The 72,089-nt window shown below is 42.4% G+C and overlaps 2 protein-coding genes across 4 annotated transcripts; one reads left to right on the top strand and one right to left on the bottom strand.

Annotated features, from left to right (window-relative positions):
* Window positions 1-22,765: 22,765 nt before the first annotated feature.
* On the bottom strand, window positions 22,766-26,076 carry LOC106577356 (uncharacterized). The gene is made up of 4 exons (XM_014155318.3): window positions 25,633-26,076; window positions 24,848-25,003; window positions 24,392-24,445; window positions 22,766-23,472 (listed from the first exon to the last, which is right to left on the bottom strand). The coding sequence occupies exons 1-4, from the start codon at window positions 25,705-25,707 to the stop codon at window positions 23,443-23,445; spliced, it is 315 nt and encodes a 104-aa protein (XP_014010793.1). The 5' UTR covers window positions 25,708-26,076; the 3' UTR covers window positions 22,766-23,442.
* Window positions 24,886-57,569, top strand: LOC106592187 (glutaredoxin 3). 3 transcript variants are annotated; one of them, XM_045701117.2, is made up of 11 exons: window positions 24,886-25,046; window positions 27,785-27,893; window positions 33,999-34,073; window positions 39,308-39,512; window positions 46,164-46,336; window positions 51,144-51,205; window positions 51,344-51,401; window positions 53,136-53,188; window positions 55,747-55,786; window positions 56,048-56,140; window positions 57,086-57,569. In XM_045701117.2, exons 2-11 carry the CDS (start codon window positions 27,837-27,839, stop codon window positions 57,134-57,136), a joined length of 867 nt encoding a protein of 288 aa, XP_045557073.2. In that variant the 5' UTR covers window positions 24,886-25,046; window positions 27,785-27,836; the 3' UTR covers window positions 57,137-57,569. The 3 variants fall into 3 exon arrangements, with proteins under 3 accessions (XP_045557073.2, XP_045557072.2, XP_045557074.2); XM_045701116.2 differs by lacking the exon at window positions 24,886-25,046 and adding an exon at window positions 26,663-26,813; XM_045701118.2 differs by lacking the exons at window positions 24,886-25,046; window positions 27,785-27,893; window positions 33,999-34,073 and adding an exon at window positions 34,614-34,703.
* The last annotated feature ends 14,520 nt before the right edge of the window (window positions 57,570-72,089 follow it).

Raw genomic sequence — 72,089 nt, 5'->3', positions numbered from 1 at the left:
CTACCAACCGTTACAAACCGCTGCTCCTAGTCTACCAACCGTTATAAACCGCTGCTCCTAGTCTACCAACCGTTATAAACCACTGCTCCTAGTCTACCAACCGTTATAAACCACTGCTCCTAGCCTACCAACCGTTATAAACCGCTGCTCCTAGCCTACCAACCGTTATAAACCGCTGCTCCTAGTCTACCAACCGTTACAAACCGCTGCTCCTAGTCTACCAACCGTTACAAACCGCTGCTCCTAGCCTACCAACCATTATAAACCGCTGCTCCTAGTCTACCAACCGTTACAAACCGCTGCTCCTAGCCTACCAACCGTTATAAACCGCTGCTCCTAGCCTACCAACCGTTACAAACCGCTGCTCCTAGCCTACCAACTGTTATAAACCGCTGCTCCTAGCCTACCAACGTTACAAACCGCTGCTCCTAGTCTACCAACCGTTACAAACCGCTGCTCCTAGCCTACCAACCATTATAAACCGCTGCTCCTAGCCTACCAACCGTTATAAACCGCTGCTCCTAGCCTACCAACCGTTATAAACCGCTGCTCCTAGCCTACCAACCGTTATAAACCGCTGCTCCTAGCCTACCAACCGTTACAAACCGCTGCTCCTAGCCTACCAACCATTATAAACTGCTGCTCCTAGCCTACCAACCGTTACAAACCGCTGCTCCTAGTCTACCAACCATTATAAACTGCTGCTCCTAGCCTAGTTACCTCACTCCTTATCAGCTTGACTGATGATTATAGCCTACAATCCAGTTTCAACTGCACGGTTTATTTAAGATTAACAGTTTATTAAAGATTAACAGTAGAACAATGTGGTCTTACTGTTGACAGTGCCTAATCCTTTCATTCAACGTTTGTCCCCCTAATCATCGCGATGTGACAGTGATTAGTGTCAAATAATGATACAGATGATAATGATAACGCCTAAATTATGCTATCAGTATTATAGATATTAAACAAGGGTATTCCACTATAACAGGTCAGTACTAGTCTACTAATGGCAGTATATTAGGCTGTAATACAATACTACTGATTTAAATGATTTAAAACAATGTCTTGATGAACAGTGCAGAAGAACATGTGAGATGGTTGAGTTATGTCAAGCGGCCTACCCGAGTTGCTGTATAATTAGCATTTTCACTCTGGTGCTAAAATGAAGCGAGAGATGCTGTGCGGCTTGCCCGCGGCACAGCCCGGGGCGATAGTCATATAAAGAAGGAGGGGGAAAAAAATGAATAAAGAAACCGAGACCTATTCTAGGCAATTAACATGTAAAATATCCAGTGGAAATCGAGAGTGAACCGAGAGTGGTTGGGTCAACCGCTCCCATTTCAGAATAAGAAATATATTCGTTTGGATCCTATTGAATAAAACAGTTGACTTCCATAATTAAAGATTTGCAGATGTGCACCTGCCACCTTCACAAGTTATCATCTCTGATATAATCACATATAGATCAGATATAATGTAGACTACTTGTTCTTCATAAAATGGACTTACATTGTGCAACCATGTATTTAGGATGCTGTCCTGTCTTTCTCTATCAGATTAATCCATACCATTTGATTAATTGTGTCTCTCGTAAATTGCTCAAATTGGCAATAATTGGTTGGGGGGGCAATTCAAATCACGTAGCGTTTGAGAACTTAAACGTAGAACCACAGGCCAGGCCATAGGCGATAGCGACCTCAGTTTGACAGCGGCAGCCAGTATTTACCCGTCTCAAAACGCCATTCCACGGTGACAGTGCCCCACCTACAGGCATAAATAGCTAAATCATTCCACTCAGTTTACACTTTTAATAGGTCTCATGCGAGTAACCTAATAATTATGCACACGGTCAATACAGCCTAGGTCAAAATGGTGACATAATCATTATTGTGTGATTATTGGAGCAGTTTTCACAGCTGTGGGGTAAATTTAACACAAAACACATCATTCAAAAGACAGTTGTTTCAAAACTCTAAGCACATTTTCAATTGACTAAGTACAACACACACAAAATCATGCAGTCACTTTTTTCACCAAACTTAATCAGTGTTTCATTTAGAAATACATGTTTTACATTGAAATACATTTTCATATAAAGTAAATTGCTTTTCACAATGCAATGCTTGATATGATTGTCTTTTAATTTGTTCAAATACATTTGACTATTACTTTAATCCGACTGTTCTTAGTTTTCAAACTGTTTTGTCTACTGCAGAGTTGGATAATTACATAATACAAATGTATGTTTGTAAAGTAGAAACATAACGTTTGATAATTACATAATAAAAATTTATGTTTGTAAAATAGAAACATAATGTTTGATAATTACATAATAAAAATGTATGTTTGTAAAGTAGAAACATAACGTTTGATAGTGTAAAGTAGAAACATAACGTTTGATAGTGTAAAGTAGAAACAATGTTTGATAGTGTAAAGTAGAAACATAATGTTTGATAGTGTAAAGTAGAAACATAACGTTTGATAGTGTAAAATAGAAACATAATGTTTGATAGTGTAAAGTAGAAACATAATGTTTGATAGTGTAAAGTAGAAACATAATGTTTGATAGTGTAAAGTAGAAACATAACGTTTGATAGTGTAAAGTAGAAACATAATGTTTGATAGTGTAAAGTAGAAACATAATATTTGATAGTGTAAAGTAGAAACATAACGTTTGATAGTGTAAAATAGAAACATAATGTTTGATAGTGTAAAGTAGAAACATAATGTTTGATAGTGTAAAGTAGAAACATAATGTTTGATAGTGTAAAGTAGAAACATAATGTTTGATAGTGTAAAGTAGAAACATAATGTTTGATAGTGTAAAGTAGAAACATAACGTTTGATAGTGTAAAGTAGAAACATAATGTTTGATAGTGTAAAGTAGAAACATCATGTTTGATAGTGTAAAGTAGAAACATAACGTTTGATAGTGTAACGTAGAAACATAACGTTTGATAGTGTATAGTAGAAACATAACGTTTGATAGTGTAAAGTAGAAACATGATGTTTGATAGTGTAAAGTAGAAACATAATGTTTGATAGTGTAAAGTAGAAACATCATGTTTGATAGTGTAAAGTAGAAACATAATGTTTGATAGTGTAAAGTAGAAACATCATGTTTGATAGTGTAAAGTAGAAACATAATGTTTGATAGTGTAAAGTAGAAACATAACGTTTGATAGTGTAACGTAGAAACATAACGTTTGATAGTGTATAGTAGAAACATAATGTTTGATAGTGTAAAGTAGAAACATGATGTTTGATAGTGTAAAGTAGAAACATAATGTTTGATAGTGTAAAGTAGAAACATCATGTTTGATAGTGTAAAGTAGAAACATAATGTTTGATTGTGTAAAGTAGAAACATCATGTTTGATAGTGTAAAGTATAAACATAATGTTTGATAGTGTAAAGTATAAACATAATGTTTGATAGTGTAAAGTAGAAACATAACGTTTGATAGTGTAACGTAGAAACATAACGTTTGATAGTGTATAGTAGAAACATAATGTTTGATAGTGTAAAGTAGAAACATGATGTTTGATAGTGTAAAGTAGAAACATAATGTTTGATAGTGTAAAGTAGAAACATCATGTTTGATAGTGTAAAGTAGAAACATAATGTTTGATTGTGTAAAGTAGAAACATCATGTTTGATAGTGTAAAGTATAAACATAATGTTTGATAGTGTAAAGTATAAACATAATGTTTGATAGTGTAAAGTAGAAACATAACGTTTGATAGTGTAACGTAGAAACATAACGTTTGATAGTGTAACGTACTATTACGATAATTACTTATGATTTTATTCACAGTAACTTTGAAAAAAAATGTGATATTGGCAAGATCATGTTGGCCAATAGAGTACTGTAATGTTGCCCAATAATGTTTGTATCATGTTTGGGCTGCTACCATGTTGTGTTGCTACCATGTTGTTGTCATTTTGTGTTTCTACCATGTTGTGTTGTCATGTGTTGCTGCCTTGCTATGTTGTTGTCTTAGGTCTCTCTTTCGTCGTGATGTGTGTTTTGTCCTATATTTATATTTATATTTCATTTTTTAATTTCTTTTTAATCCCAGCCCCCTGTCTCCGCAGGAGGCCTTTTGCCTTTTGGTAGGCCATCATTGTAAATAAGAATTTGTTTTTAACTGACTTGCTTCGTTAAATTACATAAATGATATTACATAGTTAAATAAAGGTTAAATAAAATACAAAATAAAACTGTAATACTGTAATATATGCCAACAGAGTACTGTAATACTGTAATATATGCCAATAGAGTACTGTGCTACTGTAATATATGCCAATAGAGTACAGTAATACTGTAATATATGCCCATAGAGTATTGTAATAGTGTAATATATTCCAATAGAGTACTGTAATACTGTAATATATGCCAATAAAGTACTGTAATACAGTAATATATGCCAATAGAGTACTGTAACACTGTAATATATGTCAATAAAGTATTGTAATACTGTAATATATGCCAATAGAGTACTGTAATACTGTAATATATGCCAATAGAGTACTGTAATACTGTAATATATGCCAATAGAGTACTGTAATATATGCCATTTACGTAGCTGGTGTTTTTATCCAAAGTGACAACAGTGAGTCTACACATTTTCGTAAGTGACCCCAGCAGGAACCCACCCCACAACTCAAATGTTGCTCGTGCCATGTGCTTACTAACTGAGCCACAAAGGACCACTTCAATAGAGAGGTACTATACATTATTACAATACACGTGGACGGTGCATGATTGCCATGCCTGTGAGCGTACCACCTTCCTTCAGGCCATGGAGGAGACATGCTATGACATCAACCCAGACCTACACTACCAGTCAAAAGTTTGGACACACCTACTCATTCAAGGGTTTTTCTTTATTTTTTAAACTATTTTCTACATTGTAGAATAATAGTGAAGACATCAAAACTATGAAATAACACATATGGAATCATGTAGTATCCAGAAAAGTGTTAAACAGATCAAAATACATTTTTTATTTGAGATTCTTCAAAGTAGCCACCCTTTTCCTTGATGACATCTTTGCACACTCTTGGCATTCTCTCAACCAGCTTGGTTGAATGAGTTGGTGTGTCCAAACTTTTGACTGGTACTGTAAGTCAGGCTTGGATTAACCACGGCAGAAGTTTTTCCCCAGGTGTATGAACAACGACGACATTTACTATGATATGGATGAGACTGTTAGGTTTTGATTATGAGGTAGGTGAAGGAGTCAAGCGCAGGAGAGCAGAGATGTCCAAGGAGCGTCTTTTAATAGGCAAGTCCACAACAACAACAAAAAACGGTACAATACCAATGACAACACCCATGACAAAAAGAGAATACAGTTACTCCCGGAAGGAGGAAAAAAACAAACCTCCTCAAACTTATACACAATCGGTATATACGTGAAATAAACTGAGGCACAACCTCAAAGAGCAACCTGAGACAAATAATCCAGCACAAACCTAAGCAGGCAACAGGGGTAAAATATACACACAGAAATGAAAGCAAATGAAACCAGGTGTGAAAAAAACCAAAGACAAAACAAATGGAAAAAGAAAAATGGATCGGTGACGGCTAGTAGGCTGGCGACGCCGACCGCCAAGCACCGCCCAAACAGGGAGAGGAACCACCCTCGGAGGAAGTCGTGACAGAGACCTATGGTCAAACGCTCCAGACAGGCTTGATGTTAACTAGCACCTGCTACATGTTATGTTTCTTTCATTTATTTAATGTGTTTCATTTGATTTAATTTGACCCTATAGTGTTATTATTGATGAACAATATATTTTCTTACATCAATGATTGTGAAAGATGTCTTCAATGATCACACATGGGATAGAAATTAAGGAAATTAGATTTTAAGTACATTTTGATGGTTATTGGTTAAACTAATTGTTAAAATAACTACATTTAAAGATGTAATTGTGTTATGATTTGGTGATTAAATCAATGTTCTCATGGTTTTTCACAGTAAACATATTTTTGGATTGGTTGTGTGGTGCAAGATATCTCCAAACAAAACACAAGAAAAGGTTTTTAATAGAAAACATGCTGCACCATAAATGTTACCAGTTTAGAGTTTTGTACTAAAAGTTTCGAAAATTCACCGCATACAGAATGTATTCTGATCACCTTCCACATTTTGTTACGTTACAACCCTATTGTAAAAATTATTAAATTACAAACAATACCCCATAACTAGTAGGAGCGCTGGGCCAGTAACCCGAAAGGTTACTGGATCGAATCCCCGAGCTGACAAGGTAAAAATCTGTCGTTCTGCCCCTGAGCAAGGCAGTTAACCTACTGTTCCCTGGGCGCCGAAGACGTGGATGTCGATTATGGCAGCCCTCCCGCACCTCTCTGATTCAGAGGGGTTGGGTTAAATGTAAAAGACACATTTCAGTTGAATGCATTCAGTTGTACAACTGACGAGGTATCCCCCCTTCCCTTTCCCTTAATGACAAAGAGGAGGGGGAGGGACCTTTATAGGTGGCTAAGTATCAGAGTTCAACAGCCTCAATCCTCACTTGCAACATATTTCATTTCCCTTTGTCTGTGTCTGTGTCTGTGTCTGTATCTGTGTTTGTGTGGTCATCTGCAGTGAGGGAAAAAAGTATTTGATCCCCTGCTGATTTTGTACATTTGCCCACTGACAAAGAAATGATCAGTCTATAATTTTAATGGTAGGTTTATTTGAACAGTGAGAGACAGAATAACAACCAAAAAATCCAGAAAAACGCATGTCAAAAATGTTATAAATTGATTTGCATTTTAATGAGGGAAATAAGTATTTGACCCCCTCTCAATCAGAAAGATTTCTGGCTCCCAGGTGTCTTTTATACAGGTAACGAGCTGAGATTAGGAGCACAGTCTTAAAGGTAGTGCTCCTAATCTCAGTTTGTTACCTGTACAAAAGACACCTGTCCACAGAAGCAATCAATCAATCAGATTCCAAACTCTCCACCATGGCCAAGACCAAAGGGCTCTCCAAGGATGTCAGGGACAAGATTGTAGACCTACACAAGGCTGGAATGGGCTACAAGACCATCGCCAAGCAGCCTGGTGAGAAGGTGACAACAGTTGGTGCGATTATTCGCAAATGGAAGAAACACAAAAGAACTGTCAATCTCCCTCGACCTGGGGCTCCATGAAAGATCTCACCTCGTGGAGTTGCAATGATCATGAGAATGGTGAGGAATCAGCCCAGAACTACACAGGAGGATCTTGTCAATGATCTCAAGGCAGCTGGGACCATAGTCACCAAGAAAACAATTGGTAACACACTACGCCGTGAAGGACTGAAATCCTGCAGCGCCTGCAAGGTCCCCCTGCTCAAGAAAGCACATATACATGCCCGTCTGAAGTTTGCCAATGAACATCTGAATGATTCAGAGGACAACTGGGTGAAAGTGTTGTGGTCAGATGAGACCAAAATGGAGCTCTTTGACATCAACTCAACTCGCCGTGTTTGGAGGAGGAGGAATGCTGCCTATGACCCCAAGAACACTATCCCCACCGTCAAACATGGAGGTGGAAACATTATGCTTTGGGGGTGTTTTTCTGCTAAGGGGACAGGACAACTTCACCGCATCAAAGCGACGATGGACGGGGCCATGTACCGTCAAATCTTGGGTGAGAACCTCCTTCCCTCAGCCAGGGCATTGAAAGTGGGTCGTGGATGGGTATTCCAGCGTGACAATGACCTTAAACACACGGCCAAGGCAACAAAGGAGTGGCTCAAGAAGAAGCACATTAAGGTCCTGGAGTGACCTAGCCAGTCTCCAGACCTTAATCCCATAGAAAATCTGTGGAGGGAGCTGAAGGTTCGAGTTGCCAAACGTCAGCCTCGAAACCTTAATGACTTGGAGAAGATCTGCAAAGAGGAGTGGGACAAAATCCCTCCTGAGATGTGTGCAAACCTGGTGGCCAACTACAACATTTAGATTTTAGTCATTTAGCAGACGCTCTTATCCAGAGCGACTTACAGTTGAGTGCATACATTTTTAATACTGGCCCCCCATGGGAATCAAACCCACAACCCTGGCGTTGCAAGTGCCATGCTCTACCAACTGAGCTACAGTGGGACCACAAGAAGAAACGTCTGACCTCTGTGATTGCTAACAAGGGTATTGCCACCAAGTACCAAGTAGTCATGTTTTGCAGAGGGGTCAAATACTTATTTCCCTCATTAAAATGCAAATCAATTTATAACATTTTTGACATGTGTTTTTCAGGATTTTTTGTTGTTATTCTGTCTCTCACTATTCAAATAAACCTACCATTAAAATTATAGATGGATAATTTCTTTCTCAGTGGGCAAACGTACAAAATCAGCAGGGGATCAAATACTTTTTTCCCTCACTGTATCCTCATGGGGACATGTAATTCCCAAATGTCCCCACAAGGATAGTAAAAACAAGGAAAATTCTCCCTTGTGGGAACATTTGCCCACTTCCCCATGAGGGCAAAGGCTATTTTAGAATTAGGGTGAGACAGACAGACAGACAGACAGACAGACAGACAGACAGACAGACAGACAGACAGACAGACAGACAGACAGACAGACAGACAGACAGACAGACAGACAGACAGACAGACAGACAGACAGACAGACAGACAGACAGACAGACAGACAGACAGACAGACAGACAGACAGGGAAGAAAGAGAGAGGGAGAGAGATGTTATCCTCAATGAAATGATCAAATATACAGACAACAAATTCCAATTGGCTAAACTCTTTAACATCATCCTCAGCTCTGGCATCTTCCCCAATATTTGGAACCAAGGACTGATCACCCCAATCCACAAAAGTGGAGACAAATTTGACCCCAGTAACTACCGTGGGATATGCGTCAACAGCAACCTTGGTGAAAATCCTCTGCATTATCATTAACAGCAGACTCCTACAATTCCTCAGTGAAAACAATGTACTGAGCAAACGTCAAATTAGCTTTTTTACCATATTATCATACGACAGGCCACATATTCACCCTGCACACCCTAATTGACAAACAAACAAACCAAAACAAAGGCAAAGCCTTCTCATGCTTTGTTGATTTCAAAAAAGCCTTTGACTCAATTTGGCATGAGGGTCTGCTATACAAATTGATGGAAACTGGTGTTGGGGGGGAAACGTGTGCGGTTAAAATAGGCAAAATACAAACACATTACTTCCCACAGGGCCGTGGGGTGAGACAGGGACGCAGCTTAAGCCCCACCCTCTTCAACATATATATCAACGAACTGGCGAGGGCACTAGAAAAGTCTGCAGCACCCGACCTCACCCTACTAGAATCTGAAGTCAAATGTCTACTGTTTGCTGATGATCTGGTGCTTCTGTCACCAACCAATGAGGGCCTACAGCAGCACCTAGATCTTCTGCACAGATTCTGCCAGACCTGGGCCCTGACAGTAAATCTCAGTAAGACCAAAATAATGGTGTTCCAAAAAAGGTCCAGTCGCCAGGACCACAAATACAAATTCCATCAAGACACTGTTGACCCAGAGCTCACAAAAACTATACATTCCTCGGCCTAAACATCAGCACCACAGGTCACTTCCACAAAGCTGTAAACGAGCTGAGAGACAAGGCAAGGCCTCCTATGCCATCAAAAGGAACATAAAATTCAACATACCAATTAGGATCTGGCTAAAAATACTTGAATCAGTTATAGAACCCATTGCCCTTTATGGTTGTGAGGTCTGGGGTCCGCTCACCAAACAAGAATTCACAAAATCAGACAAACACCAAATTGAGACTCCGCATACAGAATTCGGCAAAAATATCCTCTGTAAAACACCAAATAATGCACGCAGAGCAGAATTAAGCCGATACCCGCTAATTATCAAAATCCAGAAAAGAGACGTTAAATTCTACAACCACCTAAAAGCAAGCGATTCCCAAACCTTCCATAACAAATCCATCACCTACAGAGAGATGAACCTGGGGAAGAGTCCCCTAAGCAAGCTGGTCCTGGGGCTCTGTTCACAGGACCAGAATACCTGACCACTGTGACTGACCCAAACTTAAGGAAAGCTTTGACTATGTACGGACTCAGTGAGCATAACCTTGCTATTGAGAAAGGCAGACCTGGCTCTCAAGAAAAGACAGGCTATGTGCACACTGCCCACAAAATGAGGTGGAAACTGAGCTGCACTTCCTAACCTCCTGTCCAATGTATGACCATATTAGAGACACATATTTCCCTCAGATTACACAGATCCACAAAGAATTCGAAAACAAACCCGATTTTGATAAACTCCCATATCTACTGGGTGAAATACCACAGTGTGCCATCACAGCAGCAAGATTTGTGACCTGTTGCCACAAGAAAAGGTTAACCAGTGAAGAACAAATACCATTGTAAATACAACCCATATTTATGCTTATTTATTTTCCCTTTTGTACTTTAACCATTTGTACATCGTTACAACACTGTATATATACATAATATGACATTTTAAATGTCTTTATTCTTTTTGAACTTGTGTGAGTGTAATGTTTACTGTTCATTTTTATTGTTTATTTCACTTTTGTATATTATCTACTTCACTTGCTTTGGCAATGTTAACACATGTTTCCCATGCCAATAAAGCCCCTTGAATTGAATTGAATTGACAGACAGACAGACAGACAGACAGACAGACAGACAGACAGACAGACAGACAGACAGACAGACAGACAGACAGACAGACAGACAGACAGACAGACAGACAGACAGACAGACAGACAGGGAGAGAGAGAGAGAGACAAGGAGGTTGGGAAGATAGAGAGAGGGAAAGAGAAAGACAGACAAAGACAGGGAGAGAGACAGACAGGGAGGGAGAGAAGATACAGACAGACGGACGGACGGACGGACGGACGGACGGACGGACGGACAGACAGACAGACAGACAGACAGATCAGACAGACAGACAGACAGACAGACAGACAGACAGACAGACAGACAGACAGACAGACAGACAGACAGACAGACAGACAGACAGACAGACAGACAGACAGACAGACAGACAGACATGGAGAGAGACAAAGAGACAGGGAGGGAGAGAGAGAGATGCAGCGAGAGAAGATAGAGACAGACAAAGAGATAGGGAGGGAGAGAGACATGGAGGGAGAGAGACAGGGAGGGAGAGAGACAGGGAGGGAGATGGAAACATGGAGAGAGAGAGATATGCAGGGAGATGGAGAGAGATAGACAGACAGACGGAGGGAGGGAGGGAGACGGAGGGAGAGGGAGTGATCAAGATATCAAGATGGAGAAAGAAGGAGAAAAGAGAGTGAGAGGTATTTTGGACACAAGTTTGCGGATAAAAGGCTGTGTGTGATGACATAGGGCACATCAAAACAACGTTTGCAGTTAAATTCTTATGTACCAAATAAAAAATACAAGGTAAATGGGTTACCATCCCATTTTCAACTCTACTGATGGTTTTGTTACCAAACAAATGTGTGTTATATAGCGAAAGTGGCCACTGGTATTGATACCTGCTCTAGCCAACAGCTGGCAGATACAGTGCGGGTCTACATGAATAAATATGAACAAAAGACTGAGATAATATTTTAGTCAAATGGCAGACAAGCGTTGATCAGAATAAGACCCTCAACATTTACTGGAACAGAGCATCAAGCTCATCACCACCCTGTGAAGGTAATCAGAAGGTATTTAATATGTAGCTTAATAAACTGCATGCTTTTAGGAGTCATAGTGGGAGGACCACACAGTATGTCACCGCGTGACTCCAAGTTTACTTCCATACGAAGGTTATTATATCAATATTTGCACAACGAAAGCGTTTCCACCGCCATTTCTCACATAGCCTAAATAATATTCCAGATACATAAAGATCCCACCATGTCTACCATATTTTGTTTTGTCGACATTTGGAAAGTTTACCGACAAAATTTGCTGTTTCCATTAAGCCTGTTCTTCTTATTTTTTTTAATCCGACATTTACTTTACTCGCATAAAAACGTTGAATGGAAACCTGGTTATAGTCTAATAATGTGTGCGGTTGTACATTAAATATCTCTGCACGTTGAAATCTCTCAAAAACAAACAGAGACATAATTACTGTAAACAAAACCCCCTTGTGGTGACTTGTCCTACTTTCTGCAGCCATATTGGGGGGTGGAAGAGAAGCATGGCAGAGAGACAGAGAGAAAGACACTGGCATATGGACTGCATCTTCATTAGAACCATGGCAATAAATAGATTAATTGGGCAGATTAAGAAACCAAAGCTTTGATCAGAAAATCCCCGGCTATGTCCCAAATGGCACCCTATAGACCCTGGTCAAAAGTAGTGCACTAAATAGGGAATAGGGTGCCATAGTAGTGCACTAAATAGGGAATAGGGTGCCATTTGGGACAGAAACAAAATCTCTGTTGTTTAAGCAAGATATTCCTACAGATTTAAACACATAGTCGAGTTTAGCTGAAGAGTTTGTTATCTAATTACATAAGAGACATGCAGAACATCACAGCCAGTTCTTGTTTGTTGACCATTCTGTCCCTCCCAGAGAAAACGGACTGTGTTCTTCTATTAAAAAGGGGTAACAGTATGTATGTATGTATGTATGTATGTGTGTGTGTGTGTGTGTGTGTGTGTGTGTGTGTGTGTGTGTGTGTGTGTGTGTGTGTGTGTGTGTGTGTGTGTGTGTGTGTGTGTGTGTGTGTGTGTGTGTGTGTCTGTGTGCACTAATGAATATTTGACCAGCAGCAGCAGTGTCAGTCAGTCAGTCAGAACTGTCATCTCTGGGAAGTAAAGCAGGTCAGTGGCGACCAGTCATTCAGGGCAGATGGGCCTCTTTTTTGAGCCCCACCTGTTTAGCTAAAACCTTTCATTAAAAAAAATGCTTTATTTTTGTTGTTGTTGTTACCTGTTTTGCATGTTATTTCGGCATTATAATACATGTCACATATCAGTTTGCAAACAATGAAAAAAAATACATTTGAGTTAATAAAGCTGCATACAAACATGGTCTCTTTTATGCTTTCTAGAGTAATGCAGCACCAAAATGTTTCAAAGTGTTTCAGCCTAGCTCAGTGCTTTCTGTGGGCAGCCAGCGGGAAATACGGAGCGTAAGGATTGGTAATGTTCTCTAGTTGCGCCGTGATTGGCTCAGTGTTCTCTCACTCATGGGGACACTATGTCACCACTAAATCTATGGGTAGAGCTCAACAATTCAAGCTCCTTGGGTGCTACCATAGAGTTACATTAGAACTGCCCATCCAAGAAGGCTTTTATCTGTGGTCATTGGCCACAATGTGAAGGGATTGTAGTAGAATATAACACAATATATCTGGTAAAAGATAATACAAAAAAATGTTCTTTTGTATTTTTTTGTACCATCATCTTTGAAATGCAAGAGAAAGGAGTGATATACATGCAGATGAGGATGTGCAAGTAGAAATACTGGTGTGCAAGAGAGCAGAAAAACAAAAACAAATATGGGGATGGGGGAGGTAGTTGGTTGGATGGGCTATTTACAGATGGGCTGTGTACAGCTGCAGCGATGGTAAGCTGCTCTGACAGCTGACGCTTAAAGTTAGTGACGGAGATATAAGTCTCCAACTTCAGTGATTTTTGCAATCCGTTCCAGTCATTGGCAGCTGAGAACTGGAAGGAAAGGCGGCCAAAGGAGGTGTTGGCTTTGGGGATGACCAGTGAGATTTTACATTTACATTTTAGTCATTTAGCAGATGCTCTTATCAGGAGCAGAAAAACATTTAGTGAGTGCATACATTTTTTTTCCCCCTCCCGTACTGGTCCCCCGTGGGAATCAAACCCACAACAATAGCATTGCAAACACCATGCTCTACCAACTGAGCCACACAGGACCATTATGCATTAACAGTCTCTGTCTCTACTCTCCTCTCCTCCACTGTTTGGCCTTACCTCTCTGAAGCTTTGTTCAAACTACAGTACCTGTTCTTGTCCTGGCACTCAGTCTGACATTAAAATATCTCTCTGAGAGGAGTCCTGTTCTTTCATGTGTTTGGTAACCCTTCCACACAGGATATACCTGCTGGAGTGCGTGCTACAGGTGGGTGTTGCTATGGTGACCAGTGAGCTGAGAAAAGGCGGAGCTTTACCTAGCAAAGACTTATAGATGACCTGGAGCCAGTGGGTTTGGCAACGAATATGTAGCGAGGACCAGCCAACGAGAGCATACAGGTCGCAGTGGTGGGTAGAATATGGGGCTTTGGTGACAAAACGGATGGCACTGTGATAGACTGCATCCAATTTGCTGAGTAGAGGCTATTTTGTAAATGACATTGCCGAAGTCAAGAATCGGTAGGATAGTCAGTTTTACGAGGGTATGTTTGGTAGCATGAGTGAAGGAGGCTTTGTTGCGAAATAGGAAACTGATTCTAGATTTAACTTTGGATTGGAGATGCTTAATGTGAGTCTGGAAGGAGAGTTTACAGTCTAGCCAGACACCTAGGTATTTATAGTTGTCCACATATTCTAAGTCAGAACCGTCCAGAGTAGTGATGCTAGTCAGGCGGGTGGGTGCGGGCTGCGATTGGTTGAAGAGCATGCATTTCGTTTTACTAGCATTTAAGAGCAGTTGGATGCCACGGAAGGAGTGTTGTATGCCGTTGAAGCTCATTTGAAGGTTTGTTTACACAGGTATGTCAATGTCCTGGGAAATGTTCTTGTTACTTACAACCTCATGCTAATCGCATTGGCCTACATTAGTTCAACCGTCTCGTGGAAGGGACACCAATCCCAAAGAAGTTTTTTAACTACGCAAATATTTTATTTTTTATTTATTTTTATTTTACCTTTATTTAATTACGCAAGTCAGTTAAGAATTTTGTATTTTATTTACAATGACGGCCTACCCCGGCCAAACCTGGACGACGCTGGGCCAATTGTGCGCCGCCCTATGGGACTTTCAATCAGGGCCGGTTGTGATACAGCCTGGAATCGAACCAGGGTCTGTAGTGATCATGTAAGCCCTAACAGTTTGTGGGCACCATTTGTCACCATTATAGTGCAATGAATGTATTGTTTATTGTTGTGTTGTGTCTATGCTGGCATGCATCTAAAAAAAATGTGGGGGGAGTTTGACCCACCAAGATTTACATGCTAAAATCACCACTGCATACAAGCAACTGCTGTAATGATATGCTATGCTGTTCTTATGGCTAGTAGCGAAGCTAACAAATTGTCAGCCAGTGTAACGTAACTTATTTAAAAAATAATTTGTTTTGTATTACATTGCTCAACATGTTCCCAACATTTGTCATAATTAGTTAAAGCAATGAACATTTACTTTTTGGACTTACATTCGTATCCGCTCTCGTTTGACTTCGGGCTGCATATTTTCCGCCACATGCTAAAATCGCCACTGAAGCAGGTAAATAAAGGAAGTAAATGAAGCAACAGCAGATGAGATGGTGAATGAGGTTAGTTAGACACGTGTGGAATGACAGGTGGTGTGATAAAACATCTCTCCCTCAGAGAGCAGTATCTTAACGCCCTTTAACTTCTCACCCTTCCCCAGGGACCCCACCGTGCACGCAGCTTCTCCCCTCGTTGACACAGATCTGATTTAACATTTAAACAACAGCAAGGTGCACCGCCGCCAATCCTCTGCAAACACCTCCAAACAAATGTACAAGCAGAGGTTATGCTCAAAGGCAAACAAGCCACCGAACGCATGCAGAGCAGAGGTGAACACCACAAGCCATTGTTAATTCATAATATATTTATTATTCGTCATGGGGGCCTTGGGATCAGATAAAACATTATGCATTAACAGTCTCTGTCTCTACTCTCCTCTCCTCCACTGTTTGGCCTTACCTCTCTGAAGCTTTGTTCAAACTACAGTACCTGTTCCTGTCCTGACACTCAGCCTGACATTAAGATATCTCTCTGAGAGGAGTCCTGTTCTTTCATGTGTTTGGTAACCCTTCCAGCAGCACCGCCGTTAGTCGTATGTGACTGGTGGTGACTGACAGGTCTGCACAGGCACGCCACTTAAATAGTTTCATGGTACCGTGTATGTTGCAGGAAGTCTTGAGGGATTCCTTTGGGCACAAGGAGAAATGGGAGCTACTGTCAAGAGCACAGCAAGAGACAAAGGTGATTTCAGTTAAGTACATAACCTTAACATAAAACAGTACCCATGTTTGTATGGTTTTATTTCCTGGAGGGATGGGGGTGGTTCTGAAGAATAATCAAAAACAGGGAAGTTGCAGTAGTACACAAATGAAAATGTCACCCTTTGATTCATAAAACACAATAAAAATATTGCTTTAAAGCTAGAATCTGCAGTTGAAAACAATAACAAAGCGGACACCCCACCTTTGTTTTGGTAAAAAGCTGAGGGATGGACCTAGAGAAATGTAACCATTCTCTAATTCATAGACAGCACTGTGGATGCAAGGACTAACCATCCATGATATCAGAATTATAGTTTTATCAAGGCTCGAGACCATATATATATATATATATATATATATATATATATATATATATATATATATATATATATATATATATATATATACAGTTGAAGTCGGAAGTATACATACACCTTAGCCAAATACATTAAAATTCAGTTTTTCATAATTCCTGACATTTAATCCTAGTAAAAATTCCCTGTCTTAGATCAGTTAGGATCACCACTTTATTTTAAGAATGTGAAATGTCAGAATAATAGTAGAGAGAATGATTTATTTCAGCTTTTATTTCTTTCATCACATTCCCAGTGGGTCAGAAGTTTACATACACTCAATTAGTATTTGGTAGCATTGCCTTTAAATTGTTTAACTTGGGTCAAATGTTTCGGGTAGCCTTCCACAAGCTTCCCACAATCAGTTGGGGGAATTTTGGTCCATTCCTCCTGACAGAGCTAGTGTAACTGAGTCAGGTTTGTTGGCCTACTTGCTCACACAGGCCTTTTCAGTTCTGCCCACAAATTTTCTATAGGATTGAGGGCAGGGCTTTGTGATGGCCACTCCAATACCTTGACTTTGTTGCCATTTTGCCACAACTTTGGAAGTATGCTTGGGGTCATTGTCCATTTAGAAGACCCATTTGCAACCAAGCTTTAACTTCCTGACTGATGTCTTGAGATGTTGCTTCAATATATCCACATAATTTTCTTTCCTCATGATGCCATCTATTTTGTGAAGTGCACCAGCCCCTCCTGCGACAAAGCACCCCCACAACATGATGCTGCCACCCCTGTGATTCACGGTTGGGATGGTGTTCTTCGGCTTGCAAGCCTCCCCCTTTTTCCTCCAAACATAATGATGATCATTATGACCAAACAGTGCTATTTTTGTTTCATCAGACCAGAGGACATTTCTCCAAAAAGTACGATCTTTGTCCCCATGTGCAGTTGCAAACCGTAGTCTGGCTTTTTTATGGTGGTTTTGGAGCAGTGGCTTCTTCCTTGCTGAGCGGCCTTTCAGGATACATCGATATAGGACTCGTTTTACTGTGGATATAGATACTTTTGTACCTGTTTCCTCCAGCATCTTCACATGGTCCTTTGCTGTTGATCTGGGATTTATTTGCACTTTTCGCACCAAAGTACGTTTATCTCTAGGAGACAGAACGCGTCTCCTTCCTGAGCGGTATGACGGCTGCGTGGTCTCATGGTGTTTATACTTGCGTACTATTGTTTGTACAGATGAACGAGGTACCTTCAGGCATTTGGAAATTGCTCCCAAGGATGAACCAGACTTGTGGAGGTCAACAATTTTTTTCTGAGGTCTTGGCTGATTTCTTTTGATTTTCCCATGATGTCAAGTAAAGAGGCACTGAGTTTGAAGGTAAGCCTTGAAATACATCCACACGTACACCTCCAATTGACTCAAATTATGTTAATTCACCTATCAGAAGCTTCAAAGCCATGATATCATTTTCTGGAATTTTCCAAGCTGCTTAAAGGCACAGTCAACTTAGTGTATGTAAACTTCTGACCCACTGGAATTGTGATACAGTGAATTATAAGTGAATTAATGTCTGTAAACAATTGTTGGAAAAATGACTTGTCATGCACAAGGATGACAAGATGTCCTAACTGACTTGCCAAAACTATAGCTTTTTATCAAGAAATTTGTGGAGTGGTTGAAAAACGAGTTTTAATGACTCCAACTTAAGTGTATGTAAACTTCCGACTTCAACTGTATATATATATCTTTACATTTATGTTGTTTACAGACATTGGAGTAAAAAGAGCATATATTTTGGCCTGTGATGGAGTACGACAGTTGAACTACACTCATGAGGCATTTATAAGTTATATTCTTCAAGCATCAATGAGTATATATCATAAATGTATGTCCAAAAATGGATGTAGCAACTAAGGATTTTGCTTCAATGTGTTGTCTTTTTGCTGGCCATTTAACAGTTTATGACCTTGGAATTCGCTATAAATTGTTTCCCCCTTGGTTATGGGTTCACGTCAAATAGGAGGGGAATTCAAGGTGTACTTTGAACACTCATTATATAAATATGACCATGACAGGGTTTTAAGTGTTTGTATACAACAGTGAATTAGAACAAATTGGCTCAGTAATTGAAGTCATTTTACACTTCGCATTGGGAATATTTACTTTGTTCAATTTGTTGTCGGACGGAACCATATAATTCACCATGCACTGTTAGCTATTGTATGGTTTTTAATTACTAGTGTTGAGCGATTAACCTACTTCTGGGGTATTTTTCTTTTTTTTATTACTATAATTGACCAACGTCAGTTCAATTATTAGAATTCCATTTCCTTCTGGGGTTTTCTGTGAGCTCAATGTGCACATTGCAGTTTCTGTAGAGATAAATCAGATCCAGCCCGAACTGTGTGATGTAGTAGGGAGTTGTAGTTTCCAACAGGCCAATATTCTACATAGTTTAACGCAGAAATCGTGGTAATTAACTACAATGACCATAATACATTGTGCGCCTACTTGTCCGCCTGTAAAAAAAGAGAATGCATGATAGGGGGATGGAGGGCAGTTTCTTCGGGAGGTATCTCTACCTGAAAATACATGATCTAAGTGATTGATAGTTGGTACTCAGCAGTCATAAAAGTATGGCTTAATTACTTTGAAGAACTACTCAAATAGTGATTTTGTCAGAAAGCATGGGCAGCAGCGCTACAGAGATGAGATGACTTAGAATTAAATAGTCTTTAAATAAAACACATTTAATATACACAAAAACTGAAATATTTTATTAAATGAATGTGAATAAATAATGTTTAATGGGTGATAAGCAGTAATGGCAGTGCATTTAACGTAAAAAAAAAACATTTTTCCGAAACCAAAATTGAAAACGGATTATATTTTAATTATCAAAGTTAAACAGGCCTCAAAAATCACTACTCGCTCAGCACTATGAATTATTAATAGACCAGTTAGAGTTATTGGTTCTCCTCGTCTTGCTTCAAAACACTGATCAGCGTTTTGTAACAGTTCAACAGAGCACCATCCCACCAAGACTGTAGAAAAGGCTGTCTTTGTGCATGACCTTTTGTTCTGCATCTCTGTAGAACTCTGTTACTGAACGGGACTACTTTTTGAGGGAGGGACAAGAAAGAGCTCCACGAGTATAGAGTTCCCATAGGGAACAATGGAGAGCGGGGTCACCTTGCACTACATGGGTGGAACTTTAAATGCAATATTGTGGATCAAAGCCTGAACCAAAGTAGGAGGACATGCTGTAAGATGGGATCCAGTGAATCACACATTCATAAAGGGAAAAGGTCAGAGTTGAATAAAGAGCAGAAAGAGAAACTGTCACCTTTCTTAGCATCTCTTATTCCTTAATGATTCACTGAATCTAAAACACAGTTAAAAAATATAGAAAAATAATACTCAAATGCTACATATTGCATAAGGCAATAAAATAAGCAATAAAATGTTAATGTACTACAAAGTTAGTCCATGATGATTTGTACATCAGCTGATGAGATTCCAGGAGTCTGACCTAGTGCTGTTCAGCAGAGAAACCATTACATCTGTCTGGTTCCCCGTGGAGAAGCAGGTCAGATTCCAGGAGTCTGACCTAGTGCTGTTCAGCAGAGAACCCATTACATCTGTCTGGTTCCCCGTGGAGAAGCAGGTCAGATTCCAGGAGTCTGACCTAGTGCTGTTCAGCAGAGAAACCATTACATCTGTCTGGTTCCCTGTGGAGAAGCAGGTCAGATTCCAGGAGTCTGACCTAGTGCTGTTCAGCAGAGAAACCATTACATATGTCTGGTTCCCCGTGGAGAAGCAGGTCAGATTCCAGGAGTCTGACCTAGTGCTGTTCAGCAGAGAAACCATTACATCTGTCTGGTTCCCCGTGGAGAAGCAGGTCAGATTCCAGGAGTCTGACCTAGTGCAGTTCAGCAGAGAAACCATTATATCTGTCTGGTTCCCCGTGGAGAAGCAGGTCAGATTCTAGGAGTCTGACCTAGTGCTGTTCAGCAGAGAAACCATTACATCTGTCTGGTTCCCTGTGGAGAAGCAGGTCAGATTCCAGGAGTCTGACCTAGTGCTGTTCCGCAGAGAAACCATTACATCTGTCTGGTTCCCTGTGGAGAAGCATGGCAACTCAGCCAGACGAGGGTGTCAGTAGCAGTCAGACCAGTCAGACCAGGGTGTCAGTAGCAGTCAGATCAGGGTGTCAGTAGAAGTCAGACCAGGGTGTCAGTAGTAGTCAGACCAGGGTGTCAGTAGCAGTCAGACCAGGGTGTCAGTAGTAGTCAGACCAGGGTGTCAGTAGAAGTCAGACCAGTCAGACCAGGGTGTCAGTAGCAGTCAGACCAGGGTGTCAGTAGCAGTCAGACCAGTCAGATCAGGGTGTCAGTAGCAGTACGGCGAGGGTGACAGTAGCAGTCAGATCAGGGTGTCAGTAGTAGTCAGACCAGGGTGTCAGTAGCAGTCAGACCAGGGTGTCAGTAGCAGTCAGACCAGGGTGTCAGTAGCAGTCAGACCAGTCAGATGATCAGGAGAAAATAGAGGGGACCGAAAGGGAACATGAAAAGTGCAATTGTCCAAAACATCCCTAAGGAAATCAAAATAATTCCACATCCATAAAATGATACTTGTCAGGGTTGGTCTGCGTGAAGCCTGCATCCATCCCAAATGTCACCCTATATCCTACATAGTACACTACTTTGGACCATAGCCCTATGGGACCTGGTCCAAAGTAGTGCACTATGTAGGGTGCCATTTTTGGACGCAGACTATATCATCACCCTGCTCATTACGTCTTCATGAAGGGCTCTTCTGGGGCATACTTGATCTCCCAATATGAGTTGGAGGTATTTCTCTTTTCCATTTTATTAGCAGCTAAGCTCTTTACACTTGTAGCATATTGCAGCAGGTTTCAAGCTTAAGCTTTATTGTCTTACATTATTGAAAATCTAGGCCCTCAGAGCCATTTCCCTCAGGTCTAGCTTTGTGTGAGAACACATGGATTTCTCTTGCTAGTACACTGGGCTGTACTGGGGGAGGACAGGGGAGATTGTAAGGGTAATACTCATTAATCCATCCTGGTTGACTTTCCTCAAAACTTTAGCCCTCCCCTATTGCATCTGTTGAGCCATAATGTTGATACCCTGATATCTATGAATATATCATTCATCATGGCATTATAACTGCCAATCACTTCGTATCATATGAGGTGGACTGGAAACTATCATAAAGGGTAAGATACAACACCCAAAAGAGAATGCTAACGTTCTAAAGGATAGGATACGGAGGATGCTAACGTTCTAGAAGGATAGGATACAGACTATGCTAATGTTCTAGAAGGATAGGATACAAACTACGCTAACGTTCTAGAGGGATAGGATACAGACAACGCTAACGTTCTAAAGGATAGGATACGGAGGATGCTAACGTTCTAGAAGGATAGGATACGGAGCATGCTAACATTCTAGAAGGATAGGATACAAACTACGCTAACGTTCTAGAAGGATAGGATACAGACAACGCTAACGTTCTAAAGGATAGGATACGGACTACGCTAACGTTCTAGAAGGATAGGATACGGCGCATGCTAACATTCTAGAAGGATAGGATACGGCGCATGCTAACATTCTAGAAGGATAGGATACGGCGCATGCTAACGTTCTAGAAGGCAGGGGAGTTGAAAAATACTGGAATAGAGAAGTGGCCTGAAAATGTGTGATCTAGTTAAAGTCCATGGATAAGAATAGGGATGATAGCTACAGTATATGCTACCTCCTGACATGAGACATGTGAACCAAACACAGCTAGCAGTAATATGGAACAAAACATATCCTCAAACAAGAGAGACAAATGTAACAGAATAAATGCTGTTCACATATAATTCACTAGTAAACATACCAGACTGTCGTAGGGTAAAGATCCACACAATGTACAGCAGGCAGCAGAAGCCCATGAATAGATGACATGTGGAAATAAGCTTCATATAAAAAAGGTATTGAATAACAACGAAGAAACAGTAGTCACAAAAACACATCTAAATGTCCACACATTGTTCATCAAATCATACTTTATTGAAAGTTGCTTTTCTTGTACTAAAAATAAACTATTACATTGAGTCATAACCTGAAATTTAACAGCATCAACTATTGTCTATTCCTTGCATAAAAATCACTGCTTGGCAAGGTGGAAACTGGCTTCAAATCATTGTAAGACAACACAAAACCAAATCTAGTGGGAAATAGACAAATCATTGTCAAACAGCCCTACATTTCAAGTGTAGATCAAACTATTTAAAACTGGCTGAAAATGTCCATGAGATTAACACTAAATTCAGGACACTATCCAAAATTAAACGATTAGCACAAATATTGTTACAAACTTCTTATTTTATATTCAGCCAATTACATTTTAGAAAAATATATAAAATATGTATTTCACAAAAATATATTTGCAGACAGGATTATCCATTTCAAAAAGGTTAATAATGATATAACTTTTAAAAGTTTTTACTTTTCAATATTATTATTTACATGTATATTTTCTGGCAGCTTTAGAAGCAGTCTTGATACTGGGACAATAAGTCATTTTTTTGAATAGATCCATTGACTTTAAATGAGTATCCACATTACATTATAAAGTTACAGTATTAATGGTGGCTTGATGGCTCATTCCTTTTGGTTGTATGTAGACTACACTGTAGTGGTTATCTTTCCATTCAAACAGAATGTTAGTAAGACAGTATGAAATGATCATGTCTACTGTCTGGTTAGTAGCCATTTTCCCCATACCAGTGTTAGGTAGTGTAAACATGTGAGGCTATACATGAAGCAATACAGTGCTTGTGGTTAAAAGCAAGAAAAGGCAAGGCACACTGATAAAACGTTCACAGCCACATACACAATGGCTTGATCAAGCAATCAATCAATCAATCAATCTCTTCATCCTCAAGGACCCTTCAGTTCTTCAAACGATCTCTGATCATGACGATAACCAATCAATACCCCATGATGTGGTTAATGTGCCCCTGAGAAGAGACTCATTATGTGACACAGGTAATCTTTATGGAACAAACCCTTTACATGATGGTAGCATCCCAAAATAGCACCCTCTCCACTATATAGTGCACTATGTGGGGAATAGGGTAGTGCACCATATAGGGAATAGGGTGCCATTTGGGACTGAAACCCATGTCATGTTCATTAACCAGTCCCTCCAGCATTTTGATGGGATTTTTTGCAGGGCAAACAGCTTGATTTTGCTGCGGCAACCTTGACATTTTGCATGGCAATATGCTCTGATTTAGTCCAATTTGTTGTGAAACTGTGCTGGGGGGGGGATTTGTTGATGTGTGGCTTCATTTAACTATATTATGCAGTAAATGTACTCAGATTGGTTGAAATTGCAAGCCCTATTTTTGTACTGCGGTGATGGGCCTGGTTTATGTGACAATATTGCGATGATTTGACCGTTGCACGTGGAAAGAGTGCAGTGATTGCTCAAATTTACAAGCCCTCGCATAATATGCAGGGAATTGTTGATTTAGCAACAACAACAAAAAGTCATTGCAGAAACCTGGAGGGACTGATTAACCCTTTTCACATTAGAAAGTCCAGAATGCTGACTCGGCCCAAGGTGAGCATGAAGAGCAAAGCGCTCCATGGTCAATATGGTAGGTTCTTTAGTCAACCCTTCTAAAACGGGCATCTTTTATTATGTTGATTTTGTAGGTGCAACAATTATCCCCAAAGTAAGAGACATAATATCCCATATTAACATAAGGAATGTTTGTTAATATGTGCTATAGCTGTTAAATCCCATTGTTTTGGTGTTTCTGGATGACTTCTACAAAATGCTGAGTTTGGCCTACACACTGACATATGATATCAGTCATCCACACTACTGGGATATGTTCAGGCAAAAATCAGAATCAGGACACTACTTACAGGCTCCCCTGCCAGGCACCGATTACAACGTTGGCTGCCTTGGACTGCATAGACCTGTACAAGAGAAAACACGAGCCTGGAGGGTTATTACGGCAAGAATTTCACTTGATTATTTAATGGATTGTCATATTGTAGTTCTGCAATAAAACATTTGAGGATGAGATGCAATTTCCCAAACAGTTATTGCTTCCTTGACATCACCAACATTGAGAGAAACTGTCATAAAGATAGCTAAGGCTACAACTTAGAGATAAGATGTTGAGGAAGCATGGGGTCATGGGTACGCCTAGTATCTCTTACTGCTTGACCTATGAACATTTATTACTACTACAGCATCATCATTTAGGAGGAAAACATGGACCATAAAAACACTCCTGCAATGCATGTGGGAGGCTAACTCCTTTGGCCTTGACTGTAGCAACAAAGATCCCAAAATAGTTGAATACGCATATCTACCATGTTAGAGGCTGGGTGGTTGATGCTGACACCGCTGTTGCTGTTTGGGACACTCTGCTGTTGCATGCTGGCATCCCATGTATCCATGGCACTGTCAGTCACCATCCCGCCATGTTCAACCTGGATGCAGACTCCAACTCTGTTGCACAGTCGTTTCTGAGGATTCAAAACAATGCAGCATAGTTGTATAACATGACAGGTAATGATCGATTTAGTTAGTTAAATTGTTATAGGCATGCATTCATTCACTTAGTTAATGTACTAGGAGCACGTTTCTTCATGAGAGACTGTGTAGCACGTATTCATAGTTACACGGGCTTTTAAAATGTTGTAAACTTAGCTAGCTAGCTCCCATACAACTAAATATGCATGCAAGGTTAGCTAAACTAGTAGCAATACAAATACACATTGCACATGTGATAACCAATAAATCACTATTAAATGATTTAGCCTAAAAATAGCAACAAGCCAACTGGACAGCTATAGACTGGTGTTAACTAAACTATAAATACACCAATAGCAACAATGTTTTCACTAAAGCAAATAGGCTACTATTAACGTTATTGTCTGGAAACACGACGTTGAATTGCATTGAGTTCTTCGTCGGACAGAAACGAGCCCTTGAAAAATCAGGGAAGTTTCCTCTCACGGCCTCTACAATCCAGAATATTGTTGAATACATTTTTTTATTTTTATCGCTAATTTCCGCCTTAACTAGAATTCAACGCAATTCAACGTCGGGTTTCAAGGGAAATAAAAGTGTCTAAGGAAGGTTAGCTTCATACCGCCTGACAATCTCTCCAGGGTTGAAGGTCTCCTTCGTGGCGTCTCTTCTTCTGGAGGGGTGTCATATATTCCATGGTTGTGGAAAATTATTATACCTACTATTATTATTATTTAAATCTATCGACTGAATTTAATAACAAAAATGTCAAAGGTAACAGTAACGTTAGCTAGCTGGCAGGCAGGCAAACAAATGCTACACGTCCAGTTAGCTAGCTAGCTAGTTAGTTAATACTAACGAGGTCTTTTCAGAAACGTCCGGCTGCAATATAAAAAATAAATCAATGAAATTACAACTAGTAGTGGCTACAAAACGATTAAATCTCTGGCTACCTTGTTAGCTGGTTAGCTATTTTACTTCCAGTTCGCTTTTCTACCGCAAGGACACAACAACCTCTTGATTTCTCTGCTTCTGACTTTTGAAAGTGTCTCATTGAAAGACTCCCAATGATAGACAGCCAACCTGAATTTCAAGTAGAGGGGGTCTGTCTGTATTGCACTTTGTCACAGTTACTGATGTATAAAGGGCTTTATTAAATACGATTGATTGAATTTATTTGTTTGTGGAATATGAGGACAAATGACATTTTTTTCTCTTCTTCCCGCTACCAAATGCATGCTCAATACATTTTCTCCATTAGAATTAACAATATTGTGCAATTAAACAATAATATAGCTATGTTTGTATTTTACATGTTGCTTATTCATTTTTAGTTCATAGATCAGTCATAGACCGACTCTGTGTAGGTAGTTATGTCTTGTTCCATCCATATAGTTGCTAGAATATACCGACTGTACCATTAGCTTGTTTACACTGAGCTGCACTGGGGTCGGAACAAAGTCATCGTTTACATTAACTTCGGAGCAAGGTGAGATATGGTTCGGGAAAATGTACCTACATTCATGGATGTGATATGCCACTGTAGTCCACATTTTGGAGTACAGTGGTATATCCCATCCCTGCATGGAGGTACGTTTTCAGACCCATATCTAGCGCAGGGTTTAAATATAACCATGACTGCGTTCCGACCCCCGTTCAGCTCAGTGTTAACAAGCAGAACAGGAAGGTTTGTATCTTCTGCCAATCGCTCGGTAAGCGATTACACACGTCTGAAAACATGGCGAATTTTGTGGAGGCAACATCCTCGCAGCAGTTTGAGGACTTGCTATCAAAGGCTGGCAAGTATGTGCATAATTTAATAACATGACATTTAAGTAATTAGCCATTGAATGGTTTTCATTCAAATATGCCTCATGTGATATTCAGCTTGTTATGATAGCTACTTTTCTGTTATATCGAAAGCTAGCTAGCTAGCTTCACCATGTAGCTTCACCATGTTAGGGAACGTTAACTAACTAACGTTATCTAGCTAGCTGCTCCAAATTAAAGTGCAACTAACTAGCTTAGCTATTTTAGCGGATATTTGCTTTAGCATGTCGTCGGGACGACAACGAACTTGGGACATCTAGCTAGCTAATAACATACATGTTTATTGTACATGGTGTGAATGTAATTGATCATTGTACACGCTGATGTGTTTACCTGATATAAACAGTCAGGCTCTTGTGTCTTGAACTCATGTGGAATTCTTGTCACGAAATGGCAGAGCCTAGTGAGCCTTTCTATTAGGCAGACATTATATACTATGCCTGATAATGTAACGTTAGGTCTAGCCCTTATAAGAAAGGGAGAGATTAACCCCCCTTTATCAGACATGACTAGTGTTATCCTACATAACATCAGGTGCCTGCCCATTTCAGAATTAGGTAGCTAACTAGGTCCATTCAGTTATTGTGCTTTTGAAATCCATCATTACAAGTAGGCTATAAAAAAATAATGTTGAATTCCAGAAGACCTGTTATGATCCAGTGTCCTAGTCATGTGATCTCGTGCATGATCATCAGTGTATGGGAAGTAAGAATTAATGGATGTCAACAGTGTCAATTAGCTCAGCCTATAGATGGTAGACAGTAGCTGGCAAGTGCATGCATGTCCCACATCTTTAGCATATGAATCTGTGTGTCACTATAAAGTTGTGCTGTTTTAGACCTATTGCTATGCTGAGATCTGACACCTGTCTCTTCCATGAGCCTCACCGGTGCACCTACGGCCTTACACCATTCCAATCTAATGTGACTTCTCTGTTCCACCAGGTTCCTTACGGTGGTCCACTTCCAGGCAGCATGGGCCCCTCAGTGCAGTCAGATGAACGATGTGATGGGAGAGCTGGCCAAGGAGAACAAACACGCCATGTTTGTCAAGGTACATACTATACCTTGTAATGGATGTTACATGATGCCTGATACACATACTATACCTTGTGATGGATGTTACATGATGCCTGATACACATACTATACCTTGTGATGTATGTTACATGATGCCTGATACACATACTATACCTTGTGATGGATGTTACATGTAGTGATGTTAAATTGGATACCGTTATGGAGCGAGTGAGCATAGGAAGTGGCTATGTTGAGTGTAAAAGTGACAATTTGAAACAGGTCATATTTACTAGTTTTAGATTTATTTCGCAGCTTTAGTTTTGAATGATACAAACCTTTAGAATTTCTCAGAAATCAAAACCTGTATAGGCTGCATGGTGGAACAAAAGACTATTGATGATTTGAGAAAGTAGAAGGAAAAAGCTTGTGTTCTTGTTCCTTGCCTCAGGCTGCACAGCTGTTCTCTCATCAAGTGGTCATATTTTCACCCACCAGACTATTCTCAATTTAATCTTGTCTTTGGTAATATGTAAACTGAGTTTCGATTTTGAATGGCCCATTATCAAGGGGCAGGAACAGGGAACAGGATCAGGGGGCAGGATCAGGGGGCAGGAACAGGGATCAGGAACAGGGATCAGGGGGCAGGAACAGGGGGCCGGAACAGGGGGCAGGAACAGGGATCAGGGGGCAGGAACAGGGATCAGGGATCAGGAACAGGGGTCAGGGGGCAGGAACAGGGATCAGGGGGCAGGAACAGGGGACAGAGGGGAAATACCTGTCATCTGTATGCACTCTAATAGTAAATAGCGACGGCCAGCTTTCCCACCGGTCCGTTTTGTAGGCTACTTGGGTTTTATAGCGGAGCATATTATGAGCAGCTGAGAAATAAATAGAAGAACCCTTATTTCACTCCATGTATCCACCACTGTTTACATGTTCTCGCTGCCTGACAGGTGATATTCCACTCAAACTCTGTATGCCATGGGCTCTCCAACCTTGTTCCTGCAGCTACCTAGTGCTTCAATTCAGGAAACAAAGTCAAATCTGTTCGCAAGGAAACACATTTCACTAAACTGTTGACAGCCCGTCTGTGCACTCCAGAAAGGATTAAAGGAGAGAGAGGAGGAGATATTCTGTATAGCTAAAGGTAATATGTGACTGTGCACTCCAGAAAGGATTAAAGGAGAGAGAGGAGGAGATGGAAACACACGGCGGTGAGATATTCTGTATAGCTAAAGGTAATATGTCACCCAATTAATTCTGAAAATATAAAATGTTCCCTATTACTAGACTATTCTACATCAAATACTAATTCACTAAGTGTAGGTTAACTGTAAGCCGCCGTGAACAATCAATGAACCAACAGCATGGCTTAGGGCTATATGTTCTCTCCCTGACTCATGGATAGACATTTTACAGCGTAGCAAAAGGTTACTTCATTTCATCTGGAGTATAGACTAGACCAATTATGTACCAAAGACATCTTAAATCAGGTTTTAAAAAAAAATGTTTTTCTGCCATGGTAATATGCAGTAGGCTATGTATTGTATAACGGCAAAATCATCAATTTAATTCAGTTTTTTGGGTGGGGGGGCTTGGGCTCATAAGCCTATAGGCATAAGGTAAAATATGCGTGAGTGTTTTTGAATGATTTATCACCTTAGAAAGCGTTGTCCATTTCGTTGTGTTAGGCTTTTAAACAACATCCACAACAATCATGTTTTACTCTGTTTCAACCTGCTGTTGAACTTCTGTCTTCAAATTGATCATCACAGTGAGGTGAGTTTTAAATGTAAGATAGGCCAACTGTTTTAATGATAAGTGTTTGATGTGATTTTAGAATGCATTTGCATTTATATCAGAGTGGTTAGAGGGACAATAGAGCCCTGAGTACCAGACCATTAGGACCTGATGGAGGGGCAATAGAGCCCTGAGTACCAGGCCATTAGGACCTGATGGAGGGGCAATAGAGCCCTGAGTACCAGGCCATTAGGACCTGATGGAGGGGCAATAGAGCCCTGAGTACCAGACCATTAGGACCTGATGGAGGGGCAATAGAGCCCTGAGTACCAGGCCATTAGGACCTGATGGAGGGGCAATAGAGCCCTGAGTACCAGGTCATTAGGACCTGGTGGAGGGACAATAGAGCCCTGAGTACCAGACCATTAGGACCTGATGGAGGGACAATAGAGCCCTGAGTACCAGACCATTAGGACCTGATGGAGGGGCAATAGAGCCCTGAGTACCAGGCCATTAGGACCTGATGGAGGGGCAATAGAGCCCTGAGTACCAGGCCATTAGGACCTGATGGAGGGGCAATAGAGCCCTGAGTACCAGACCATTAGGACCTGATGGAGGGGCAATAGAGCCCTGAGTACCAGGCCATTAGGACCTGATGGAGGGACAATGGAGCCCTGAGTACCAGGTCATTAGGACCTGGTGGAGGGACAATAGAGCCCTGAGTACCAGACCATTAGGACCTGATGGAGGGGCAATAGAGCCCTGAGTACCAGGTCATTAGGACCTGATGGAGGGACAATAGAGCCCTGAGTACCAGGCCATTAGGACATGATGGTAGTTAGCAAGTTGGGTACTACCAAAGCATGTCCAGAGTGTATTAAAGCAGATTACCATGACTCAACGGTCACATGGATTTTTTTGGAATTTGACTTGACTCATGCCTGCTGGTGTGGCGGTAATATGCTCATTGCAAAACCCCAAGATCCAATTGTTCATATTTTTTTGTAAGAGGTTGTCAGTTGGACAGGCTGAGGTTTAAACCTCCCTCAGACTTAGGAAGATGTAAAACCTTCCATTTAATTCAGAGTTTTATTTGGTCATATAAAGTATATTATGGCCAAGCATACTTAAATAATTTTTTTATGTCTTCGGTGGGGTGATTGGTATTACCCAGAATAAATATAAAAACTTTAGGATCCATGCCGTTCTGAAGAGGTTTATTCTACCTGTAAGATTTATGGGAAGATTATTCCATTTAAGTGGATCAGCTTTCGTATTGTTGAGTGCCTAGTTAACTTATTTTTTTTGTTTAACATTTATTTATAGTTAACTTATTTTTTTTGTTTAACATTTATTTAGCTTTATATATTTGTTGTCCCTCATTAAGCACGCTAAATATTTGATATGTTGTGGTCCACTTAAAAGATTGCTGTAGATCATAAGTTAGTATTATTTTTATTATTTATTTCTCCAGTTTTTTCCACATTTATTTTATATCCTGAGATTTTAGAGTATTCTGAAGAGATGTAGAATTACTTTCATAGTGCACTGCTTTTGACCAGATCCCACAGGTGCAATGTAGTACACTAGGTATATAGAGAATATGGTGTCATTTTAAATCACATGTTATTTGTCTAATGTTATTGGTCACATACACATGTTTAGCAGATGTTATTGATCACATACACATGTTTAGCAGATGTTATTGGTCACATACACATATTTAGGAGATGTTATTGCGGGTGTAGCGAAATGCTTGTGTTTCTAGCTCCAACAGTGCAGTAATATCTAACAATATCTTAACAATTTCACAACAATACACACAAAAGTAAAGGAATGGAATGAAGAATATATCCAAGAGCAGTAGATTGATATTTGATCCTACATATTGTACACTGGAAAACAGCTATTTTCTTAATTTGTGTTTCAAGTTATTTTTTCCAACTATGAACAATATTCCTACATACTCCAATATGAGTCTGTTGTTTCTGTACCAGCCTATGTTGTCTCTAACCAATCAATAGCACCGTTATTACCCATATCAAATGGAAACAAGCATTTTACTATAAATATTTAGTGACTATATGTTACCATCCTCATAGCTATATTTCCCAGCATTAATGTAGGTTGTGTTCATATAGCCTATAAGTGTCTGTCAGCCATAATGCCCTGCCTCATGGATCAGGAACACAAACAGCAGAGTTTGCTCCAGGCAGGAAATAAGTGATGTCTGTAATCGCCTGTCTGTAATGGCTGGCTGCGCCAAGCTGGCTCAGTGATTTATGGATTTCAATATGTGCTAGCTAAATATGATTAAACAATCTCTGGGTCAATTTGTGCATCAATGTTGGTTTTCTTTCCTCTGCCTGGGGGGGGGGGCGTTTCTGGAGATTCATGGTGAAATAGAAACCTTCAAAAGCCCTGTTTGTGTGATGGTCCAGTGTTGGACGGCAGTTAACTTGACCTTTTTTAAAGTGACCCCTGTTGAAATCAGAAACATCATTGTGTTTCCTCACATGTAGCCTATTGTTTTTACACATTGAATTGACTTGAACATGATATATATATATAATTTTAAAGTAAATGCAAACTTGAACTATTTTATTCCTCTGGTAGTTTGAGGTGTGTGGTCACACTAGTTCCTTTAATTTGGTCCTGGTGGATTGCCACCACTATCAAGAACAAAGCAACTATCCATCACCAATCACAGATCACAGCACCCCGCGCAGAGCAGGAGATGCTACTGCTCTGCTCTCTCATTTGTCTTGCTTGTTAGACATATCAAAGTGGTGAATGTGTGCTTTATTTTCTCCCTGAAGGGTGATGCCTCCTGGCTAAATAAACCTAGTGTTGAGGGGAAATTCAGTGGGGTGCAGTGGGGTTCTTCATGTGTGGATGCAGACATTGTTTGATGGCTTGGAAAGGGAACAAAGGGTTATCAACATTGTGTGGATGATCCCTCATTCACTCCATCTCTTTCTCCCTTCCTCTTCCCTTGCTTTGTCCTCTCTCTCTCTCTCTCCCTCATTCCCTTCCTCCCTCATTCACTCCATCTCTTTCTCCCTTCCTCTTCCCTTGCTTTGTTCTCTCTCTCCCTCCCTCCATCCCTTCCTCACTCCTTCCCTTCTCTCTCTCCCTCCTTCCCTTCTCACCCTCCCTCCATCCCTTCCTCCCTCCTTCCCTTCTCTCTCTCCCTCATCCCTTCCTCCCTCCTTCCCTTCTCTCTCTCCCTCATCCCTTCCTCCCTCCTTCCCTTCTCTCTCTCCCTCATCCCTTCCTCCCTCCTTCCCTTCTCTCTCTCCCTCATCCCTTCCTCCCTCCTTCCCTTCTCTCTCTCCCTCATCCCTTCCTCCCTCCTTCCCTTCTCTCTCTCCCTCATCCCTTCCTCCCTCCTTCCCTTCTCTCTCTCCCTCATCCCTTCCTCCCTCCTTCCCTTCTCTCTCTCCCTCATCCCTTCCTCCCTCCTTCCCTTCTCTCTCTCCCTCATCCCTTCCTCCCTCCTTCCCTTCTCTCTCTCCCTCATCCCTTCCTTCCTCCTTCCCTTCTCTCTCTCCCTCCATCCCTTCCTCCCTCCTCTCTCTCTCCCTCATCCCTTCCTCCCTCCTCTCTCTCTCCCTCATCCCTTCCTCCCTCCTTCTCTCTCTCCCTCATCCCTTCCTTCCTCCTTCCCTCCTCTCTCTCTCCCTCATCCCTTCCTCCCTCCTTCTCTCTCTCCCTCATCCCTTCCTCCCTCCTTCCCTTCTCTCTCTCCCTCATCCCTTCCTCCCTCCTTCCCTTCTCTCTCTCCCTCATCCCTTCCTCCCTCCTTCCCTTCTCTCTCTCCCTCATCCCTTCCTCCCTCCCTCCTTCTCTCTCTCCCTCATCCCTTCCTTCCTCCTTCCCTTCTCTCTCTCCCTCATCCCTTCCTTCCTCCTTCCCTTCTCTCTCTCCCTCCATCCCTTCCTCCCTCCTCTCTCTCTCCCGCCATCCCTTCCTCCCTCCTTCCCTTCTCTCTCTCTTCCTCCATCCCTCCTTCCCTTCTCTCTCTCTTCCTCCATCCCTCCTTCCCTTCTCTCTCTCCCTCCATCGCTTCCTCCCTCCTTCCCTTCTCTCTCTCTCCCTCATCCCTTCCTCCCTCCTTCCCTTCTCTCTCTCCCTCATCCCTTCCTCCCTCCTTCCCTTCTCTCTCTCCCTCATCCCTTCCTCCCTCCTTCCCTTCTCTCTCTCCCTCCATCCCTTCCTCCCTCCTTCCCTTCTCTCTCCATCCATCCCTCCTTCCCTTCTCTCTCTCTTCCTCCATCCCTCCTTCCCTTCTCTCTCTCTCTCCCTCCATCCCTTCCTCCCCCTTCCCTTCTCTCTCTCCCTCCCTCCCTCCATCCCTTCCTCCCTCCCTCCCTCCTTCCCTCCTCTCTGTCTTACAGCTGGAGGCAGAAGCAGTGCCAGAGGTATCAGAGAAATATGAGATCGCCTCAGTCCCGACCTTCCTCTTCTTTAAGGTGAGTCTTATTGCCTCAGTCCCGACCTTCCTCTTCTTTAAGGTGAGTCTTATTGCCTCAGTCCCGACTTTCATCTTCTTTAAGGTGAGTCTTATTGCCTCAGTCCCGACCTTCCTCTTCTTTAAGGTGAGTCTTATTGCCTCAGTCCCGACCTTCCTCTTCTTTAAAGTGAGTCTTATTGCCTCAGTCCCGACCTTCCTCTTCTTTAAGGTGAGTCTGATTGCCTCAGTCCCTACCTTCCCCTTTTTTAAGGTGAGTCTTATTGCCTCAGTCCCGACCTTCCCCTTCTTTAAGGTGAGTCTTATTGCCTCAGTCCCGACCTTCCTCTTCTTTAAGGTGAATCGTATTGCCTCAGTCCCGACCTTCCTCTTCTTTAAGGTGAGTCTGATTGCCTCAGTCCCTACCTTCCCCTTCTTTAAGGTGAGTCTGATTGCCTCAGTCCCTACCTTCCCCTTCTTTAAGGTGAGTCTTATTGCCTCAGTCCCGACCTTCCTCTTCTTTAAGGTGAATCGTATTGCCTCAGTCCCTACCTTCCTCTTCTTTAAGGTGAATCGTATTGCCTCAGTCCCGACCTTCCTCTTCTTTAAGGTGAGTCTTATTGCCTCAGTCCCGACCTTCCTCTTCTTTAAGGTGAGTCAAGTATTGTAAAAAACTAATTTACACTACTTGGCCAAATCTATTATTGGATTTGGCTATTTCAGCCACACCCGTTGCTGACCGGTATATAAAATCGAGCACACAGCCATGCAATCTCCATAGACAAACATTGGCAGTAGAATGGCCTGTACTGAAGAGCTGTGACTTTCAACGTGGCACTGACATAGGATGCCACCTTTCCAACAAGTCAGTTGGTCAAATTCCCCGTTTAACTGTAAGTGCTGTTATTGAGAAATGGAAACGTCTAGGAGCAACAGCGGCTCAGCTGCGAAGTGGTAGGCCACACAATCTCACAGAACGGGACTGTCGAGTGCTGTAGCACGTAAAAATCGTCTGTCCTCATTAGCAACACTCACGACCTAGTTCCAAACTGCCTCTGGAAGCAACGTCACCACAAGAACTGTTCATCAGGAGCTTAATGAAATGGGTTTCTGTGGCCGAGCAGCCGCACACAAGCCTAAGATCACCATGCGCAATGCCAATGGTCGGCTGGAGTGGTGTAAAGCTCGCCACCATTGGACTCTGGAGCAGTGGAAACGCGTTCTCTGAAGTGATGAATCGCGCTTCACCATCTGGCAGTCCAATGAACAAACCTAGGTTTGGCGAATGCCAGGAGGATGCTACCTGTCCCAATGCATAGTGCCAACTGTAAAGTCTGGTGGAGGAGGAATAATGGTCTGGGGCTGTTTTTCATAGTTTGGGCTAGTCCAAGTGAAGGGAAATCTTAACGCTACAGCATACAATGACATTCTAGACGATTCTGTGCTTCCAACTTTGTGGCAACAGTTTGGGGAAGGCCCTTTCCTGTTTCAGCATGACAATGCCTCCGTGCACAAAGAGAGGTCCATACAGAAATGGTTTGTCGAGGTCGGTGTGGAAGAACTTGACTGGCCTGCACAGAGCCCTGACCTCAACCCCATCAAACACCTTTGGGATGAATTGGAACACCGACTGCGAGCCAGGCCTAATCGCCCCAACATCAGTGCCCGACCTCACTAATGCTCTTGTGGCTGAATAGAAGCAAGTCCCGGCAGCAATGTTCCAACATCTAGTGGTAAGCCTTCCCAGAAGAGTGGAGGCTGTTATAGCAGCAAAGGGGGGACCAACTCTATATCATGGCCATGATTTAGGAATGAGATGTTCGACGAGCAGGTGTCAACATACCTTTGGTCATGTATTTTGTGTGTGTGTGCATACAGTTGAAGTCGGAAGTTTAGGTTAGTCATTAAAACTCGTTTTTCAACCACTCCAGAAATTTCTTGTTAACAAATTATAGTTTTGGCAAGTCGGTTAGGACATCTACTTTGTGCACGACACAAGTCATTTTTCCAACAATTGTTTACAGACATTATTTCACTTATAATTCACTGTATCACAATTCCAGTGGGTCAGAAGTTTACATGCACTAAGTTGACTGTGCCTTTAAACAGCTTGGACAATTCCAGAAAATGATGTCATGGCTTTAGAAGCTTCTGATATTCTAATTGACATCATTTGAGTCAATTGGAGGTGTACCTGTGGATGTATTTCAAGGCATACCTTCAAACACAGTGCCTCTTTGCTTGACATCATGGGAAAATCAAAAGAAATCAGCCAAGACCTCAGAAAACAAATTGTAGACCTCCACCAGTCTGGTTCATCCTTGGGAGCAATTTCCAAACACCTGAAGGTACCACGTTCATCTGTACAAACAATAGTACGCAAGTATAAACACCATGGGACCATGCAGCCGTCATACCGCTCAGGAAGGAGACGCGTTCTGTCTCCTAGAGATGAACGTACTTTGGTGCTAAAAGTGCAAATCAATCCCAGAAAAACAGCAAAGGACCTTGTGAAGATGCTGGAGGAAACTGGTACAAAAGTATCTATATCCACAGTAAAACGAGTCCTATATCGATATAACCTGAAAGGCTGCTCAGCAAGGAAGAAGCCACTCCTCCAAAACCGCCATAAAAAAGCCAGACTACGGTGTGCAACTGCACATGGGGACAAAGATTGTACTTTTTGGAGAAATGTCCTCTGGTCTGATGAAACAAAAATAGAACTGTTTGACCAAAATGACCATCGTTATGTTTGGAGGAAAAAGGGGGACGCTTGCAAGCCGAAGAACACTATCCCAACCGTGAAACACGGGGGTGGCAGCATCATGTTGTGGGGGTGCTTTGCTGCAAGAGGGACTGGTGCACTTCACAAAATAGATGGCATCATGAGGCAGGAAAATTATGTGGATATATTGAAGCAATATCTCAAGACATCAGTCAGGAAGTTAAAGCTTGGTCACAAAATGGGTCTTCCAAATGGACAATGACCCCAAGCATGCTTCCAAAGTTGTGGCAAAATGGCTTAAGGACAACAAAGTCAAGGTATTGGAGTGACCACCACAAAGCCCTGACCTCTATCCTATAGAACATTTTTGGGCAGAACTGAAAAAGTGTGTGGGAGCAAGGAGGCCTACAAACCTGACTCGGTTACACCAGCTCTGTCAGGAGGAATGGGCCAGAATTCACCCAACTTACTGTGGGAAGATTAAAGGCAATGCTACCAAATACTAACAAATACTAATTGATGTGTATGTAAACTTCTGACCCACTGGGAATGTGATGAACGAAATAAAAGCTGAAATAAATAATTCTCTCCTATTATTCTGACATTTCACATTCTTAAAATAAAGTGGTGATCTTAACTGACCTAAAACAGGGAATTTTTACTTGGATTAAATGTCAGGAAAATGTGAAAAACTGAGTTTAAATGTATTTGGCTTAGGTGTATGTAAACTTCCGACTTCAACTGTGTATGTATTTATATATAAACTCAACTAAAAATGAAACTTCCCTTTTTCAGGACCCTGTCTTTAAAAGATAATTCGTAAAAATCCAAATAACTTTTGGATCTTAATTGTAAAAGGTTTAAACACTGTTTCCCATGCTTGTTCAATGAACCATAAACAATTAATGAACATGCACCTGTGGAACGGTCGTTAAGACATTAATAGCTTACAGACAGTAGACAATTAAGGTCACAGTTATGAAAACTTAGGAGACTAAAGAGGCAGTTTCTACTGACTCTGAAAAACACCTAAAGAAAGATGCCCATGGTCCCTGCTCATCTGTGTGAATGTGCCTTAGGCATGCTGCAAGGAGGCATGAGGACTGTAGATGTGGCCAGGGCAATAAATTGCAATTTCCGTACTGTGAGACGCCTAAGACAGCGCTACAGGGAGACAGGATGGACAGCTGATCGGCAGACCACGTGTAACAACACCTGCACAGGATCGGTACATCCGAACATCACACCTGCGGGAGAGGTACAGAATGGCAACAACTGCTCGAGTTACACCTGGAACGCACAATCCCTCCATCAGTGCTCAGACTGTCCACAATAGGCTGAGAGAGGCTGGACTGAGGGCTTGTAGGCCTGTTGTAAGGCAGGTCCTCACCAGACGTCACCAGCAACAACGTCGTCTATGTGCACAAACCCACCGTCGCTGGACCAGACAGGACTGGCAAAAGGTGCTCTTCACTGATGAGTTGCGGTTTTGTCTCACCAGGGGTGATGGTCGGATTCGCCTTTATCATCGAAGGAATGAGAGTTACACCGAGGCCTGTACTCTGGAGTGGGATCGATTTGGAGATGGAAGGTCCGTCATGGTCTGGGGCTGTGTGTCACAGCATCATCGGACTGAGCTTGTTGTCATTGCAGGCAATCTCAATGCTGTGCGTTACATGGAAGACATCCTTCTCCCTCATGTGGTACCCTTCCTGCAGGCTCATCCTGACATGACTCTCCAGCATGACAATGCCACCAGCCATACTGCTCGTTCTGTGCATGATTTCCTGCAGGACAGGAATGTCAGTGTTCTGCCATGGCCAGCGAAGAGCCCGGATCTCAATCCCATTGAGCACGTCTGGGACCTGTTGGATCGGAGGGTGAGGACCAGGGCCATTCCCCCCAGAAATGTCAGGGAGCTTGCAGGTGCCTTGGTGGAAGAGTGGGGTAACATCTCACAGCAAGAACTGGAAAATCTGGTGCAGTCCATGAGGAGGAGATCCACTGCAGTACTTAATGCAGCTGGTGGCCACACCAGATACTGACTGTTACTTTTGATTTTGACCCCCCCTTTGTTCAGGGACACATTATTCAATTTCTGTTAGTCGCATGTCTGTGGAACTTTGGAACTATAACCTAGTTTACAGCTTCTCCACAGTTAGTATCATCAGGCCTTCTGTCAGGCCTTCACTGATGATTTAACATGCCAAACATTTAACTGGGAGAGGACTCCTGTCCTTGAACCTCTCTCTCTCTCTCTCTCTCTCTCTCTCTTTTTCTCTCTCTTTCTCTCTCTCTCTCTCTCTTTTTCTTTGCCTCTGTCTCTTTCTCTGTCTTTCTCTCTCTGCCTCTCTCTCTCTTTCTCTCTCTGCCTCTCTCTTTTTCTCGGCCTCTCACGCTTTCTTTCTTGATCTCTGCCTCTCTCTCAACCCTCCTCTAGAATAATACAAACATGCAAACAAAAAGAAAAACCATTGCGTTAAAATATTAATGTTATTTTTCTTTCTCCCCCACCCTCTGGTGGGTCTCAGGGTGGCCAGAAGATTGACAGGCTGGACGGCGCTCATGCCCCAGAGCTGACCAATAAGGTCCAGAGGCTGTCGGTCAGCTCGGGGGGGCTGGGCGGGCCAGGGGCGGAGCCCCCTAAAGAGGACCTTAATGAGCGTCTGAAGAGACTGATCAACGCAGCACCCTGCATGCTCTTCATGAAGGGATCCCCCCAGGAACCCCGCTGTGGTAAAGTGTGTGTGTGTGTGTGTGTGTGTGTGTGTGTGGTCTTCATGAACAGGCTCCCGCTGTGGAAAACACACAGGGGCCAGGCCTGATAATTAGAGAGAGACAGAGGGGGGTTGTGGGTCTGCCTGTGTGTGTTGGTGTGAGAGAGGAGACTTGGTGGAGGAGAGGCAGGCCTGGTGGTGGTGGAGGAGGAGAGGCAGGCCTGGTGGTGGTGGAGGAGGAGAGGCAGGCCTGGTGGTGGTGGAGGAGGAGAGGCAGGCCTGGTGGTGGTGGAGGAGGAGAGGCAGGCCTGGTGGTGGTGGAGGAGGAGAGGCAGGCCTGGTGGTGGTGGAGGAGGAGAGGCAGGCCTGGTGGTGGTGGTGGAGGAGGAGAGGCAGGCCTGGTGGTGGTGGTGGAGGAGGAGAGGCAGGCCTGGTGGTGGTGGTGGAGGAGGAGAGGCAGGCCTGGTGGTGGTGGTGGAGGAGGAGAGGCAGGCCTGGTGGTGGTGGTGGTGGAGGAGGAGAGGCAGGCCTGGTGGTGGTGGTGGTGGAGGAGGAGAGGCAGGCCTGGTGGTGGTGGTGGTGGAGGAGGAGAGGCAGGCCTGGTGGTGGTGTGGTGGAGGAGGAGAGGCAGGCCTGGTGGTGGTGGTGGAGGAGGAGAGGCAGGCCTGGTGGTGGTGGTGGAGGAGGAGAGGCAGGCCTGGTGGTGGTGGTGGAGGAGGAGAGGCAGGCCTGGTGGTGGTGGTGGTGGAGGAGGAGAGGCAGGCCTGGTGGTGGTGGTGGTGGAGGAGGAGAGGCAGGCCTGGTGGTGGTGGTGGTGGAGGAGGAGAGGCAGGCCTGGTGGTGGTGGTGGTGGAGGAGGAGAGGCAGGCCTGGTGGTGGTGGTGGTGGAGGAGGAGAGGCAGGCCTGGTGGTGGTGGTGGTGGAGGAGGAGAGGCAGGCCTGGTGGTGGTGGTGGTGGAGGAGGAGAGGCAGGCCTGGTGGTGGTGGTGGTGGAGGAGGAGAGGCAGGCCTGGTGGTGGTGGTGGTGGAGGAGGAGAGGCAGGCCTGGTGGTGGTGGTGGTGGTGGTGGTGGAGGAGGAGAGGCAGGCCTGGTGGTGGTGGTGGTGGAGGAGGAGAGGCAGGCCTGGTGGTGGTGGTGGTGGAGGAGGAGAGGCAGGCCTGGTGGTGGTGGTGGAGGAGGAGAGGCAGGCCTGGTGGTGGTGGTGGAGGAGGAGGAGGAGAGGCAGGCCTGGTGGTGGAGGAGGAGGAGGAGAGGCAGGCCTGGTGGTGGAGGAGGAGGAGGAGAGGCAGGCCTGGTGGTGGAGGAGGAGGAGAGGCAGGCCTGGTGGTGGAGGAGGAGAGGCAGGCCTGGTGGTGGTGGTGGTGGAGGAGGAGAGGCAGGCCTGGTGGTGGTGGTGGTGGAGGAGGAGAGGCAGGCCTGGTGGTGGTGGAGGAGGAGAGGCAGGCCTGGTGGTGGTGGAGGAGGAGAGGCAGGCCTGGTGGTGGTGGTGGTGGAGGAGGAGAGGCAGGCCTGGTGGTGGTGGTGGTGGTGGAGGAGGAGAGGCAGGCCTGGTGGTGGTGGTGGTGGAGGAGGAGAGGCAGGCCTGGTGGTGGTGGTGGTGGAGGAGGAGAGGCAGGCCTGGTGGTGGTGGTGGTGGAGGAGGAGAGGCAGGCCTGGTGGTGGTGGTGGTGGAGGAGGAGAGGCAGGCCTGGTGGTGGTGGTGGTGGAGGAGGAGAGGCAGGCCTGGTGGTGGTGGTGGTGGAGGAGGAGAGGCAGGCCTGGTGGTGGTGGTGGTGGAGGAGGAGAGGCAGGCCTGGTGGTGGTGGTGGAGGAGGAGAGGCAGGCCTGGTGGTGGTGGTGGAGGAGGAGAGGCAGGCCTGGTGGTGGTGGTGGAGGAGGAGAGGCAGGCCTGGTGGTGGTGGTGGAGGAGGAGAGGCAGGCCTGGTGGTGGTGGTGGAGGAGGAGAGGCAGGCCTGGTGGTGGTGGTGGAGGAGGAGAGGCAGGCCTGGTGGTGGTGGTGGTGGAGGAGGAGAGGCAGGCCTGGTGGTGGTGGTGGTGGAGGAGGAGAGGCAGGCCTGGTGGTGGTGGTGGTGGAGGAGGAGAGGCAGGCCTGGTGGTGGTGGTGGTGGAGGAGGAGAGGCAGGCCTGGTGGTGGTGGTGGTGGAGGAGGAGAGGCAGGCCTGGTGGTGGTGGTGGTGGAGGAGGAGAGGCAGGCCTGGTGGTGGTGGTGGTGGTGGAGGAGGAGAGGCAGGCCTGGTGGTGGTGGTGGAGGAGGAGGAGAGGCAGGCCTGGTGGTGGAGGAGGAGGAGAGGCAGGCCTGGTGGTGGTGGTGGAGGAGGAGAGGCAGGCCTGGTGGTGGTGGTGGAGGAGGAGAGGCAGGCCTGGTGGTGGTGGTGGTGGAGGAGGAGAGGCAGGCCTGGTGGTGGTGGTGGTGGAGGAGGAGAGGCAGGCCTGGTGGTGGTGGAGGAGGAGAGGCAGGCCTGGTGGAGGAGGAGGAGAGGCAGGCTGGGTGGTGGTGGAGGAGGAGGAGAGGCAGGCTGGGTGGTGGTGGTGGAGGAGGAGGAGAGGCAGGCCTGGTGGAGGAGGAGGCCTGGTGGTGGAGGAGGAGGCCTGGTGGTGGTGGAGGAGGAGGCCTGGTGGTGGTGAAGAAGGAGGGGCAGGTCTGGTGGTGGTGGTGGTGGTGGTGGAGGAGGAGGAGAGGCAGGCCTGCTGGTGGAGGAGGACATTACACTGTACAGGGTTGAGGTTCCACTCCCAACCACGCCGCTGATTAGAAGCATCAGTATTAGGTTCAAGGCAGTTTGCCGAACGTCAAACGTTACATTTTAGTTTTTCAAATCTAAACCTGTAAGTGTTACTTTTCACCTCATCCTGAAATGTATCTCTAAATATTTTTCATCTTTAAAGAAGCCAAGTTGTAGTGTTTGTGAACTCTAGTTGAATCTAATCTCCACCAAACCGCGTGAGGCTGTGACTACGACCTCGCTAGTTGTTTAAAGAAGCCCTCTAGACCTGAATTTAAAGGTTACACACTCATACACCATGTAAAACACATGTTCCTAACACATTACACGCTCTTTCTGTGTGTTTGTGTGTGTGTGTGTGTGCATAATAACCTAACTTTCCTTGAAATAAGAAATCAGCTTTTTATGTTCCTTTTTCCTGGAGCTGTATCGTCTGTCTGCGGTGCGCGATCCCCCTGACCCTTTAGGAAAAGGAGAGAGGGGGAACAACCCCTCGCCAATCAATCGTGCGTGTCTGGGTCTAGGATAGAGAGCCTCTAGCCAGAGAAAGCAGCTGGGCCTGGTGTAGTAGAAACAAGTTAATATAGTGGCATGTAGCTGAATAACCATTAGTTAGTGGCCTCTAGCTGTTTTATAATGAATTCCCACATGAATGAATGAAGTATCAGAATGAGAGTTTCACTGCAGGCTCTACATGCAGGCAACATATCACGGCTCCCCTCCTCCCACTCCTGTTCCCTCTTTCTGTTTCCTTCTCTTTTTCTCTGCCTCTCGCTTTCTTGCTCGCTCTCCTCTCCCTCTCTCCCTCGCTTTCTCCTCTCTCTTGCTGTCTTTCACTCGCTCTCTCTTTCTTTCTTAATCTCTCGCGCTCCTCTCCCTCTCCCTCTTTCTCTTCTCTTCCTCGTTTTCCTCTCTCCCTCTTTCTCCTCTCTTGCTGTCGTTCACTCGCTCTCCCCTCTCTTTCTCTCTCTCTCGCTCGCTCTCTCCCTCCCCCTCTCTCGTTTCCATCTCTCTATTCCCCTCTATCACAGTCTCTTCTCAAACACTGACTCACACCCAAGTATCAAGGACATAATGCATAACCTGCCTCATATTTAACAGTGATCCTGTCCATGCCAATGTGGACCCATGTCAGTAGTAAGATAGAAAAAGAGCTGTTACAATAGATACACTGCATTTGGAAAGTATTCAGACCCCTTGACTTTTTCCACATTTTGTACAGCCTTATTCTAAAATTGACAAAAAAAATGTCTTCTCATTTCCTCATCAATCTACACACAATACCCCATAATGACAAAGCAAAAACAGTTTACAATTATTTTTTAATAAACTGAAATATCACATTTACATAAGTATTCAGACCCTTTTCTCAGTACTTTGTTGAATAACTTTTGGCAGCAATTACAGCCTCAAGTCTTCTTGGGTATGATGCTACAAGCTTGGCACACCTGTATTTGGGGAGTTACTCCCATTCTTCTCTGCAGATCCCCTCAAGCTCTCTCAGGTTGGATGGGGAGCGTTGCTGCACTGCTACATTCAGGTCTTTCCAGAGATGTTCGATCGGGTTCAAGTCCGTGCTCTGGCTGGGTCACTCAAGAACATTTAGAGACTTGTCCCGAAGCTATTTCTGTGTTGTCTTGGCTGTGTGCCTAGGGTCATTGTCCTGTTGGAAAGTGAACCTTCGCCCCAGTCTGAGGTCCTGAGCGCTCTGGAAAAGTTTTTTTATGAAGGATCTTCCTGTACTTTGCTATGTTCATCTTTCCCTTGATCCTGACTAGCCTCCCATTCCCTGCAGCTGAAAAACATCCCCACAGCATGATGCTGCCACCACCATGCTTCACCGTAGGGATGGTGCCAGGTTTCCTCCAGACGTGATGCTTGGCTTTCAGGCCAAATAGTTAAATCTTGGTTTCATCAGACCAGAGAATCTGGTTTCTCATGGTCTGAGAGTCCTTTAGGTGCCTTTTTGCAAACTCCAAACAGGCTGTCATGTGCCTTTTACTGAGGAGTGGCTTCCGTCTGGCCACTCTCCTATAAAGGCCTGATTGGTGGAGTGCTGCAGAGATGGTTGTCCTTCTGGAAGGTTCTCCCATCTCCAAAGAAGAACTCTGGAGCGCTGTCAGAGTAACCATCAGGTTCTTGGTCACCTCCCTGACCAAGGCCCTTCTCCCCTGATTGCTCAGTTTGGCCCGGGCACCCAGCTCTAGGAAGAGTCTTGGTGGTTCCAAACTTCTTCCATTTAAGAATGATGGAGGCCACTGTGTTCTTTGGGATCTTCAATGCTGCAGAAATGTGTTGATACCCTTCTCCAGATCTTTGCCTCGACACGATCGTGTCTTGGAGCTCTACTGACAATTCCTTCGACCTCATGGCTTGGTTTTTGCTCTGACATGCACTGTCAACTGTGAGACCTTATATAGACAGGTGTGTGCCTTTCCAAATCATGTCCAATCAAATGAATTTACCACAGGTGGATTCCAGTCAAGTTGTAGAAACATCTCAAGGATGATCAATAGAAACAGGATGCATTTGAGCGCAATTTTGAGTCTCATAGCAAAGGGTCTGAAAACTTAGGTAAATAATGTCAGTTGACCTTTTTTTTAATACATTTTCAAAATCAAATACTTGTTTTCGCTTTGTAATTATGGGGTATTGTGTATAACACATCCATTTTAGAATAAGGCTGTAACATAACAACGTGGAAAAAGACAAGGGGTCTGAATACTTTCCCAATGCTCTGTGAGTGTGTCTGTATATATATGACATTCATTTGAAGTAATATGTGTAACACTGATAAAATAAAAATGAATATATATATATTATACACACACATACACTTATCAGTGTTACACATATTACTTAATGAATGTGATGATACCAGGCTAGGGTTTGGGACCATCTTTATTTTACCTTTTAACTTCATGTCTTGTTCATTTGTTTCCAAATGTCCCCTATAATATGAGGGTAACAAACATGCTGCTGACCAAACTCATCTGCAATTATGTCCTGATTTAATATCCTGACTGTTGTTCCTGTTAACATACAATAACATTTAACTAACAACCTGATTTAATATCCTGACTGTTGTTCCTGTTAACATACAATAACATTTAACTAACAACCTGATTTAATATCCTGACTGTTGTTCCTGTTAACATACAATAACATTTAACTAACAACCTGATTTAATATCCTGACTGTTGTTCCTGTTAACATACAATAACATTTAACTAACAACCTGATTTAATATCCTGACTGTTGTTCCTGTTAACATACAATAACATTTAACTAACAACCTGATTTAATATCCTGACTGTTGTTCCTGTTAACATACAATAACATTTAACTAACAACCTGATTTAATATCCTGACTGTTGTTCCTGTTAACATACAATAACATTTAACTAACAACCTGATTTAATATCCTGACTGTTGTTCCTGTTAACATACAATAACATTTAACTAACAACCTGATTTAATATCCTGACTGTTGTTCCTGTTAACATACAATAACATTTAACTAACAACCTGATTTAATATCCTGACTGTTGTTCCTGTTAACATACAATAACATTTAACTAACAACCTGATTTAATATCCTGACTGTTGTTCCTGTTAACATACAATAACATTTAACTAACAACCTGATTTAATATCCTGACTGTTGTTCCTGTTAACATACAATAACATTTAACTAACAACCTGATTTAATATCCTGACTGTTGTTCCTGTTAACATACAATAACATTTAACTAACAACCTGATTTAATATCCTGACTGTTGTTCCTGTTAACATACAATAACATTTAACTAACAACCCGTCGATTTCTCTTCAGGGTTTCAGCCGTCAGATTGTAGTTCTATTGAAGTACCATGCTATCCAGTATAACAGCCATGTACCTGTCTTATACCAGGTTACAAACACACTGTTCTCCCCATCACCCAGGTTTCAGCCGTCAGATAGTGGCGCTTTTCAAGGACCACGCTATCCAGTTCAGCAGTTTTGACATCCTGTCAGACGAGGAAGTGAGAGGGGGGCTGAAGACCTTCTCCAACTGGCCCACCTACCCTCAGGTTTACGTTAACGGAGAACTCGTTGGGGGACTGGACATTGTCAAGGTGAGTAATGTTAAACACACATTTAGCCCTACACATTTCTCTTTTCCAGAGAACTGAGGCGAGCGAAAACAAAACAAACATGGACAACAACAAAATGAAAAATGGAACCCTTGTAAAAATACTAAATAACCTTGGTATAACACCTAGAGACCTCACCTAGAGATTTGAGCCTTTTGGTGTAATGGTTTTGGAATGACAGAGACCAGGGTTTGAGTCCTGGTCAGGATACCCTCCTAATGAACTACATTGGTTTCAGCAGTTGGATAGATAGCACTATTGAAAGCATGTCCCAGCCAAGTTAGAGGGCATTGATCTGTCACTCTTCATAATGGGATGTTCTATGTATAGCATTCTATTAAAGTAATCAGGCACTGTCTTTACTGTGTTGATCTGCTTCAGCTTCTATTCAGCTTGAATTCTACATTTAACACAATCTAGCATGCAAATATATTTAGACAGCTGACGCAAGTACAAATCAAATCAAATCACATTGTCTTCAGGAAATGTACTTGAGTCATATTTTTTCTTACCTTTTAGATGTGTTCACTGCAGGCTGACTAGCAGCTATTAAATTGCAGTGTCCCATTTAAATACGTGCCCAGATCAACCTGAAGTATCTACCAAACAAGTTTTACAGCAACATAATCCAAAAAGGGAAGCTACTAAAATGTTTTCCTATTACTGTTCGCTACTCACAAAATATTATTTTAATTCCCAGGATTTGATTCACCACAATCAAACCGAATCCCAACTACTACAATGGCGAAGGGAATCATTCGATTTGTAAAAAAAATTAAAATAAATTGGCGGGACTGAGCAGTTCTGGACTGGTTCCGACCGATATTTCTGTGTACAGTGGGCTCTGTGAACGCTGCAACATCAATTGCTTTACACTCCCTAAAGGCGCTGGTTGTCCCGATTTTCATATGCACTATTACAAGCGCAGCTGTGAGGTTCACAGACACAGGAAATCGTCCATTTGCATGGGGAGCGACAAGTGACATTTTCTGGCCTATCCAGACAAAGGAAGGATTTCCTGTGTCTGTGAACCTCATAGCTGTGCTTTGTAATGGCGCATATGAAAGGGGAGACTCCAGCGGACGCAACAATAACACTTTCATCTCACTGTGATGGTCTCAGGTGGATTTAACGTGCTCCACAGGGAAAATTACAAAACTATTTCGTAGAATTGACAAGACCACTTTCTCGTGGTCACAGACGGACAAAACCACTTGTAGCGAGTTGAAGTTGTAACGAGTCTATAGACATTAGGCCAGCATCCCGGAGTCGCCTCTTCACTGTTGACGTTGAGACTGGCGTTCTGCCTAGAAGGCCAGCATCCCGGAGTCGCCTCTTCACTGTTGACGTTGAGACTGGCGTTTTGCGGGTACTATTTAATGAAGCTTGAGGACTTGTGAGGCGTCTGTTTCTCAAACTAGACACTCTGATGTACTTGTCCTCTTGCTCAGTTGTGCACCGGGGCCTCCCACTCCTCTTTCTATTCTGGTTAGAGCCAGTTTGTGCTGTTCTGTGAAGGGAGTAGTACACAGCGTTGTACGAGATCTTCAGTTTCTTGGCAATTTCTCGCATTGAATAGCCTTCATTTCTCAGAACAAGAATAGACTGACGAGTTTCAGAAGAAATGTATGAGCCTGTAATCGAACCCACAAATGCTGATGCTCCAGATACTCAACTAGTCTAAAGAAGGCCAGTTTTATTGCTTCTTTAATCAGAACAAGTTTTCAGCTGTGCTAACATAATTGCAAAAGGGTTTTTTAACTTCTTGGGGCTATGTGGGACGCTAGCGTGCCACCCGTGGTGCACCCTATCAACAGCAGGTGCATTTCAAGAGCGGCAAATTTGAAACCAAATAAATGTCAAAATTCAAATTTTTCAAACATACAACTATCTTACACCCTTTGAAAGATAAACATCTCCTTAATCTAACCACGTTGTCCGATTTCAAAAAGGTTTTACGGCGAAAGCATAAAGTTAGATTATGTTAGGAGAGTACATTGACAATAGCTGTGTGGAATGTTTTGTCAATTCAAAGACAGGGTCACCAAAACCATAAAACCAGCTAAAATGATGCACTAACCCTTTACAATCTCCATCAGATGACACTCCTAGGACATTATGTTAGACAATGCATGCATTTTTAGTTCTATCAAGTTCATATTTATATCCAAAAACAGCGTTTTACTATGGCATTGATGTTGAGGAAATCGTTTCCCTCCAATAACCGGCAGTCAAGTCAGCACCACAAATTAAATAATTAAAATTAGAAAACATTGGTAAAATATTATATTGTCATTTAAAGAATTATAGATTTACATCTCTTGAACGCAATCAACTTGCCAGATTTAAAAAGAACCTTACTGGGAAATCACACTTTGCAATAATCTGAGCACTGCGCCCAGAAAAATATGCTTTGCTATACAGACAAACGGCCATGTTGGAGAGATCTAAAATCGAAAATACTATGTAAATAATCCATTACCTTTGATTCTCTTCATCAGATGTCACTTCCCGGAATCCCAGGTCCATAACGAATGTAGTTTTGTTCAAAAAAGCTCATCATTTATATCCAAAAAGATCCGTGTTGTTAGCACATGATCTAAGCCAGCCGGACTTCTCGTCATGAACGAGGGGAAAAAATATATTTACGTTCGTTCAAACATGTCAAACGTTGTATAGCATAAATCATTAGTGCCTTTTTTAACCAGAACATGAATAATATTCAAGGTGGACGAATGCATTCTCTTTTATAACGTATTGGAACGAGGGTACCCAACATGAACTCGCGCGCCAGAGTCTAATCGGCCATCACCGTTCCATGGCTCTTGTTCGGTCAGATCTCACAGTAAAAGACTCAAAACACTTTGTAAAGGCTGGTGACATCTAGTGGAAGCAATAGGAAGTGCCAAAACATTAATCAACCCCTGTGTGTTTCAATGGCATAGGCTTAAAGGTAATTCAACACATCAGGTATCCACTTCCTGTCAGAAAATGTCTCAGGGTTTTGCCTGCCAAATGAGTTCTGTTATACTCACAGACACCATTCAAACAGTTTTAGACACTTTAGGGTGTTTTCTATCCATATATAATAAGTATATGCATATTCTAGTTACTGGGTAGGATTAGTAACCAGATTAAATCGGGTACGTTTTTTTATCCAGCCGTGAAAATACTGCCCCCTAGCCCCAACAGGTTAATGATCAATTATCCTTTTAAGATGATAAACTTGGATTAACTAACACAATGTGCCATTGGAACACAGGAGTGATGGTTGCTGATAATGGGCCTCTGTACGCCTATGTAGATATTCCATAAAAAAATCTGCCGTTTCCTGCTACAATAGTCATTTACAACATTAACAATGTCTACACTGTATTTCTGATCAATTTGATGTTATTTTAATGGACAAAAAATGAGCTTTTCTTTAAAAAACAAGGACATTATTAAGTGACCACAAACTTTTGAACGGTAGTGTATGTGTGTTAGTGTGATTGAGACTGTTGGTATGTGTGTTAGTGTGATTGAGACTGTAGGTGTATGTGTGTTAGTGTGATTCAGACTGTAGGTATGTGTGTTAGTGTGATTGAGACTGTTGGTATGTGTGTTAGTGTGATTGAGACTGTAGGTGTATGTGTGTTAGTGTGATTCAGACTGTAGGTATGTGTGTTAGTGTGATTGAGACTGTAGGTATGTGTGTTAGTGTGATTCAGACTGTTGGTATGTGTGTTAGTGTGATTGAGACTGTTAGTATGTGTGTTAGTGTGATTGAGACTGTAGGTGTGTGTGTTAGTGTGATTGAGACTGTTGGTATGTGTGTTAGTGTGATTGAGACTGTTGGCATGTGTGTTAGTGTGATTGAGACTGTAGGTGTGTGTGTTAGTGTGATTGAGACTGTAGGTGTATGTGTGTTAGTGTGATTCAGACTGTAGGTGTGTGTGTGTGTGTGTTAGTGTGATTGAGATTGTCGGTGTGTGTGTTAGTGTGATTGAGACTGTAGGTGTGTGTTAGTGTGATTCAGACTGTAGGTGTGTGTGTTAGTGTGATTGAGACTGTTGGTATGTGTGTTAGTGTGATTCAGACTGTAGGTGTGTGTGTTAGTGTGATTCAGACTGTTGGTATGTGTTTTAGTGTGATTGAGACTGTAGGTGTGTGTTTTTGTGTGATTCTGACTGTAGGTGTGTGTGTGTTTTTGTGTGATTGACTGTAGGTGTGTGTGTGTTTTTGTGTGATTGACTGTAGGTGTGTGTGTGTTTTTGTGTGATTGACTGTAGGTGTGTGTGTGTTTTTGTGTGATTGAGACTGTAGGTGTATGTGTGTTAGTGTGATTGAGACTGTAGGTGTGTGTGTTAGTGTGATTGAGACTGTAGGTGTGTGTGTTAGTGTGATTGAGACTGTAGGTGTGTGTGTTAGTGTGATTGAGACTGTAGGTGTGTGTTAGTGTGATTGAGACTGTAGGTGTGTGTTAGTGTGATTCAGACTGTAGGTGTATGTGTGTTAGTGTGATTCAGACTGTAGGTGTATGTGTGTTAGTGTGATTCAGACTGTAGGTGTGTGTGTGTGTGTGTTAGTGTGATTGAGATTGTCGGTGTGTGTGTTAGTGTGATTGAGACTGTAGGTGTGTGTTAGTGTGATTGAGACTGTAGGTGTGTGTGTTAGTGTGATTCAGACTGTAGGTGTGTGTGTTAGTGTGATTCAGACTGTAGGTGTGTGTGTTAGTGTGTAGGTACAGTAGAACAAAGGGCCTCTGCAGTGATCCAGTGACCCATCTCAGTGTTGATACCTGTTGTAGGAACTAGCTGAATCTGGAGAGCTGGAGAATACCTGTCCCAAGGCTGTCACACTGGAGCACAGGTAAAACTCACCTTTATACACACACACACACACACACACACACACACACACACACACACACACACACACACACACACACACACGTGGAAGATGGCAGGTTGTATTGTGTGACTTATGGACTGTCCTTATAACCTCCAGGTTGAAGTCGACCATCAACAGGAGTCCAGTCATGCTATTCATGAAGGGCAATAAAGAGGTACGTAGGTGTCACTCAATCATAACAGGGCAATAAAGAGGTACGTAGGTGTCACTCAATCATAACAGGGCAATAAAGAGGTACGTAGGTGTCACTCAATCATAACAGGGCAATAAAGAGGTACGTAGATGTCACTATATCATAACAGGGCAATAAAGAGGTTACGTAGGTGTCACTATATCATAACAGGGCAATAAAGAGGTACGTAGGTGTCACTATATCATAACAGGGCAATAAAGAGGTACGTAGGTGTCACTATATCATAACAGGGCAATAAAGAGGTACGTAGGTGTCACTATATCATAACAGGGCAATAAAGAGGTACGTAGGTGTCACTATATCATAACAGGGCAATAAAGAGGTACGTAGGTGTCACTATATCATAACAGGGCAATAAAGACGTACGTAGGTGTCACTATATCATAACAGGGCAATAAAGAGGTACGTAGGTGTCACTCGATCATAACAGGGCAATAAACCTGTGTGTTTGTTTGGTCTGTGTACTTAATTAATGGAATAGAATGGGGGCGGCAGGTAGCCTAGTGGTTAGAGCGTTGGACTTGTAACCGAAAGGTTGCAAGATCGAATCCCCGAGCTGACAAGGTAAAAATCTGTCATTCTGCCCCTGAATGAGGCAGTTCCCTGGTAGGCCATCATTGTAAATAAGAATTTGTTCTTAACTGACTTGCCATGTTAAATAAAGATTACAAAAAAAAAAAAAATGTAATAGAAAAGGACTTGAATATAATTGCAGCTAATCGTAAATAAATACTATGCATAACATACATGGACAATAAACTGAGGCTTGTTTTTGGCCTATATAACTTCAAGAGGTAACAGTTGGCCTATATACTCTGCCAATCTAGTAGATAAGGACAATGGGTATTGCATACATTTCAACAGAATTGAGGCTAATCTAAAATCAATAATGTTCTTCTCACAGAGCAGTGCGATTTTCCCCCCCCCCCTCCCCCCCCAGACACACACACACACACACACACACACACACACACACACACACACACACACACACACACACACGGTTCTTCTACCCTCCTACTTCTTCATACACCTATTGATTGCTGCTGCTCACAGATGAACAGATATCTTCAGAGTAGTTTAAACCTAGTCCCCTGTGAATCCCATCTCTCCCTTTTCACTCACTGGGTTTTTTATTTTAGATATGGATCTTTATTAGTTTTCCCTCCATTTCTTAAAAGACAATTTAGAAGTGGGTCCTGTGAAACCAATAGGAGTTGAAACTTGCTCAATGAAAGCTTTAGTTTGGTGCTATTCATTCTGGAGTGAAGAAGTCCCAACTCATCCTGCTTCAGAGTAGTACTTTTTATTTATTTTAATTTGTATTCTTTATTTAACTAGGGCAAGTCAGTTAAGAACAAGTTCTTATTTACTATGACGGCCTAGGAACAGTGGGTTAACTGCCTTGTTCAGGGGCAGAACGACAGATTTTTACCTTGTCAGCTCGGGGTTTTTTATATTAGCTATTTGAAATGGTCTTTGTCTTAAAAAAATAAAAAAATTGAAGACCAGAATCATTGCTTCCTGTGATTTTGTCCTGCAATAAAATGGTTTGTGTGGACTTACCTGTTGAAGGATCTGAAATGAGTTAATTTGTTTATTATAAAGTGTATGTTCTTTGTTAATCAGACCCATGTCAGGATCTCAAGTAATCTGTTTTATATCTAAAGCCTGCTTTTCTTCCTGTGTCTGTAGCAAGCCAAATGTGGATTCAGTCGTCAGATACTGGAGATAATGAACAGTGCGGGGTAAGATAACACCACTATATCATGATACTGGAGCTAATGAACAGCGCATGGTGAGAACACCACTGTATCATGATACTGAACAGCTCAGGGTAAGGTAACACCACTGTATCATGATACTGAACAGCTCAGGGTAAGGTAACACCACTGTATCATGATAATGAACAGCTCAGGGTAAGGTAACACCACTGTATCATGATAATGAACAGCGCAGGGTAAGGTAACACCACTATATCATGATAATGAACAGCGCAGGGTAAGGTAACACCACTATATCATGATAATGAACAGTTCAGGGTAAGGTAACACCACTGTATCATGATAATGAACAGCGCAGGGTAAGGTAACACCACTATATCATGATAATGAACAGCGCAGGGTGAGAGAACACCACTATATCATGATAATGAACAGCGCAGGGTGAGAGAACACCACTATATCATGATAATGAACAGCGCAGGGTGAGAGAACACCACTATATCATGATAATGAACAGCGCAGGGTGAGAGAACACCACTATATCATGATAATGAACAGCGCAGGGTGAGAGAACACCACTATATCATGATAATGAACAGCGCAGGGTGAGAGAACACCACTATATCATGTAAATGAACAGCGCAGGGTGAGAGAACACCACTATATCATGATAATGAACAGCGCAGGGTGAGAGAACACCACTATATCATGATAATGAACAGCGCAGGGTGAGAGAACACCACTATATCATGATAATGAACAGCGCAGGGTGAGAGAACACCACTATATCATGATAATGAACAGCGCAGGGTGAGAGAACACCACTATATCATGATAATGAACAGCGCAGGGTGAGAGAACACCACTATATCATGATAATGAATAGCGCAGGGTGAGAGAACACCACTATATCATGATAATGAACAGCGCAGGGTGAGAGAACACCACTATATCATGATAATGAACAGCGCAGGGTGAGAGAACACCACTATATCATGATAATGAATAGCGCAGGGTGAGATAAATCAACAACAACATGAAAGTGGTGTTATTTAGAAAAGATGACTTCATGTTATATTTAGTGTTAATTATTCATATCGATTCAGATACATTTCAATCACATGTTAACTCCAGTGGGATATTCCTTAGTGTTCACTGCATGCAGGGGAGTAGAGATCTAAAGGGAATGCATGGAGACAGAGAAAAGGTTGTTTATAATATGATGTGTTGGTTAACTGTGTTTATAATATGATGTGTTGGTTAATATCCTGCCTGTGTTTATAATATGATGTGTTGGTTAATATCCTGCCTGTGTTTATAATATGATGTGTTGGTTAATATCCTGCCTGTGTTTATAATATGATGTGTTGGTTAATATCCTGCCTGTGTTTATAATATGATGTGTTGGTTAACATCCTGCCTGTGTTTATAATATGATGTGTTGGTTAATATCCTGCCTGTGTTTATAATATGATGTGTTGGTTAATATCCTGCCTGTGTTTATAATATGATGTGTTGGTTAATATCCTGCCTGTGTTTATAATATGATGTGTTGGTTAACTGTGTTTATAATATGATGTGTTGGTTAACATCCTGCCTGTGTTTATAATATGATGTGTTGGTTAATATCCTGCCTGTGTTTATAATATGATGTGTTGGTTAATATCCTGCCTGTGTTTATAATATGATGTGTTGGTTAATATCCTGCCTGTGTTTATAATATGATGTGTTGGTTAACATCCTGCCTGTGTTTATAATATGATGTGTTGGTTAATATCCTGCCTGTGTTTATAATATGATGTGTTGGTTAATATCCTGCCTGTGTTTATAATATGATGTGTTGGTTAATATCCTGCCTGTGTTTATAATATGATGTGTTGGTTAACTGTGTTTATAATATGATGTGTTGGTTAACATCCTGCCTGTGTTTATAATATGATGTGTTGGTTAATATCCTGCCTGTGTTTATAATATGATGTGTTGGTTAACATCCTGCCTGTGTTTATAATATGATGTGTTGGTTAACATCCTGCCTGTGTTTATAATATGATGTGTTGGTTAATATCCTGCCTGTGTTTATAATATGATGTGTTGGTTAACTGTGTTTATAATATGTGTTGGTTAACATCCTGCCTGTGTTTATAATATGATGTGTTGGTTAATATCCTGCCTGTGTTTATAATATGATGTGTTGGTTAACTGTGTTTATAATATGATGTGTTGATTAATATCCTGCCTGTGTTTATAATATGTGTTGGTTAACTGTGTTTATAATATGATGTGTTGATTAATATCCTGCCTGTGTTTATAATATGATGTGTTGATTAATATCCTGCCTGTGTTTATAATATGATGTGTTGGTTAATATCCTGCCTGTGTTTATAATATGATGTGTTGGTTAACTGTGTTTATAATATGATGTGTTGATTAATATCCTGCCTGTGTTTATAATATGATGTGTTGGTTAACTGTGTTTATAATATGATGTGTTGGTTAACTGTGTTTATAATATGATGTGTTGGTTAACTGTGTTTATAATATGATGTGTTGGTTAACATCCTGCCTGTGTTTTCTGTTTGCAGAGTGGAATATAGCACCTTTGATATCCTGGAAGATGAGGAGGTAAAAGAGGCTGTATCTGTCTGACATTTGCTTTAGATTATTTTAAGTGAAGTATTTTTTATTTTTTATCAGCAGTGATTTTCAGAAAAGCAGATTGTATATTGTAATTTTAGATGTCTGATCCTTGTGACAAAAGTCCCTTGAAGCTTTGTTCCCCCCCCCCCCCCCCCCCCCCAAAAAAAAAAAACTATGTTGGTGAAACCTAAAGATGTTTTTCTACATGTCAACAAATGTTTTCTTCATTTATCTTCCAATTTCCAGGTTAGACAGGGGCTGAAGACATACTCAAACTGGCCAACGTACCCTCAGCTATACGTCAAGGGGGAACTCATTGGCGGGCTGGACATTGTGAAAGTGAGAAGTGATTTTTGTTTTACACCTCAGACCATAATTGCACTTATTACCTCCACTTAGTCCTGGACTAGTCTTAATATGTCTATAAACCATTCACAATGGAGATTCTCTGTTTAAAATAGCTTTTTAGTCCTAAACTAGGCTGAATCTGTGTCTGTGGAAACTGACCCTTTATAGGATCAGCTTGGCATGTCACAGTGTCATAGACGGACAGAGCCAACAGCAGTACCACAGACTCTACACCAGGTGTCACTAAAGCACCGTGTTCTGTTAGCTTAGCCTGCTAAATGTCCTCATCCATGTACAGTCAGACAGGCGGCATGGAGGGGGTCATCGTCGGTAGTAAAAAGCACAGAGGAAAAGATTGGTGTGATGTAAATACCAAGGTTTCTTAGTGAACTACATTAAACCATGCTAGGGAGGTTAAAGTCCCCAGGGTGTGTCTAACAGTAATCCTCTGTTAGATATACCTACTTATTTCACCAAGAGCCTTGCTTTGCATAAACTAGGCCTGTAGTCCGCGTGGGTTTAAAGCAGCGTATTGCCCAGCAGTGGCTAGTGATTGATATCAGCTGGAGCTCAGTTTTAATAGATCACCTGTCAATCACTGTTCTTTTAAGGACTGCATTGTGTTGTCACTGAGTTTCATTAGACAGGAGTTCTCTGTTTATCTATTCATAGTTAGTTTCATGAGACAGTTCTCTGTGTATCTATTCATAGTTAGTTTCATTAGACAGGAGTTCTCTAGGTATCTATTCATAGTTAGTTTCATGAGACAGTTCTCTCTGTGTATCTATTCATAGTTATTGTGCATCAATAGAATATTTGTTTCTGGGTCCTGTTGGAACAAGACTTGCATGACAGGTCCAGTAGGCTGTTATTTCTTCATGTATCAGCTGGTATGAAGATCAGACCTGTATTGACATGTTTTCTGTGTTTTTACAGGACCTTAAAGACAGTGGAGACCTTTCTTCTGTCCTGAGGGGTGAATGCTAGATGCCTTTCTTCTGTTCTGAGGATGAATGCTAGATGCCAGTAGTACTGTTACTGTGATGGGAATAAGCTATGGACTACTGCACTCTTCCTTTCCCTCTCTACCCCCTTCATTCCCCTCTCTACCCTCTTCTCTTCTCCTCTCTACCCTCTTCTCTTCCCCTCTCTACCCTCTTCTCTTCCTCTCTACCCTTTTCTTCCCCTCTCTACCCTCTTCTCTTCCCCTCTACCATCTTAGAACTTCCTTAACCTCTCACTTAAAGCCAACAAGGTCACAGTGAATGCAGTCTGAGGCACGAGGGATGAAATAAGTCGTATATTATCCATCCATTGATTTTTCTGAACATAGCACAGGTGTCCAAATAAACCCAATTGATCAAAGTGCATTTTGCCACCACCACCAGCTGCAAATATAATAAAGTAATCCATGATGCTACCTGACTGTTTTCCTTATTTGTCTTTAGAACCTTAGAGAACACAGCAGTCAGAGCAAAGAACTAGAACCTTAGAACACAGCAGTCAGAGCAAAGAACTAGAACCTTAGAACACAGCAGTCAGAGCAAAGAACTAGAACCTTAGAACACAGCAGTCAGAGCAAATACATAGAAGTGGCCTCCCCATTCAAGTCAATGATGACATAATGGGTGGACTGGCAGCCATTCCATAGATCATTGGACCCCCCCTCCATAGAAATGGACGTGGTGCACGCAGAATGTTCCCCAATACTGGAAGGCAGGGCCTGAGTGAAAACGTTTGTGAGCCCCTGCTATAGATTGTATTGTATATCGTTTTATTACATTTACATGGTTACAGTGCATTCAGAAAGTATTCAGACCCCTTGACTTTTTCTACATTTTGTTACGTTACAGCCTCATCAATCATCAAAATCCCTCATCAATATACACACAATACCCCATAATGACTAAGTAAAAACAGTTTTAGAAATGGTTGCACAAGTATTCAGACCCTTTGCTATGAGACTTGAAATTGAGCTCAGGTGCATCCTGTTTCCATTGATAATCCTTGATGTTTCTACAACTTGATTGGAGTTCATCTGTGGTAAATTCAATTGATTGGACATGATTTGGAAAGGCACACACCTGTCTATATAAGGTCCCACAGTTGACAGTGCATGTCAGAGCAAAAACCAAGCCATGAGGTCGAAGGAATTGTCTGTAGAGCTCCGAGACAGGATTGTGTCGAGGCATAGATCTTGGGAAGGGTACCAACACATTTCTGCAGCATTGAAGTTTTCAAAGAACACAGTGGCCTCCATTTTTAAATGGAAGAATTTTGGAACCACCAAGACTCTTCCTAGAGCTGGGTGCCAGGGCCAAACTGAGCAATCGGGGGAGAACGGCCTTGGTCAGGGAGGTGACCAAGAACCTGATGGTCACTCTGACAGAGCTCCTCTGTGGAGATGGGAGAACCTTCCAGAAGGACAACCTTCTCTGCAGCACCCAACCAATCAGGCATTTATGGTAATGGCCAGACAGAAGCCACTCCTCAGTAAAAGGCACATGACAGGCCACTTGGAGTTTCCACTTAGGAGAAATGAGTAGCCCTGTGCCACCACCGTGACAACCAGGTGTTCTCAGACTGAGAGAAAAAGTAGTCAGATGAAGAGAGAGCAGCTGGAGTAGCAGTGTTCTCTGGGGTGATCCAGGTCTCCGTCAGGACCAAAAATGTCTAGGGACTGAAGGGCAGCATAGGCTGAGACGAACTCTGCGTTCTTGACCGCAGATCGGCAGTTCCAAACGCTGCCAGAGACCTAGAAATCCTCCGCCGCTTACAGCTGCTGCTGAGAAACCAGGGGAGACTGTAGAACGAATTACCTAACAGAGGTGAAGTGCACACCTCCCTGCACTAACTGCTGATTGCCTAGGAGAGGTGAAACCACTCCCCCTCCAATACACCCACTGATTACCAACACATGTCACAAATTGCCCTGCCCCTTGATCCTGGTTGATGTGTCAACAACTATCTGCAAGTTATGATCAGTCAGCAGTTCACACCAAGTAGACCACTGGGAAGACAGGCAGGACTTAAAGTAGATGGTGCTAGCTAGCAAAAAGACAGTACTAGACCCCAACAGATAAAAACATCACTCCTGGAGATATCAGGACTTCTCTAGCTATAGAATGATTCAGTGTGGATCATTAAGAAATTCAGCAGGTACATCCCCCGGATCAGTCTCCCCTGTTATCTCACAGAAGCATTTATTTAACCTTTCTTTTATTAAACCTTTATTTATCAACCTTTATTTATTCAACCTTTCTTTAACCTTTAATTAACCTTAATTTATCAACCTTTATTTATTCAACTTTTATTTATTCAACCTTTATTTATTCTACCTTTATTTATTCAACCTGTCGTTCACCTTTAATTAACTTTTATTTATTCAACCATTTTATTTAACCTTTCTTTATTCAACCTTTATTTATTCAACCTTTCTTTAACCTTTAATTAACCTTTATTTATTCAACCTTTTATTTATCAACCTTTCTTTAACCTTTAATTAACCTTTATTTATCAACCTTTATTTATTCTACCTGTCTTTAACCTTTAATTAACCTTTATTTATTCAACCTTTTTATTCAACCTTTATTTATTCAACCTTTATTTATCAACCTTTATTTATTCAACCTTTATTTATTCAACCTGTCTTTAACCTTTAATTAACCTTTATTCACCTTTATTTATCAACCTTTATTTATTCAACCTTTATTTATTCAACCTTTTTATTTAACCTTTATTTATTCAACCTTTATTTATTTAAGCATGCGCAATCACTTAATACAGAAGGGATGGTGTTACATGTAGACATATGCTGGAAAGGCAGGGCACTCATTTATCCAGAGTGAGACCCACTGCCACAGTGTCTGGGTAATGAAGTGTGTGTGTGTCGGTCGGTGGGTCGGTCGGTGCTCTGCACACCGGAGTCAATAAAAGTTAACATAGCATTTATATTAACTGACGGTGGTGAGCCGAGTGTCCGTGTGCTCACCTGATACACACACACACACACACACACACACACCCCCTCCTGGCTCTAAGTTAGGGGCGTAGTGGTGGTGCCATTAGGGCTGAACAGCCACCCTCATCTTCCCCTCATCCTCCCTACTCCTCCTCATTCTCCTCTCCTGACTTGGAGTACACCTGTGTGTCTCTTGAGCTAATTCTGGTTCTCCAATAAATCCACTGTGACTGACTGAGGCCCTGTGCATCCATCCTTCTCTCCCTCCCCCCATCCTTCTCTGCCTCCCCCCCTGCTAACACAGAGAGATGCTGCCTGTTAGTGACTGCTAACACAGAGAGATGCTGCCTGTTAGTGACTGCTAACACAGAGAGATGCTGCCTGTTAGTGACTGCTAACACAGAGAGATGCTGCCTGTTAGTGACTGCTGACAGAGAGAGATGCTGCCTGTTAGTGACTGTTGACAGAGAGAGATGCTGCCTGTTAGTGACTGTTGACAGAGAGAGATGCTGCCTGTTAGTGACTGTTGACAGAGAGAGATGCTGCCTGTTAGTGACTGCTGACAGAGAGAGATGCTGCCTGTTAGTGACTGTTGACAGAGAGAGATGCTGCCTGTTAGTGACTGCTGACAGAGAGAGATGCTGCCTGTTAGTGACTGTTGACAGAGAGAGATGCTGCCTGTTAGTGACTGCTAACACAGAGAGAGATGCTGCCTGTTAGTGACTGTTGACAGAGAGATGCTGCCTGTTAGTGACTGCTGACAGAGAGAGAGAGAGATGCTGCCTGTTAGTGACTGTTGACAGAGAGAGATGCTGTTAGATGTTAATAGGTGTTTATAATGTGGTTAGACACTGCTGGAAACACCAATGTGTAATTCCCTAGATCAACCACCTGGTGGGGCACTCATTTAGTCTGTCCAATAACCCAACAACATGTTGTGACTGGGCCTGGAGCTGTTTCAGGGGGAAATATTGTAATGCAGATCTGTTCCACTATGTATCCCATCTTTGTATGCATTTTTCATTGTTTGTTTAGATTATTTTTGGGAAGGAATCTTGGACAGAATGGTGGAATTTCTACTGTTGTTAAATCCTACATTGCAGTGCAGACCCATGATTAAATAATGGCAATTCATAAAGATGCCATAAGCTCAAATAGCTTCCTAGACAGGAAGTAACCTTTTGGGAGATCAGAGACGTTTCGTGTCACTACAGTGTGTGTGTGTGTGTGTGTGTGTGTGTGTGTGTGTGTGTGTGTGTGTGTGTGTGGTGTGTGTGTGTGTGTGTGTGTGTGTGTGTGTGTGTGTGTGTGTGTGTGTGTGTGTGTGTGTGTGTGTGTGTGTGTGTGTGGCTACCTAGACAGGAAGTAACATTTGGGAGATCAGGGATGTCTCGTGTCACTGTGCTGTGTGTGTGTGTGTGTGTGTGTGTGTGTGTATATGTATATATATATATATATATATATATTCCAAAAATAAATGTCCATCCTTTAGGCTACTGTTGGATAAGTGCTCTCATCATCAGTTGTGATTCAGCTATTCAGTTTTATGCTCATTACATTGAGCCATTTTTCCATGCAGAATATGTTCAAGAGTCAAGAAATTAGTGGTCTTTAGAATAGACTGTTCTCCTCCAGAGAAGCTCTAACACCCCGTCTGTCTGCAGCCGGTGCTATAAATATGCATCTGTCTGTTTCCTCAGAGCTGGCGATGATGCCGTGCTGTCAATATATTCAGACTCCCTCCAGCGTTTTATATATCATCCCAGATCGAGCTCTGGAGACCACCGTAAAAAACAAACTGTTCACCCCTCTTTGACTTGAGGGATATTGTTTTATTAAGATGAATTGCAAATGATTACATTAACACATGTTTTATCAGACCATTTAGCAATATGAGCATGATACATTTCATGACATAGGCCTAGCCATAGAAATATAATTTATTCCATAAAAAAAAATATTTAACCTTTATTTTATCAGGGTTTCATACTGAGACCAAGGTCTCTTTTACAAATGAGCCCATGAATGACAGAAAATACACACATACGCACAGATATTTGTAAGCAGGGGCGCGATCATTATGGACACCATCCAAAGTACATATGCTGAAATCAGAGTTATTTTTATGCACTCTAGAGAACAACATATACTTAGTTTTACCTGCATTCAGTACTAATTTCAGGACTATAATTTTTTTCTGTAATACAATGAAGGCAGACTTTAGATCAGATAGAGCCTGGTCAACCGTGGGGTCACAGTATACACAACAGTATCATTGGCATACAAGAGAAGTCGATATTGTTAATGTAAACTCTAAAATGTACAGGACCCAGAACTGACCCCTGCGGGATACCTATCCAGGAAACCTGATTTAAATGCATCAGTAGATACACATTGAGTTCTATATGTCAAGTCATTTTTAAACCAGTTACATGCAGCCTGGTCTAGGCCCATTGAGAAAAGCCTCTGAATTAGCAGTGACTTATCAACAGTGTTGAAAGCCTTTGACAGGTCAATGTTGCCTTTTATCCATACATTTATAACTAGGGACGCAGCAGAGGTAGTGCTATGACCTGGTCTAAAACCTGACTGATGTACATTTATAATACATTTCAAAGATAAGAACGATCTGAGCTGAGAATCTATGAAGTTTTCTAATATTTTAGCGAGGCAAGAAAGAAACAGGGAGATGAATTATTTAGGTCACAAGGATCACCACCTTGGGCCGCCTTCCAAACCTTAGGAATAGTACCAGATATAATCATCAGGTAAAAAATATGGGTTACTGATTTAGCAATCGGGTGCAGAGAGCTGCAGCAAAAAATGGATCAAGCATATCCGCCCCAGTGGATTTTTTTTTTAGCATAAATCTTATTTAACCTGTTGGGTCTAGGGGGCAGCATTTGCACGTCTGGATAAAAAAAATGTACCCGATTTAATCTGGTTACTAATCCTACCCAGTAACTAGAATATGCATATACTTATTATATATGGATAGAAAACACTCTAAAGTTTCCAAAACTGTTTGAATGGTGTCTGTGAGTATAACAGAACTCATTTGGCAGGCAAAACCCTGAGACATTTTCTGACAGGAAGTGGATACCTGATGTGTTGTATTGACTTTAAACCTATCCCATTGAAAAACACAGGGGTTTAGGAATATTTTGGCACTTCCTATTGCTTCCATTAGATGTCACCAGCCTTTACAAAGTGTTTTGAGTCTTCTGGAGGGAGATCTGACCGAACAAGAGCCATGGAACGATGATGTCCCATTAGACACCTGGCGCGCGAGTTCATGTTGGGTACCCTCGTTCCAATACGTTATAAAAGAGTATGCATTCGTCCACCTTGAATATTATTCATGTTCTGGTTAAAAAAGGCCCTAATGATTTATGCTATACAACGTTTGACATGTTTGAACGAACGGAAATATATTTTTTCCCCTCGTTCATGACGAGAAGTCCGGCTGGCTTACATCATGTGCTAACGAGACGGAGATTTTTGGACATAAATGATGAGCTTTTTTGAACAAAACTACATTCGTTATGGACCTGTGATACCTGGAAGTAACATCTGATGAAGAGAATCAAAGGTAATGGATTATTTACATAGTATTTTCGATTTTAGATCTCCCCAACATGACGTCTAGTCTGTATCGCAACGCGTATTTTTCTGGGCGCAGTGCTCAGATTATTGCAAAGTGTGATTTCCCAGTAAGGTTATTTTTAAATCTGGCAAGTTGATTGAGTTCAAGAGATGTAAATCTATAATTCTTTAAATGACAATATAATATTTTACCAATGTTTTCTAATTTTAATTATTTAATTTGTTACGCTGACTTGACTGCCGGTTATTGGAGGGAAACGATTTCCTCAACATCAATGCCATAGTAAAACGCTGTTTTTGGATATAAATATGAACTTGATAGAACTAAAAATGCATGCATTGTCTAACATAATGTCCTAGGAGTGTCATCTGATGGAGATTGTAAAAGGTTAGTGCATCATTTTAGCTGGTTTTATGGTTTTGGTGACCCTGTCTTTGACTTGACAAAACATTACACACAACTCTTGTAAATGTACTGTCCTAACATACTCTAAATTTATGCTTTCGCCGTAAAACCTTTTTGAAATCGTAAAACGTGGTTAGATTAAGGAGATGTTTATCTTTCAAATGGTGTAAAATAGTTGTATTTTTGAAAAATTTGAATTTTGACATTTATTTGGATTCAAATTTGCCGCTCTTGAAATGCACCTGCTGTTGATGGAGTGCACCACGGGTGGCACGCTAGCGTCCCACCTAGCCCCAAGAGGGCATGTAGCACATCACAGATAGTAAATTGTTGAAATGAAAACAAAGATTCACTAGAAGTTGACGGGTTAACCGTTGAGTCAGCTTAAAGGCAGACTGTTGGAAAGACCAGTAGATTGACTGACCAGGGTCAATTAAACCACCGTTTCTCTCAAATAAAAAGCCTGCCACAATACAATTATCATTAAAAGCTTCACTTAGTGCATTCTTCTCAGTTATGGTGCCATAGTCAACATTTAGAAGGATCACCAGCAGAGCCTGAGATGCAGCTTAAAATTTTTTAAATATCTTGATTTAGCTTTCCTAATCAAGATAGTACATCTGTTTCTCGTCAGAAAGATTGCCAGTCCCATTACAGAGTCAGTTTTCCTTGCTTTGGCCCAGGCCTGATTTCTCATCTGAATGAGCTCTGGAGAAAACCAAGGGTTAGAGCTATCTTTGACTCTGAATTGTTAAAAAGGGGCATGTTTATCTGCCAGGGGTATAAATATGGATTCTGGAGCCAAGTCAGGGTCAGGAATACAGGAGGCTAAATTCCTAAAACTGATTTAGCAGGCTAAATCACAGTACAACAGGTCATGTCAAAACCCTTTGAGGAGAAAACTTTTTAAAATGTTATCTTCTTAATTAAATGAGGATTAGTATTTTGCTGTTTCGAATCTCTAATACATACTATGGGACAATGATCACTGAGATCATATGCAAGTACTTCACTAGATAAGTATTTATGGGGGTTATTAGTAAGAATTAAATCAATCAATGAGAGGTTAACAGGGTTTTTCACATTTAGCCGTATGGGGGTTGAGATCAATTGAGTCAGATTAAAATCAATACATATACTCTTAAATTGATCTGAGGCCGGGAATAGCCAATCCAGATTCAAATCCCCTAAAATGACCACCTCTGAGGATAGCACCAATAGCATCGCAGTAGGGGGGAGGGGAGGAGCTATTTTGGTCTGTTTAAGTGTTGTGTATATGTTGTCTGTTAAGGGTTATTTTTATGTGTTTTGTACACTTGAGGGCACTATATGTTGGGGTCATGGGTCACTGGTCACATGCGTGTGTATATCGGTAGCACAGGTAACCAGGAAGGGTTAGCACAGGTGACCAGGAAGGGTTAGCACAGGTGACCAGGAAGGGTTAGCAGGGGTGACCAGGAAGGGTTAGCACGGGTGACCAGGAACGGTTAGCACGGGTCACCAGGAAGGGTAGGCACAGGTGACCAGGAAGGGTTAGCACAGGTGACCAGGAAGGGTTCGTACAGGTGACCAGGAAGGGTTAGTACAGGTGACCAGGAAGGGTTAGTACAGGTGACCAGGAAGGGTTAGCACACGTGACCAGGAAGGGTTAGTACAGGTGACCAGGAAGGGTTAGTACAGGTGACCAGGAAGGGTTCGTACGGGTGACCAGGAAGGGTTAGTACGGGTGACCAGGAAGGGTTAGTACGGGTGACCAGGAAGGGTTAGTACGGGTGACCAGGAAGGGTTAGTACGGGTGACCAGGAAGGGTTAGTACGGGTGACCAGGAAGGGTTCGTACGGGTGACCAGGAAGGGTTAGTACGGGTGACCTGGAAGGGTTAGTACAGGTGACCAGGAAGGGTTCATACAGGTGACCAGGAAGGGTTAGTACGGGTGACCAGGAAGGGTTAGTACGGGTGACCAGGAAGGGTTAGTACGGGTGACCAGGAAGGGTTAGTACAGGTGACCAGGAAGGGTTAGTACAGGTGACCAGGAAGGGTTCGTACGGGTGACCAGGAAGGATTCGTACGGGTGACCAGGAAGGGTTCGTACGGGTGACCAGGAAGGGTTCGTACGGGTGACCAGGAAGGGTTAGTACGGGTGACCAGGAAGGGTTAGTACGGGTGACCAGGAAGGGTTAGTACGGGTGACCAGGAAGGGTTCGTACAGGTGACCAGGAAGGGTTAGTACGGGTGAGAGGAGAGCACATTCAGTTGTTACCGTATCACAGATACAGCTTATAGAATGCATCTCTCTGCACCTTTCCTATAGGAATGTGTGTTTTGGAGTAAATGGGAACTTCACCCCAAATAAATGGGACCTTCACCCCAAAAGAGTAACGTTTGGAAAGCTGATGTTTGTGGACGTGTAATGGACAGTTCTCTCCTGTGCCAGTGGCTTTTCATAGGGAATTGCCACAACAAAAGTAAGACCTTAACTCTAATTGGAAATTGGACTAATAGATCATTGCATGCAGCATGTCGGATTATTGTAAGCGTTCATGCTATGTCTGTGACAAGGAACACGGATTGTGACAAACATTTCCCAGAGAAACAAGAAGAATCCAAGAGCCAAATCTCCCGCGCCATTGCTCAGCAAAGGACATTGGCATGTGCGCTTCGCTCTTGTGCTACACGATTCAAGTTGAACGTTGTTTTGACTGAGGCTACAGAGGGCTAGATAATAGAAAAACAGGAGCAGCGTAATGAACGTAACCCAAAACCAATACTGTCTGATGACTGAGGCTACAGAGGGCTAGATAATAGAAAAACAGGAGCAGCATAATGAACGTAACCCAAAACCAATACTGTCTGGTGACTGAGGCTACAGAGGGCTAGATAATAGAAAAACAGGAGCAGCGTAATGAACGTAACCCAAAACCAATACTGTCTGATGACTGAGGCTACAGAGGGCTAGATAATAGAAAAACAGGAGCAGCGTAATGAACGTAACCCAAAACCAATACTGTCTGATGACTGAGGCTACAGAGGGCTAGATAATAGAAAAACAGGAGCAGCATAATGAACGTAACCCAAAACCAATACTGTCTGGTGACTGAGGCTACAGAGGGCTAGATAATAGAAAAACAGGAGCAGCGTAATGAACGTAACCCAAAACCAATACTGTCTGGTGACTGAGGCTACAGAGGGCTAGATAATAGAAAAACAGGAGCAGCGTAATGAACGTAACCCAAAACCAATACTGTCTGATGACTGAGGCTACAGAGGGCTAGATAATAGAAAAACAGGAGCAGCATAATGAACGTAACCCAAAACCAATACTGTCTGGTGACTGAGGCTAGAGGGCTAGATAATAGAAAAACAGGAGCAGCGTAATGAACGTAACCCAAAACCAATACTGTCTGGTGACTGAGGCTAGAGGGCTAGATAATAGAAAAACAGGAGCAGCATAATGAACGTAACCCAAAACCAATACTGTCTGATGACTGAGGCTACTGAGGGCTAGATAATAGAAAAACAGGAGCAGCATAATGAACGTAACCCAAAACCAATACTGTCTGATGACTGAGGCTACTGAGGGCTAAATAAAGGGAAGTGAATCAAGGTGATGAGGTCCAGGTGTGTTTAATGATGGTTTCTGGACCGGTGGTTAGTAGACCAGTGACTTGGAGACCTGGAGAGGGAGAGCAGCAGGAGGTATGACAGTAGTAAAATGACCCCAGCTTCAGTTAGATCTTCAAAGGGATCCCTAATGAAGAGGATGATGATGGTCTCTCCTGTCGTGGATATTCAGTACTGAGAGAGACTTGGTCTTGGTCATTTCTTCAAACAATCATCTTTATTTAATATCGATTCATTATTGCAATAATGAGACCGTCAGCCCACCAGTCTTGACTGACTGTTAGTCTAGCCTTTACAGACGATGCACAGTTTTTATATAGCTGATACCAAGATTGCTTAGTCAGTCACTTCTAACTTTCCCATAAGCCACCGTGGTTATCTACACAGGATGGTCTTTTACTTAGTTTCCCAGCTGCCAGGAAGATGAGACAATGAGGCATTGTTCTTAACTCTTCCAGGCTCTCTATCTGGAGTCACACACACCAGATCTTGTCTATAGAATGCTAGCTTTTAGGTTGTTATCACCAACACAAATCAATTGTCAGCTTCAAGCTCTCTCTAGTAGAACCCATGTCCTCAACACCCAGACTAGCTGCAGGGTGCTAGAGTGGAGATCATCAAACACAGCATTAGCAGGACAGAAATATCTTACTCTTCGTTAAGTAAACTGTCCCTTTCATCTCCCTGCTGTAATGGTGTCGTCAGTAACTGTGATGCTACCTCTCTCTCTCTCTCTCTCTCTCTCTCTCCTCTCCCTGCTGTAATGGTATAGTCAGTAACTGTGATGCTACCTCTCTCTCTCTCTCTCTCTCTCTCTCTCTCTCTCTCTCCTCTCCCTGCTGTAATGGTATAGTCAGTAACTGTGATGCTACCTCTCTCTCTCTCTCTCTCTCTCTCTCTCTCTCTCTCTCTCTCTCTCCTCTCCCTGCTGTAATGGTATAGTCAGTAACTGTGATGCTACCTCTCTCTCTCTCTCTCTCTCTCTCTCTCTCTCTCTCTCCTCTCTCTCTCTCTCTCTCTCTCCTCTCCCTTCTGTAATGGTATAGTCAGTAACTGTCTGTCTGTCTGTCTGTCTGTCTGTCTGTCTGTCTGTCTGTCTGTCTGTCTGTCTGTCTGTCTGTCTGTCTGTCTGTCTGTCTGTCTGTCTGTCTGTCTGTCTGTCTGTCTGTCTGTGTCTCTCTCTCTCTCTCCATTCGGTCTCTTTCATCTCCCTGCTGTAATGGTACAGTCAGTAACTGTAACTTTGCAGGGAACAACATTATTTGGAGTGCCAGTAGTTTCTATTCATCCATTATTCAGTGAAGGGGAGAGAGAGTTGGAGAGAGGGAGCACCACAGTTACTGACTATACCATTAGAGAGAGAGAGAGAGAGAGAGAGAGAGAGAGAGAGAGAGAGAGAGAGAGAGAGAGAGAGAGAGAGAGAGAGAGAGAGAGAGAGAGAGAGAGAGAGAGAGGAGAGAGAGAGAGAGAGAGAGAGAGAGAGAGAGAGAGAGAGAGAGAGAGAGAGACAAGACAGAACAAGAGAGAGAGAGAGAGAGAGAAACAAGACAGAACAAGAGAGAGAGAGAGAGAGAGAAACAAGACAGAACAAGAGATAGAGAGAGAGAGAGAGAGAGAGAGAGAGAGAGAGAGAGAGAGAGAGAGAGAGAGAGAGAGAGAGAGAGAGAGAGAGAGAGAGAGAGAGAGAGAGAGAGAGAGAGAGAGAGAGAGAGAGAGAGAGAGAGAGAGAGAGAGAGAGAGAGAGAGAGAGAGAGAGAGAGAGAGCATCACAGTTACTGACTATACCATTACAGCAGGGAGAGAGAGGTAGCATCACAGTTACTGACTATACCATGAGAGAGAGAGAGAGAGCATCACAGTTACTGACTATACCATTAGAGAGAGAGAGAGAGAGAGAGAGAGAGAGAGAGAGAGAGAGAGAGCATCACAGTTACTGACTATACCATTAGAGAGAGAGAGAGAGAGCATCACAGTTACTGACTATACCATTAGAGAGAGAGAGAGAGAGAGGTAGCATCACAGTTACTGACTATACCATTAGAGAGAGAGAGTGAGAGCGAGAGAGAGAGCGAGAGAGAGAGAGAGAGCGAGAGAGAGAGAGAGAATGTGAGAATGTGAGTTTAGTGTTGTGATGAAGTGTAACCAAACAAGACAGGAACCACCCAGGACTCTCCATCTCCTAGTACAAGACAGACAGGCTACGCCTTGGCTTGAAGAATAGATTACTTGATATTGAAATATTTACAAAGAAATGAACAGTCAACTGCCCTCAATTTTAACAAGACCATATTTCTGACGTCCCATCAGCTTGGAATTCAAATACCTTTCAGTTGTAAGAGGAATGCTGAGACAATACACTCTTTATAAATTCCCCTTGTTGCCTTATTGTGTAGAACTCATGGAAGGGATTTTCTGTCATGAAAAAAACAATTCTAATTTTTATCACAGCCAAAGATTTCTCTCTCGAATGCAACAACCGTTTTAAGGTCTGTCTCTCCCTTTCACACAATTTCAGTTTCCAAGTCTCTCCAGAGGCCCATAGTGAATTCAGTGCCTAAAAACCATTAAAATACTTTCGATTCCAAGTGGAAGGACTTTTTCCAGCTGGATAGCTCTGGATTGATTGTATTTCTGAGGGTATTAGTATTGCTCTGATGCACTGGCCAAGGTGGGCATGCCACACGCTGGCTGTCCCTGAAAACACTTCCAGAATCTGAGAATGCAAATATATAGTGGTGATTAAAGCAAACAGACCCACTTTATAGAGATAGGGGGGATGGAGGGAGGGAGAGATGGGGAGAGGGGAGACCGAGACACACAAAAGAAACAAAGAGAAACTAAGAGAGAGACTAGAGAGAGAGAGAGATGGCTTGGGATCTTTTCATTTCTCTCCTCTCCTGGGATCTCTCCATTCTTGTTCATTCATCACACCCTACTGATTGAGCTTCATCCAGTCAACAGAAGGACTGAGTCCCAAATGGCTAACTATTCCTTATATAATGCATTGCACTACTTTTGACCAGGGCCTAAAGTAGTGCACTACACAGGGAGTAGGTATATTTATTTTTACTTTAGTTTATTTAGTAAATATTTTATTAACTCTATTTCTTGAACTGCATTGTTGGTTAAGAGCTTGTAAGTAAGCATTTCATGTTAAGGTTTATTACACCTGTTGTATTCAGCGCTTGTGACAAATACAATTTGATTTGATTAGATTTGAATAGGGTTCCATTTGGAATGGAGACAGGAATTCTTCAACCACCAGGTGGCGCCAAAGACCAGGCAACCATAGATGGTAAAGGATTCTTCTATTGATACTCGTATGAACAGGAGGGAGTGCACTTGGCCTGTCAGATGTATGGTAATGCTTAACTGATATGAAGGTTGGTTTTTGTAGCTTGGATTGTATGAGTGTTTTTAGAATGAGCCTGAGAACATACACGTGATTGACAGTTAAAGCTTCTGTATCTCTTGACTACCAACGCAAAAGGTTAAAGGATACAGCCTACAATGTTTACCTAAAAGGTATGAGACTCAGATTTAACCGCTACACAGTTAGAATGTGTAGCCAGTTAGACTGTGTAGCCAGTTAGACTGTGTAGCCAGTTAGAATGTGTAGCCAGTTAGAATGTGTAGCCAGTTAGAATGTGTAGCCAGTTAGACTGTGTAGCCAGTTAGACTGTGTAGCCAGTTAGAATGTGTAGCCAGATAGAATGTGTAGCCAGATAGAATGTGTAGCCAGTTAGACTGTGTAGCCAGTTAGAATGTGTAGCCAGTTAGAATGTGTAGCCAGTTAGACTGTGTAGCCAGTTAGAATGTGTAGCCAGTTAGACTGTGTAGCCATTTCACTTGACAGCACTTGACTTGAGTGAATATATGCTGGCTTTTCACTATTTAAGATGTACTGTACTTGTCAGTGAAGAATCCAAAAACTTGGGGAAAGGTTTATGGCATGTTGCATATACTGTTCATACCTACTGTAAGTTATTTACCCATTGGACACAAACTGGTTGAATCAACAGTGTTTCAGTGTAATTTGTCAATGTATTGTGACGTGACGAATCTACGTGGAAAATACATTGGATTTGGAAATAAGTCCTCAATGTAAACTGTTGTTTTGAGGGTGAAATTTCACCACAGGATTATGTAATCATGGTAACCACATTCCAACATAGACAAACTTTAAATACAATATGTTGAATTTGTACCTTTAAAACAATGTCAGATCTTCAAAGTTATATCCACTATCAGAAGGGGAAAAATGATGGACTGAGCAGCACCTCCTAGTTACACACTGGTCTCTCATCCAGGGGTTTTAGCCCTGCTTATCTTTGGTCTGCCATCCA

The sequence above is a fragment of the Salmo salar genome, chromosome 18, assembly GCF_965601325.2.
Source record: "Salmo salar chromosome 18, fSalSal1, whole genome shotgun sequence".
Lineage (NCBI taxonomy): Eukaryota > Metazoa > Chordata > Actinopteri > Salmoniformes > Salmonidae > Salmo > Salmo salar.
This window is presented reverse-complemented; position numbering and strand designations above follow the sequence as displayed.

Coding starts and splice junctions, on each gene's coding strand:
- LOC106577356 (XM_014155318.3), bottom strand. CDS start 25,707: ATGGAATATATGACACCCCTCCAGAAGAAGAGACGCCACGAAGGAGAC. Junction 24,446..24,847: donor ACCACCCAGCCTCTAACATG/GTAGATATGCGT, acceptor TCTCTTGTACAG/GTCTATGCAGTCCAAGGCAG. Junction 23,473..24,391: donor GGTGCCTGGCAGGGGAGCCT/GTAAGTAGTGTC, acceptor GTCTCTTCTCAG/GGGCACATTAACCACATCAT.
- LOC106592187 (XM_045701116.2), top strand. CDS start 26,749: ATGGCGAATTTTGTGGAGGCAACATCCTCGCAGCAGTTTGAGGACTTG. Junction 51,402..53,135: donor TCATGAAGGGCAATAAAGAG/GTACGTAGGTGT, acceptor CTGTGTCTGTAG/CAAGCCAAATGTGGATTCAG. Junction 55,787..56,047: donor ATATCCTGGAAGATGAGGAG/GTAAAAGAGGCT, acceptor TCCAATTTCCAG/GTTAGACAGGGGCTGAAGAC.